General features: G+C 30.1%; 5 protein-coding genes and 1 pseudogene across 5 annotated transcripts in view; 1 reads left to right on the top strand and 5 right to left on the bottom strand.

Moving 5' to 3' along the window:
- The window catches only part of LOC125814721 (GDSL esterase/lipase At5g41890), a 3,828-nt gene extending 39 nt beyond the window's left edge, over nucleotides 1–3,789 (bottom strand). Inside the window, exons 1-6 of the mRNA XM_049494187.1 lie at nucleotides 3,735–3,789; nucleotides 3,310–3,612; nucleotides 2,704–2,834; nucleotides 1,821–2,063; nucleotides 954–1,212; nucleotides 1–222 (exon numbers count right to left, since the gene is read on the bottom strand). The exon at nucleotides 1–222 is cut by the window's left edge and continues 39 nt beyond it. Coding sequence (XP_049350144.1) covers nucleotides 1–222; nucleotides 954–1,212; nucleotides 1,821–2,063; nucleotides 2,704–2,834; nucleotides 3,310–3,612; nucleotides 3,735–3,789 — 1,213 coding nt within the window. The remainder of the gene's footprint in view (nucleotides 223–953; nucleotides 1,213–1,820; nucleotides 2,064–2,703; nucleotides 2,835–3,309; nucleotides 3,613–3,734) is intronic.
- Nucleotides 3,790–12,198: 8,409 nt separating this feature from the next.
- LOC125814555 (probable lysophospholipase BODYGUARD 3) lies at nucleotides 12,199–16,827 on the top strand. The gene is made up of 4 exons (XM_049494018.1): nucleotides 12,199–12,788; nucleotides 13,139–13,467; nucleotides 14,113–14,312; nucleotides 16,435–16,827. The coding sequence occupies exons 1-4, from the start codon at nucleotides 12,218–12,220 to the stop codon at nucleotides 16,763–16,765; spliced, it is 1,431 nt and encodes a 476-aa protein (XP_049349975.1). The 5' UTR covers nucleotides 12,199–12,217; the 3' UTR covers nucleotides 16,766–16,827.
- A 5,519-nt stretch (nucleotides 16,828–22,346) lies between these two features.
- LOC125814558 (transcription factor MYC1-like) lies at nucleotides 22,347–25,168 on the bottom strand. The gene is made up of 2 exons (XM_049494020.1): nucleotides 24,568–25,168; nucleotides 22,347–23,116 (listed from the first exon to the last, which is right to left on the bottom strand). Exons 1-2 carry the CDS (start codon nucleotides 25,166–25,168, stop codon nucleotides 22,347–22,349), a joined length of 1,371 nt encoding a protein of 456 aa, XP_049349977.1.
- A 22,735-nt stretch (nucleotides 25,169–47,903) lies between these two features.
- Nucleotides 47,904–52,566, bottom strand: LOC125814577 (ubiquitin-60S ribosomal protein L40). The gene is made up of 5 exons (XM_049494041.1): nucleotides 52,432–52,566; nucleotides 52,243–52,329; nucleotides 51,778–51,880; nucleotides 48,203–48,269; nucleotides 47,904–48,126 (listed from the first exon to the last, which is right to left on the bottom strand). The coding sequence occupies exons 1-5, from the start codon at nucleotides 52,532–52,534 to the stop codon at nucleotides 48,100–48,102; spliced, it is 387 nt and encodes a 128-aa protein (XP_049349998.1). The 5' UTR covers nucleotides 52,535–52,566; the 3' UTR covers nucleotides 47,904–48,099.
- A 473-nt stretch (nucleotides 52,567–53,039) lies between these two features.
- LOC125814720 (methionine gamma-lyase-like) lies at nucleotides 53,040–54,428 on the bottom strand (annotated as a pseudogene).
- A 9,980-nt stretch (nucleotides 54,429–64,408) lies between these two features.
- On the bottom strand, nucleotides 64,409–65,303 carry LOC125814719 (uncharacterized mitochondrial protein AtMg00810-like). Its single transcript, XM_049494185.1, has 2 exons — nucleotides 64,866–65,303; nucleotides 64,409–64,558 (listed from the first exon to the last, which is right to left on the bottom strand). The coding sequence occupies exons 1-2, from the start codon at nucleotides 65,301–65,303 to the stop codon at nucleotides 64,409–64,411; spliced, it is 588 nt and encodes a 195-aa protein (XP_049350142.1).
- Nucleotides 65,304–72,089: the final 6,786 nt, after the last annotated feature.

The following is a 72,089-nucleotide window of genomic DNA, read 5'->3' as shown; positions in this document are numbered from 1 at the left end:
GAAGGTGAAGAATGTTAATAGGAGATATTACACTAGCATCACCATACAAGAACTTTTTTGCTATTATAACATTAGCAGCTTCTGTTGGATGATAAGCATCCCAAAACACATATTTTCCTCTATCATTACACATCACAGAGCTTGTGTTAGCATCTTTTCCCTTGTAGCAAACAAATGGTGGAAAGTATCCTCCACAACATGGTGCATCAGCATTCTCAAATCCTATAAATTTCACAAAACAAAATATTGTTAATAAATTAAATGATCATAAAGTCGGATTCAGAATTTGAAGTATATGATAAAAATTGAATTCCTTGTTCAAATATATGATTTGGGCAAAAGTTATTAGATTCACGTGAATCCAGTACTTTAAGACTAGATTTGACTTTGGTCACCAATACCATCACTACAACTAGTTAATGGTGTTGAAGTGTCTGACCAACTTTTAAATGAGTCGATCATACTTCAAAAATGTTAATAGAGCAGGTAACATGTTATGAGTTCAAGTCTCATTGCATAATAGATCGACATGAATATCATGAGTTGTCAAGTAATAAAACCAGTTGCTGTTGATACCTTCTTCTCGATTCTTTTATCATCCGTTATAATGAATTTGAAGTATATGATAAAATTGGATTCCCAGTTCAAATATATGATTTGGGCAAAAGTTATTAGATTCACGTGATGAATCAGTACATTAAGGCTAGGTTTGACTTTGGTCACATCACTAAAACTAGTTAATGATGTTGAAGAGTCTTGACCAACTTTTAGATGAGTCAATCATACTTCAACATGTTAATAGGGCAGGTAACACGTTATCATGAATTTACGCATGTCACACGTCATATTGAAAAATATAAATTTTTAAACAAAGAGTACGTATATATGTATTCGTCAACATTATAACATTACAAAATGATATGGTTACACAGCTCAACGAAGGAAAGACGTACCGTGTTGTTTATGATTTAGTATGATCTCTCTAAAAACATCATAGGAATTAGCATATATGAAGATGGCTTTAGGTTTGATATATTTGTTCAATCTATGTAGCTCCACCTTGAGTTTCTTATTGTAATTTCTGATTAATGTGTTTACCTCCACAGAGCATTTACCCTTTGATATTAATCCAATGGCACGCATAAATGGAATGCACCCAAGAGGTCCAACTCCAACTACTACAAATTTTCGAGCCCCTAATTTATGCAGTCTCTATAAAAATAATAATAAAAAAATAAAGAGGTTAGAAAATTAGCTAAAACACTTATTCAAAGATGAGATTTAAAATATTTGTGTATTTTTTTTAAGAGACTTAAAACTTATTAGAGGTAAAAAGTGAAGTTTGAGAGGGTAACATTTGTGTGGGTGTGAAAACTTGTTATTGGAGGCCAAAAAGAGTGAAAAGTTTAAGTTAAATTGCTCCCCGTCTCATTTTACGTGAAGGTATTAACATTTGAAAGTCAAACTTATCGAACTTTTTTGAAAAATATATATGTAAATTTTATTATACAAAATATGAAGAATTTATACTCGAATTTATATGTAAAATCATGTATTTTGACTCTCTGGATGGGTAGTATTGTTTTTGCAATGGACTTGAAAAAAGAAAATGTTACTCATAAATTGGAAAGAGGAAATATAATATCTTTTTATTTGTTTTATTTTTCCTTTTTGACAACTCATTCACTATAATTTTTCACATGACAGATTTAAAAATTATAAGATTAAAAGGCATTTCTGTAAATTCTAAAGCCTTCGTTAATTTTAAAAATTTCGTATCAAGTCAAAATCAGATAAATAAATTGAAATAGACGTAGTACCTGAAGGTTCATAGTCAAGTTAGAAATTAGGAAGTCTTGGAATGTTGTTGGAGAAACCTTTTCATTACTTACAAAAGGGATAGATGGTTGGAAATAGTTTATAACATCATTAGACCCAATTGTTATAGAAAACATTGCTTTCTTTATGAATCTCTTTGCATTTTCCTCTCCCATTGAATTCACAATGTATTTTCTGCTTTCCTCAAAATTGCTGATCTGTTCCCTTAATGGCACTCTCCCTATCTGCAACATATGTCATCTATCAGAATTTTAAAATATTTTACCTGCTATAACACGTTAAAATAAAGAAAAACAACTTTATTAGATATACATTCATATCATATATACTAATTCTGGAAAAATTATGTATCTTACCGCTAATTAAGAATTTACTATCATATATTGAGCAAGATACACCTAGTTATATGTATTTTTGCTAATACACTAAAATTGAGAGAGAAACGAGCGAGATAGGAAAGGAGATAGTCATGTATCAGAGATACATGTGAATCACACTAGCTATAGATGATACATGTATCTGTATGTATCTGGTGTGAATGGAACGTATTTGGGATACCAGATACATAGGAGAGTGGTGAGCGACATGAGAAGGAGTCCACTTGAATATAGTGTATCTAGAACAAATTACACCTAATTTTGACTTATTCATATATATATATATCTCAAGATATCTGGATGCACCAAAATCTGGTAAGATTTGTTTCGTGATATTGCAAACTAGGATGTATTTAAGTAATTAGCTCTTAAACTAGTAAAATTTATGTAAGTTTCCCTTAAGTAAAAATACAGATTACAGTTAGTGTCGGATTGTCAGTGTATGTAAGTTAAATCTTATACGAGAAAAAAAAAAGATGGTACTAACAAAAAGAGTTCCGGTTGCATCCAAAATTCCTGAAGAACCTGAAGCATAATTAATTCCAATATTTGTTGCATTTGACTCCACATTTGGTGCTAAATATGGTGGAGGAAATGAATTATCTCCAAGAGCTTCACCTGCATGAGAAAAAAAAAAGATTGTTTAGTGACCAACAAGGTACCTAGCTAATTGTCACACCCTTTTAGCTAAAACAATCAAATAACTTTACAAAAAAAAATTAATAATACTCCCTCTCTTCAAATTACAAAGGCACAATTTCCTTTTTAGTAAAAAAAATAATAATAATTTAATTTTACAATTCTATTTTGTCGTTAGTCAGATGATTTAGTCACATAAAATTTCTTTTAACTCCATGCACAAATCCTTAGTGTCAGATAAATTGGAATGAGGGAAATAGGTTTTAAGTTATATACACTAACATGTAATAGCAAGTTAGTATCTACTTTGATCAAGTTATAACCATGAAATGATGCTTATCATAGAAATTTACTTGTGATTACCTTATAAGTGACTTGATTTCACAATACTTTTTACGTTATCATCAGTACATAGAACTTAAACTCAGAAACATGAATCAAGTCGTAAAATTACCAACGATATCGGAAATGGTGAGACCATTGGTGAATCTTCCAGTAGGGTGGCCATGAGAAGGTTTAAAATCTATGCCATATGGAGGAGAGTCAGCTTTAGAGAGGGTAAACAAGAAGTTGTTATTGCCAGAATCAACCAAAGAATCTCCAAACACAAATGTAGCAGTTGAAGTAGATGAACAAAAGGGCAGTACATAAAACATTTGGAAAATGAATATTATTAGTATTGTCATAGTGAAAGTTGCAAGATTATGAAGGATGTACATTATTTCTATATATGTTATTATTACTATTATAACAAGAACTGTATGGTATAGTTAAATATCAACAAGTATATATATGTAGTAATTTTGATGTGAATATGAAATGGTAAAATGTCAGGCACTTTGCATGAGTTGCTAAAATTATTAAAATTGTACTAGGTACCTTTGAAATGGTCATTGTAGTAATCTTTTGAAATTGATACTATATCTAACGTCATATCATGTGAAGATATTTGAAATGGTCATTTTTATGAACTTTCTTACTGAGGTCCAATAATTTTGTACATGTATGTAAAGGAAATATTCTTCCAATTCCTGAGGTTGCAAAATGTCAAATATTTAGTGAATTTTTTAATACGTTTATAGGAGAGAGGAGTATATTTTAAATAAAATAGGAATATTTAGGTGATATTATGGTCCTAAAAGAAATAAAAGTGATATTATAGAGCAAATTCTCAAATATGGTGACTATCTAAGAAATTTACTCGAATAACTAATATGTGCACACTAGTCTGGTTAATCTAGTTTCGAGCCTAATAAGATCTATAAAAGAGAAGAGCACTTCTTATCAAGAACTTCTGTAATTTCATGTCTAAAACTTGAGACGCTTTATTAAAGATTGAAAAGTACCATCCATTCGGCCGCACACCAATTGATGATTAGTGGACAATCTTCAAAGGTGCATCTGCGCAAATTCATATTTAATCGAATTTTAATGTGGATATTGAATATCGAACGGAGAAAAAAGGTGCATCAACTCCCCATGTTGCATTCATAATCAGATACTATTGAAAGAGTAATAAAATTAAATATTTACGTTACCCACCTTCTTTGGTTATCTTAATTCCGTGTATCAATTCATTGTATTTAATTTATATTCACAAAGTAATAAATATTTATATTTATATTGGATGGAAAAACACATTTTTAACAAAACTTTCCAAATACTTTGATTTTATTTTTTTCCAAATACTTTGATAGAATAATAATTATTTTATAAATAAAAAATGACACTGTTGTGACGGCGGTAAAGTTGTTCTCAGTAAACGATTAGGATTGTGATGGAGTGGTAAGTATTGTCACGTCCCGAGCCTACACCCTAGACGTGGCTGGCACTCGAAGACCATTGCTGGCCTCAAGCGAACTCTTGGCTTGGCTTACTAACTCAGCGGAAGACTTAACTCATCACATACACATTTATGAAGTAACTAGAATGTTATAAAGGAACATTCAACTGGCCATTAAGGCAAACTCAAGTCTTTAACATATGAAATGAAAAGTAAAGACAACTGAATTAACTAAGCTAATTGACTGTCTGACTATCTATGAAGCCTCTAAACAACTGAGATGGATGTCGAGACAGGCCCACGACATCTTAATGAACTAATACTAAAACTGAAAGCAATGTAAAGGAGTCCTCTGGAATGCAAAAAGGCTCACCAACAGACTCTGAACTGCTCACTGGATCAACGAATGCGCCGGATGCCGATCCTAATTACCTATGTCTGCATCATAATACGATGCAGGCCAACTGGCATCAGTACATTGAATGTACGAGTATGCGAGTTGGAATGCTAAAGCAACATAGGCTCGAAAGAAATTATGAAAGAAACACTTACATTGGCTCTTATCAACTCCTGAATACTTAAATAAACTCATTTCATTATAAAGCAATTTAAAACAAGTGCAATATAAAGAAAAATTGTTGAAAACATGCTGTCAATTCATAATCATAATATCATAAAAAGACAAACCATGCTCCCTCTCAAAGTCTACTTGTGCAATGCATGAATGAAGTCCTATACCCCCATTCACACTAAGCAGAACCCCTTGAGGAACCATGCTACTACTGCTGTGGGAGTTTCTCTAACCGACAACCATCACTTAAGAACTATAGTGATGATACATCGCTTTACCTCACGTTGCCGAGGCCCATCATATACCTTGTCGTGACTTAGGAAGCTAACTCACTAAGTGGATCCACTAGTCTATGCGAAAAAGATTCATCTAAAGAGTATGACCCTTTTCTACCCATGATGGCTACATGGTTTATGGAGACTTGAGTTAATGTGAACTCGCATCCCCACATTGGTGCTCAATACTTCTCCTAAAAATATAATATTTGCTCTTATGTTTAAAAACATACTTTTTCTGTGATTTGAGATTAGTGCTCAAAACTTAGCTCAAAGGCTATCTTGGAAATCAAAGTTTCCCCTCTTTCTTAATTATGAAAGCATTTACTCTTTTCTGAAAACTAGCCCGAAGGCTCTTTGGAAATCGAGGTTTCCTTTCTTGTTTAAATGTGAAAACATTTTAAACTCTTTGGGAATACATAGTCACCATATACTTTTGAAGAAATGAACTTCAAACTTTACTCTTTACTGAACTCAAAACTTAAGTCTTAAAATAAAGTTAAAACGTTTGTAAAAGACTTATGAAAACTTGAAATGAACTTCTCTTACTTGACTATTGACTTCTCTTGACTTTGATCTTAACTGCTCTCGACTTGACCCTTAACTGATCCTTGAATTGAATTATGGATTCAAGGATTAAGATTTGTGATTGGAAGAATCTCATGTTGTTTAGGAATGATTTTAAATAGCTAAACATGAGAAAAGACCGAAAATCAATATTTGAAGGTGGGTCTGCGACGCGGAGAGGCTTTTAAATTTTGGTTTTGAAAATAACTTTTGAGGCAGAACACCTCATGTCAGCTTCGCGACGTGGAGCAGAATTTTTCAATTCTGGGAACAGGTCGCGCGACGCGTTTCCACACTCAAATTTCGTCCAATGAAATTTCTTCTTCGTCTTCCAGCCCCAAATCACCCAACCTCAGTTCTTTTTCTCAAATTACCTTTAGATACAGATACCCAGCAAATGTACCTAAGAACCTAACTCGAAACGATTCTATAATGCAACGTAACAAACTCAAAAACTTCTCAATTCATCCCAATTCAAGAACAACATTCAAATTCAAGAATTCATGTCAAGAACATCAACTTTCAAACTCTTTTAGGACAAATTTCGTTGAACTAAACATGTTTGGCGCGTGGGTGAATGAACCCAACACTATGAGAGACTCACATACCTTGTAGGGATCACCCCGACTAAATCAACAAGCTAATCCCGACGATCTTGACGAATCTTTGCTTCTTATCCTCTTTTTTCCTCTTCTTTTCTCTTCTCTCAAAAACCCTAACTCTTTTGTGAAAGCGTAAACTGAACCAAATCAGTTTAGACCCTAATTAATTCATTAAAAACGAATTAAACCAATTGGGTATGGAAAAGACCAAAATACCCTTTTAAAATCCGGGTTGGACATTTCCTTATTCGAACAGCCCAACTTCCAAAGGGCATAACTCACTCATACAAACTCGAAATCACGCAAACTCGGAGGCATTGGAAAGATCATTCCAAGAGTTTTCCAATCATATCTGGAATTACACCTAACTCATCCTAACCTAGGAGTTATGGTCGTTTGAATTTGACCAAAAACTCACTTTTCCTTAACTAAATTTCCAGGTTTTAATTCTTTCCAAAAGAATGACTATTTCCAATTATAAGTCTCTTCCTAGTTATTTCAAATTGCGAGATGTTACATTATTTTTTTATATAAAAAAAAAAAAAGCAAATGCATACCGCAAGACAGTGGTCTAGTGATTTTTTATTAATAATAAACATAAAAAAAAATCTTAATAGGAATAAGTATAAGCAAGTGAGTGGTAAGTACTTCTTCATCTTTAATTAGAGTCTTGAATTCGAGTCTCCTGAAAGCACTTTACACTCAATGTGAGACTTTCTGACGTAAATTCAAATATAATCAAATTCCAATATAGGTACGGACACCGGATGAAAAAAAAAGTTGCTTTCAGTAGCCAAACAAATTGTCTGCTAGCTACCTGCCATTAATAAAGGTAGAATTTGGTGAGATCCAGTAATTGCCTAAAACTCTCTCTAACGCAAAAGGCAAAAAGCAATAAATACTAAACAGGACCCCTTCACATTCAACAATTCCTTCTTCACCACAAGAAATAAGTTAGCAAATTTTAATTTTGTGAACAATTAATTAAAGAGCAAGACGGCCTATTTTCTCCCAATATTTACTTTCATACAAATGTAGCAATAAGTGTTATCGTTACAAGTTTTAAAATTCTGTCTTTTTTAAATTACGTATTAAGTTAAATAAATCACATAAAATAAATCGAAGGAAGTATTATCTAAGAAAGAAATAGAAATAGTACTCCCTCCGTCCACAATTGTTTGTCAGGGTAAGGTCATGCACATCCCTCAAGGAAAATTTAATACCAGATGTAATTTGACTAATATAACCCTACTATATCAAGAATACCAAAAGTCCACATAACTTTTCAATTGAACTACACAATCATTAAGGGTAGAATTGGAAAAAAGTGACTAATTATTTCTTGATTGTTTAAATTGACAATTAATCTTGGACATCTATTTTTAGTATATCTACCAAACAATTGTGGACGGAGGGAGTATCTATTAAGCTCTCTGTCCAACAATAGTTTTCCACTATTAACTTTGCACACTTCTTAAGAAATTATAAATAGAAAAATAATTTTACTATATCACCTTTTGAATATACTTCCTCCGTTCACTTTTACTTTTCACTTATTCAGAGGCGGAACCACCCTATAGGGTGAGGGTGCAAGTGCACCCGTTAACTTCAGAAAACATTATGTGTAAGATATATATCTTTCTTGAGAAGCTGACATAAACTAAGATATAATTAAATGTGCACCCATGAAGAGTATATGTTTGTCATTGTGCTGCTGGTACAAGTTAGATGAACCACTCACAAGACCGGGGTTTGAATCTAAGTACAATGTTATTTTATTTTTATTTTTTATTTGTCAAGTTTATCTTAGAGCTCATATTTGAGCTAAGGTAATATTGGTGCACCCGAAGTCTTCAGATCCTGGGTTCACCTATGCACTTATTCCTAAAATAGATTTTCATTTTTACTTGTCACTTTTAAAATAATTTTTTTTCATGTTTTACCCTCAGCATTAAATACTTATTTTTCAAGACATCATTTAATAGAGGATAGTTTGGTAAAATATTCATATCAACAATTATTCAATTAATGGGTGTGTCAAGTCAAAGTGTAACAAGTAAAAATGAACGGAGGGAGTAATAAATACAATGTCTTGAAATATGTAATAGATATATAACTATAATTAATTATAAGGGTAAATTAGGAACTAAGTGTAGAATTATCCATTAATTTCACAAAGTGGACAAGTATTGTTGGACATCCTAAAATAGTACAGTGGATAACTATTATTAAACGAAGAAAGTATATACTGTCTCGTGCACAAGGTATTTCGCATTTACGTTTTATAGGCAATCTCCAATAACAAAAGCATCAATGGTTGATCTACAGCTCAATTCCTTGAAATATAATACACAAAAAGGCAATTTTATCGTTGCTCGTGATCCTCGATTGACAAAATGAAATATTTTAAAGTCAACAGAATGGGGTTGGCTTTTGCAGTTTGTGGGGATGGCAATTGCCAAACTCATGTGGCTGGGGATACTTTAGCAATTAATACAAGCAGGTTTGGAGGGTCCATATCATTACAACCCGATTAAATTTGGCTTCACTCCTAAAAATTCTATATCATGAGAGGTAAAGCGCTCCTTAATAAACATGACTTTATACTTGGAGAGATTTGAATCTGAGACGTTTAATTAAAGATGAAAAGTATTTATCACTCCATCAAAATCCTGATTGATTTTTTAATCTTTTTCGGGAATGAACTTTTGAGTGATGAGAGAAGGCCCTTAATTTAGGGGTGTACAAAATCGAACCGAAAACCGAACCAAACCGCAAATTGAGTCAAACCGAAAAAAAAATCCGACTAGTGGTTAGGTTTGACTTGGTTTGGTATTGGAAAAAAAAAACCCCACTATATTTGGGTTGGTTTGATTTCAACTTAAAAAAACCAACCCGAGACCAAACCAACCCGACATTAAATATATAATTTTAAAATTTTATTTTATATGTAAAAATATTTACTTTGATATAATTTTTAAATATTTCTTATACTTTTTCATAGTTTTCATCTTTTAATATATTATTTCATGATTGAAAATTAGAATTCTTAATGACCCAATAAAGATTATAGTCAATAGATATTGATAATTATAATAAAGCTTAAATCAAAATCAAATTAATACTAATGCAAAAAGAAAGTCAATTCAACCCTAAGATGATAATAATATTGAATATTTGTTCTTTAATTTTACATAGGTTAAGACAATTAAAATGCATAATCTAATTTTAATTTCCTTTAATATTTAGTCATGTCACTAATACTTATTAAACTTATTTTAGCATGATTTAGTACTTTTAAATTATGATCATTTTCATTATGACTTAATAATTTGTAATATTTGTTTTACGCGATTTCATTATTATTATTATTTTGTATATTTTTGTGTCATTAATCATATCATATTTTGTGTTATTTTCGTAAGAATCACTTAGATAGTTGTATTTTGGTAGGACTAAAGAAATATTTGAAGTACAAGTAAATTATACGTTTGTACGAATACTTTACCGGAAAAAGCCAAAAATCTGAAAAACCCGAAAAAATCCGAGGTTGAAAAACCCTAGTTTTATTGGTTTTGTTTGGTGTATAAATTCAAAAATCCAATGCAAATGGTTTGGTTTGATATTTAAAAAATCGGAACCAACCCAACCATGTACACCCCTACCTTAATTATATTGTTTATACAAAATTTTAGCAAGATCTTTTATTATTTTAAGTGATGATAAAGCATTTAAATTTTTAATTAAATTCCTACACTTGTTAGCCAAAACATGGCATTACATCCCTTTTTATTGTCACGTAGCCACTTCGCATGCTTTAAGACCTTCCTAACAAATATAGCAAGACCCTTTACTATTTTAAGGGTGCAAGGGATTGGGTTTTTTCCTTTCTATTTCTCGCGGCTATTGATTTCGGGTTGAGAGTTTGCTTGCTTACTTTCACGCTTTCTTCAGCGAGCTACTTAAAATTTAAGAAAGGGGCATTCTTAACATATATTATTACTCTAACATGTTTTTGGTGGCAGGTAAATGCGCTTCATTAGTTACCTGAATTAAAAAGGACTCTTGAATAAGTAGACCGGATTTATTCAAATTTTTTCATCTAAGAGTATTGCCATATAATATATATGTTGTTTTGTAACAACTTTATGTTTTATATACTCCAACTTGTCTAAGTGTATGCTATAAGTCATTGCAATTAAGTGCTTCCTTAAATAAAATAAGTGTGTTTATATAGATAACCGAAGCTCATAAGTTAATTTTATTACAGCTATTGGAATCATTTTTTTTTTCTTGAAACACTTTACATCATTCTATCTAACAAAAAATATTCCATTATGTATTTCTAATCTAAGGTAGCACTTTAAGTTATACATATACAATATACAATAACAATGTAGAGACCGACTCAATTTAAACCATTTTCTATGAAGAATTACATGTTGTGATAGGTTAAAGGTGTTAGGATCAAAATATTTAGGTGTCATTGGAAGTTAGCAAATTAAAGTGAATTTTGAAAGATCATAGGTAAGAAGATAAATGAAAAATATATCAAAAGAGATAAAAATATTTAACGTGATTCGATCGATCGATCAAAATCCATGAGAGGAGAGAGCAATTCACTATATAAAAGAGAGACTACAATATCGAGAGAAATAACCTCACACAATTCACTCAGAATAAAAATAGTTCACAATAGTGATTACATATCACTTGTGTCTCATTGTTTCTCCCTTTACACAAAATTCTCAAAACCCCTAGGACTACATTGTGAATGCTACCAAGTTAGAAGAAATAACCCTCTATTTATAGAGTCATAAATCTTTTCCTACGAGGAAAATGACTAGCCAAATATGGAAACTTTGTGTTTTCCTTTTAGTAGAAAATTCAACTATGGTAAGAAACTCAGGACAAATTCCCAATAAAAAGTTATGATAAAGTAACAAGTACTCCTTATCTTGATTTCGAGTCCTAAAAATGGAGTCGTCATAGGTAGAAATCATGTTACCCTCCCCCAATTAATCGTAATAATACTTACTAATAATATATAGGCAAAAAAAAATAATTTGTTAGTTGCATTCTCATATCTACATAAGATCCTAATTTTTATTTTGTGAGAGGTTCAACCACCACCAAACTTGTTTTTTCTTAGTCTTCTAGCAAACTTTTTTTCAATGTAACATTAAAAGTTCACTCTTTGTTTACGTGTCTATATTTATCTATATCCCCCTTTCTTCCTCCCACCAAATTTTGAAACAAAGAACAACTCAACCCCACACGTTATCCCTCCAATAAAATCCAAGCCAACAATATTGTCTTGTCATTTTATAATTTTCCATAGCCCTTTTGCTTATATTTTCTAAACAAAATACCTTTCCTTTTAAGGTATTGTGAGATTTATTTTTTCTTGTATTTGTATCCTTAGTGTCATTAGTTGTTTTTTTGCAACATCTAATGGCACTAGGAACTTTAACATAATCTTTGTGACATACCAAAGCAAGGTTGAAACACAATCTTTGTGAATCTTGACATCCTAAAATTCACTCTTTTTCGGACAAATTAATATGTCGATTATCGAAAGGGTGAAATCAACATTCACAATGGCAGGGAGAATATTGAATGAAGTCATTAGCTTCTTTGTGTTCACAGTTCTTGACGTTCTTGATTTTTTGCTATGTTATATTTACAGAGTAATTGATTTCATAGTTGAAGCAGAGTGGAAGCCCTGTTACTGCTCGTCGGTTAAACAAACCATAACGAGCAGTGGCACAATCTTGGTTTCCGAGTCCAAGATTGTGTGTCTGACATCTTCTTCTTCTAGCTGCAATAAATTGCAGCTAGAAGAGATATCAGACACATTGTACACGCGATCTTCGCTAGTATCTGAAGTGTCGAAATCTACTATGAATGAGCTTAAAAGGCTTAAATTGGAGAATGCTGCCCCAATTTTGAAAAGAGGAACTCTGCGCTCAACTTTTACTGTTAACTCATCTATTGTCGAAATGCTGCAAGGCAAAATTGGTGGCTTAAAATCAAATATTGTTCCAAGATGGTCGGATTGTGATTGTAAAACTTGTAATTCTTGGACTGCCTCTTCTAAAGATTCACTTTTTGTCCATGTTGACGGTGCCAAAGGTATGTATTGACAAGTTAACTACTCTTCTCTCTTATTTCCCTGGTCCAAAATAAGTGTCACTTTACCAAATCAAGAAGGTCTTCATTACTATGCTTTTATTCAAATCTACTGTTACTCAAGATGAAAAGGTAATTTGAGAAAATATAACGAGTAATTTAGTCATATAAACCCTTGTAATTAATGTCACTAAAGGAAATCTCAGTTGATGATTATCTGAACTTTCACCTTTCTATTTTCAAAATAAGAAAGAGGCTAATACTGCTATGCTGCTAAAACGACACTTATCTTGGACAAAAGAAGTACTTTTTTATAATTTTAACGTCTTTTATTTGTGTTAATAAAAATACAGAGAACGTACAAGAAAATGTGATTTTCATACATGGATTCATATCATCATCAGAATTTTGGACAGAAACTGTGTTTCCAAACTTTACAAAGGCTACAAAATCGAAGTATCGATTATTCGCGGTGGATCTACTAGGATTTGGAAGAAGTCCGAAGCCAAATGAGTCACTTTACACCTTAAGAGAGCATCTAGACATGATTGAAAAATCAGTACTAGAACCATACAATGTGAAATCTTTTCACATTGTGGCACATTCATTGGGATGCATATTGGCACTGGCACTTGCTGTAAAGCATCCTGCCTTAATTAAATCCCTCACTTTACTTGCACCGGTAAGATACCAATACATGTCTAAATTTCTTTTTTTATTACGATTCGAAATCGTTCAATTTTATCAAAATATTTACATTTGGTATTAACAGAGTCCCACGGGGAAGGTGAAAAGAACTCTATTTAGTTTTAATTGATGGATCTTACGTATCCAAATTTTCCACAAAAAAAAGTCAAAATTTTGTCCATCAACTTCTAACTATAGTTTAAAATTAACTCAAGGGTAAAATTGAGACATTTTTTTTTTACAGTGGGGCAGGGATGGAGCTAGAAGTCACGTTACGGAACATGTTCAAACTCCTTTTTTTTTATTAAGAAAATTAACTATATATATATTCAAAAATCAAATTTAGAACTCAGTTACTAACATCTGATGTCATTAACATAGAATGTAGGACTCATAAAGTTCAAGTATGAGTTGCTCAATTTCGAATATACATGAGCAAATGTTACGAACCCCTGATGTTGTTATCCTAGAAGTATTTATAGGATGATAAATCAAATTTAGAACTCAGTTACTAATGTCGTTATCCTAGAATGTAGAACTCATAATCAAATATACATGAGCAAATGTTATCCTTAATTTCACGTACAACTTTATTAATTGATATCATTTTTTGTTTTCTTTTGTAATGATAAATATATAGCCATATTTTCCAACTCCTAAGGGAGAAGAAGCAACGCAGTATATGATGAGAAGAATCGCGCCGCGACGAGTATGGCCTGTGATTGCGTTTGGGGCATCGCTAGCTTGTTGGTATGAGCATGTTAGCCGAACAATTTGCTTACTCATCTGCAAAAACCATCGCTTGTGGGAGTTTCTTACCAAACTCATCACCAGAAACAGGTATTTTTGTCTTTGTTGTTTGTGTGTGAGTTCAATATTGTGCATTTTTTTCCTACCAACACCAACTATAGTCAAAATCTTTTATTGTCCAAACTACCTTCACCAATTTCACGTGTCTACTCCCTTTGCCCAGTTTATATGACTCACTTTCTGTTTTAGTCAGTCTTGAAAAGAATGATACATTTCTATATTAAGAAACAATTTTTAACTTTAATATGTCTATATTACCCTTAATGAAATGATTTATAGTCACACAAATATATGATCATTTATTTTAGACTACAAGTTTCAAACATCTTTTTTCTTTTTTTTTTTGAACGATGGAGAGTAGGAAAATTACTTGGAAGAGTGTTAGGTTCTTTGAGGAAATTAGTGACATGCATGAATGAGACTCTTATAGAGGAAAATAATGCGAGATTGATACAAAGGGTAAGTTGATCACATTGTATTAAGGTTTAGTGTTGGTCTAATTTAATCAAAACATAAATTATATTTAATCCTATTTTACACATTCAATAATATTCCTCTAGTACTAAGTTCCAGTACAACTGCACATCGTTCGAGTATTTATGATCACCAAACTTACGTACAAACTTCTATTTTACTCGTACCGCAAGTTCAGTGCCTTTAATATATCAACTATTAAGTCAATTAAAAAAAACATCTTTTAACATGATACGTTGTTATTCACCTTTTCTACCAAGTGATCATAAAGTCATACCAATAACTTCTTTCTTTTCCTACCACTGTGAATTTTTATTTGTACAGCCAATACCAGATCCTATTGCATTAAATTAGGAAGCAGCACACAACAACCTCCCAATAACTCTATACATCGCTGTTTTAATAAATGTCCATGCCAAAAAAATATATGATATAATGGGTGTTACTTAAATCAAACAACACCCCAACAACTGCATCTACTGCTCCAACCCACTTTTTTCTGGTTTTGGTTGTCCTTTTTTTTGGGCATGACCATCTCTTTTTCTTGGTCAAACATTTTACTACGTCGTTCATGTCAGGTAGTTCTCGATTATCTTATGTCGTTTTTTATCAGAAATTTGAAAAGATTGATTTTGTTAGTCAATTCGTAAGTCATCATAAGAGATTATTTTCAGGGGTAAAGTTGTCTTTTTCTCTTAGAATTAAAGGTTGATTTTTGATTGGTTGTTCTTGCATTCATTCTTTATAATTAATTAATCCGTATAAATTGTCAGCCAAGTCGGTTCTTGACCATTGACCCAAATAATAGCGTAGGGCAGTGGAATTATAATGACAACATGAAATTTGTTTGTAAGTAATTGAATTCTGTTGAATCATATTTTCTTCATAGAAAAAAAAAAACTTATTGGATATACATTGTCGGTATTATAATAATAATAATAATAATAATAATAATAATAATAAAATAAAAAAATAAAAAAAAGGATAGCTACTTATTTTTACAAACACGTCATACTACTAATGTTTAAGAGTAAGTGATTGCATAAATACCAACATGGGTTGGGGTGCAATGGTGGAACTGTTCCACCCTTAATCCGAGGTTTCAGATTTGAGTTTCGGCATGGAGAAAGTGTGATCTAGATTTAGTTTTAATTGGGGTTTCAATACGGGTTCCAAAGGCCGAATGGAAACCAAAAAAAGAAGTGATCGCATAAATATCTTTTGTATATAAGTACATAGAACTTATACTTTTTTTTATAATCTCCAATAAAAATAAATTGTTAAATCTATTTTAACAAACAAATTACCTTGATCAATCTTCTTTTCTGTCTTTCAATAGCATTAGTTTCTTGAACCGTAGTCTTAAAACATCGATAATTTTTTTTGATATATATATATATATATATATATATATATATAGATCATTGAGTCGAGCAATAGAATCAGTCGCTAATGCTTACATCTATATAAATGGCTTGTATTACACTCCTTTCACTATTGTGGCTCATCCCATTAATTAATCATATAGTCACATAAACAAAGTAGTAGACTTGTCCTATGACATCCAATACCCTAGACCCTATTAAATACGGAATGTTTTATACACCAAAAATCCTTTTTTTTTAATATCGTGTTTACTTATCATGCATCGATGATTCGATATTAACTATATATGCAGGATAAAAACATACTTAGTAGACGGATTTTGCTGCCACACACACAATGCAGCATGGCATACACTACACAACATCATTTGTGGTACTGCTGGAAAAATAGAAGGATACTTAGACATGGTGAAAAATCGTCTAAAAGGCAAAGTCACGGTGATTCATGGTGAAGACGATGAACTTATCCCTGTCGAATGCAGCTACAATGTACAGTCCAGAGTCCCTCATGCTCGCGTTAACGTTGTCAAGAACAAAGATCATATCACTATTGTTGTAGGAAGACAACAAGCTTTTGCTAGAGAACTTGAAGAAATTTGGAATAATAATTCCACAAGTAATTGAAATATTTTTACTAGTGTTTGATTATTTTCAACATCCTAAAGAAATGTTATTACTCGTTACGTACGTACCACATATCTTTTTTTTTTTTTAATCATAAGTTAAAAACTATATCTAATGAAGCAAAATTAATTTGGATATAGTGAAAGCTATATTGGACTAGTTTATTTTCATTTCCTTTTTTTTTTTTTGTTGAATATCGGGCACAAAATATCTTGTATTAGTACTGTTATTATTGAAGTGTGTAATCATCTCATTTTCTTAGATTAATCGGACCTTAATTTGGTTCATTAAAAATGTTGCCTACTCAATCGATCACTTCGTTCTTATAATAAAGCAGTGGATTTTTAGATAATTTTATTCGATTTAAGAATGTTCAATTAGTGTTTTCTATTTCAGATACTTTTAACATAATATTAATTTTAGTATAAATCATGCTAAGTTAAATTACTATTTTAATATTAATTTTAAAGGCTAAATTCGTAGAGCTTATCATTTCTTTTTGTTCTTTCCGGTATGTTTTATCAATTTAATTCGATCGTAGCATAAAGGAGAGATTAAAACAAATACTTCTTCTATTTCAATTCGTTTGTTTTACTATTTAATTTGATACGAAGTTGAATTTTGTGATTAATGATATATTGAATATACCAAATTGTTTTTATATTTTGTGTTCTTAAAACAAAATAAGATAAATAAATATTATGAAGGGAGTATATGATCACTAACCAATAATTAGAGGTATCCCGTGGATTATTAGTAGATAAGAAATTATCCATGCATGAAATATAATATTGTGAAGAAATAGATGAGAGCTCTATTACATATACTGTGGCTAAGAAGATCTTATACAGTAGTTGGCACTGCTATTAATAGCTCTTTCAATATTAATTAGCTAAAAATATAGTACTCTAACAATAACATGTTGGAAAATAATTGAAGAATAGATGCATTGGCAAGTGAAGGTGGACAAATAGGTGATCTTACTATTGAAATTTTTAAAGGACAAATAATGGAGTTTATAAGAAATAGACATCAAATCTAACTTAATTTTAAAAATTATTTTATTAAGTGAAGATTATTTATGAACATATTACAATTTACAAGCACCCTATTTATAATGTTAAAGAATTATTCCACTTATAGTACCCCTTCAATAGGGATGGCAATGAGCGGGGTGGAGTGGGTTTAAGGCTATGCGGGGCGGGGCGGGTTTAAGATTGTGTGGGACGGATTGTGGATCTTTTTTAAAACTAATGCGGGGCGGGGCTGTCAGCGGGTATATGTGATTTTATGAGGATTCAAATGTAATTTTAACTTAAGAGTGATCAGTGGCGGAGCCACCTAACAATTAGGGGTTCATCCGAACCCCCTTCGGCGGAAAATTATATGATTTATACATGGTTAAAATATTTTTTATAGGTATATATATATATAATAGATGTTGAACCCCCTTCGACTACTTCGTGTGTTTATTTATTCAGATTTTGAACCCCCTTATTGAAAATCTTGGCTCCGCCACTGAGAGTGATAGAGCATTATTTATTAAGATAATTTCTTTAAACCTACTAATTATATAAAATATTCAGATAGTAAATGAAAATGATTCAATAAAAAATGATATAATTTTTTACATGTTTTCCAATTGACCTCTAAAAAATAAATGTTTAAGTCATTATCTATTAAATTAATACAACTTAATGATAAAATGAATTTATTTTTATAAATTTTATTTTTAGTATCAAATTTAACTAGAAAAAGAAAATATTAAGAAAAATATGTTGGGCGGGGTGGAGCGGGTTGAAATGAAAAAAATTGATATGTGGGGTGAATTAAAAATTTTATGGTTAAGCTCAACAGTCAACCTGCCTCGCCCCGCCCCTCCCTATTGACATCCCTATCCTTCAAATTCCAAGGCTCTTTTTTAAAAATTAAAAAAAAATCCAACTTTCATTTTCTAGAGTGGTGTGGGATTTGACCTTGCCTTTACTCGTAAATTAATTATACTATAAAATAAATTTAAAGAAGGGGACATAAATCGAACCTCCCTTCTAACGTAGATTAGACTAGCGAACTATCTTGCTATAGACGGCATAATAATAATTAGTCAATCAAAGAACTAGTTATAAGTAGGATAATTGTTTATCATACACCTCAAATAATATAATTAAGGAGTCCTATTTATAATTGGTCCTATTAAAGTAAATGAAGGAGGCTCTGGCCTTATATCACAAAATTATACTAGCTAGGGTACGTTAAAATTTTAGCGATTTAGTTTTATAGTCCTTTATAAATTTATTTTTATTTTTATATTTTTTTAGAAATTTTTATTTTTATACATAAGAAATCCAAATAATAATATTTTTCTAGTTCAATTTGTAAATGGTTTAAGGGATCGTTTGGATTGGCTTAAAAATATAGTTTTTAAGTCAAAAATAAAAGGGATAAGGGTCTGAAAAATATCCCAACTTTGGTCGAATTTGTTGTTGCGATACTAAACTTTCATAAGGACCTATTACCTCCCTAGATTGTTTAATACAGTATTTTTTTATCCCCCTGAACTATTTAATAGTGTATTTTAAAGGTATATATGTGCCCACGTGGACACATTACTATTTATAATTTTGCATTATTTTTTATGTCCACATGGGAAAATATTTATGTTTAAAATACGGTATTAAATAGTCTAGGGAGGTTATAGGTCCTCATGAAAGTTTAGTATCGCAACAACAAATCTGACCAAAGTTGGGGTATTTTTCATACCCTCATCCCAAAATAAAAAGTCAAACTGAAATGACTTTTAAATCAAAAAAATAAAAAGTAGGGGGGGACCTACTTTTGGTTTTTGACTTATTTTAAGTCATTTTAAACTTATTTTAAGTCATTCTTGACTTTGCCAAACACTTCTCAATTTATTTTAAGTCATTTTTGACTCATTTTAAGTTATTTTTTATATTTGTCAAACACTTCGAGAAGTCAAAAATTAATTTAAAAGTAGGTCTGACCAACTTTTAAGTCAATTCAAACACCCTCTAAGTCCATAAGAGATCATTTTCAAAAATTCTACATATGGACCATATTTTTATGAGATTTGAAAAAAGTTAAGAATATGGTGTGTTTATTCCATTTTAGAACAATTTAAGGAAGTAAAAGCTTAATAAAACTCTGATTAAATTTAAATATGTTACTAAAATTTGATTATAATTTAAGGGTATTTATGCATTATCCCTTCTTTTAATATACTGTGATTTAGAGCTTAGAAGAATTGAAGTTAAAATACTTTTGGATACTTTGGTCTTGGCATCTTTATAATTCTCATAATGTAACTAAAAAAAAATACCAAATTCTCAGGCCCAAATAAATTTGGTATAATAATAAATTGGCAAAATGATCTGGTGGACTCTTGTACTTGTATATGTTTGTACTATGGACCCTTCTACTTATCCTTTTGTCATCTGAACCCTTGAATCCATCCAAACAAAATATTTTAAACACAATTTTTGATGTGGTATGATGCGTGTTGCACAAACACATACATGTTGGCAAAAAAATAAAATTTTAATCCACGTATGAATATTATATTCCACATACGTACTAAAAGAATAGGCATTGTTTCCAAAAAAACCTTGAAGATCTTTACTCATCATATTATTCAAAAACAACAACAACAAAACAATTAGACCAAAATAAACACATCACATCAATTCACAAAAACAAGATCTGGGCAAGGACAATAAAAAAACTTCAAATGATAAAAAAAAACCTTAAATTGATTGAGAAAACACACTTATTCCTCCTCTCAGAGAGATCTATGCAGCAAAACTCTCCCTTCACAAAGAAGAAAAACCAAATGGGTATTCAAACACAGAAGAAAAAAGGGTTATGCAAAGTTGGCCAAATATGAAAAAGGGGTACACCAAAGAAGAAGTGAATAATTGGAGTAATGGGGTTTCAAGATTGCATATTTTGGACCTCCCTTTTTCTCTCTTTGCCTGGAAAATGATTGTACTGTAATTTTATTTTTTTTGATTTTTTGATATTCTTTTTTTTTGTAGATATACAGAGAGACAATATATATATATACGAAAATGAAGAACAAAAAGAAGAAGAAATTCAGATAAATTTATATATTTATATGAAAACAGAGGTGTAGAGAGAGAAACTATGGAAGAAGAAGATATTGAAATGATGAAAAAAATTGAGTCTTTGACAGATGAAGAAGAGAGGCACCGACCATTCTTGTTTTCTTTTTTGGCTACTTTCTTTTTCTAGTATTTTTTTTTTGTTGGTAAAATAGGGTTTAATCAACGCTTTGGAGATGGTAAAGTTGTCATCACGTACTTTATATTAGTCTAATTTGAGTCATGACATTAGCTAAATACTTTTGTCGAGATTAGGTTGACTACATCGAACTGTCATCGTGGAGACCAACAAAAATACAATAGAATCACACACACAAAAGAGATGAGTAAATCAAAGAAAAAAATAAAAGAGAAGAAATTTGAAGAGACAAGATCAAGAAAAAGACAAGAAAAAAGCTCAAATTTGTCCAACAATGGTGTTAAGTGAAAATAAAGAAGAAGAGATGGTCTTTAAAGGTAAAAATCTGACTGTTACTGCCTTTTTAACTTGTCTCACGCTCTTGTTTTTTTGTATCACACGTTCCATGTGGAGTCTTTCCACATAGGATGCCACATCAAAAATTGTATTTAAAATATTGTGTTTGGATAGGTTCAGGGGTCCAGATGACAAAAGGGTAAGTAGAAGGATCCAGAATACAAACAGATACAAGTACAAGGGTCTACCAGACCATTTCACCTAATAAATTATTCATCCTTCTTACTTTTGATATGTATTTTTGTTAATTTCAACATATAGGCTAGGCAGTGCCTAATCACCACCTCCTTCATTCTTTCACCAATCACCATCAATATGTACAAATTTTATTTTTATTTCAGAATAATTATAATATGAATAAATCTTTGAAGGTCAATGATGCATGATTCAAATTTGCTTGGATATTGGATTTGACCTTCTACCCTCCTCCATTTAAATATGAGGATTTTATGCATGGTAAAATTCAAACATGTGGTATGTGTCTAACCCCACAAATCACACATTGTGTTCTTACCAGTTGATCAAAGCCTTGGAGGAGTTTTGTGTGTTTTCTTCTTATATGACCTAACATATCCCATAAATTTATATTTGAGTTCCCTTAAGAGTTTTGAGCATTTTAAAGGACAAAACACAACACATTTCTTAATGTTAAAGAAGATTGAAGGTCTTTTTGCTTGATAATGGTAGCAATATTAGTACTATTCAATCGGTTGAAATTGTTAATTGCATTATGTTGAAAATATCATCAACTAATAAAAGTGTGTTCTCTCTAACAGCTTAAACTTTTAGATAAAATGATTACACACTACAACATGGTATCAGAGCATACAAAGGTCGCTTTTGAGATGGTCACACCATTACATACAAACTAATTATTAAACGAACAACGAACAATACAAACACACATATATATATTATGATCTGAATTACATAGAATTATACTATATGCTTAATATATACATACTAATTAATTCTCAATAACACTTAATTTTGAGATGATAGCAGATTTCAACATTTCCTCATTCAAAAACTCTTCAGGAACCCTAATCACGATATCTTGAAGCATCAAATCTTTAACACTGGAAATACTTGCATGGTAAATCTGAAATTTTAGCTCTTTCATCGCGTTCATCAATCTCGTACATGGATAATTCATATCCAAAGATTGAACCCGAATCACACCTTCAGATCCAATAATTTTCACTTCAATTTCCATCCCATTTCGTGCCCCGTTGCTGGAAAATAATGACTTATTGTTTGCCCCATGTTCAGTTAAAATAGTGGAGGACGAACTATGAGAATCGTGTTGTTCCATAAGTATATGTTTTTTCTGGGGTTCGATTAATTTGGATTCTAAGTTTTTTATTTTAGCTTTAAGTTCATTGATATAAGTAACTGCGTCACCTAGCAATGAAGCTTTGTCCATTTTGGACACGTATGGGACTACGCTCCGTAGAGCGTAGAATCTATGGTTTAACTTTTCCCTTCTTTTTCTCTCGGCCTCTACGTGAACATCCATAGCCATTTCTCGTGTTATATTGCTCGAATCACCCTTCTTTGCTCGTTTAATTGATTGATTGACAATGTTGTTGATGGTTGAAGAGTCATCGTTTTCGAAATCAGAATTACCCGATTCAGATAATAGATTTCCGATAGCCACTTCTTGCTTTACTATTATATCTTCTTCTTGTTGGGGTGATCCACATTTTGCAACCTTATGATGATCTCCTAATGTTACTGTTGAGACATAAGGTAATTAAATAAATGAGACTGTCAAAAAAGAATTAGACTTGTGTAAAGGAACGTGTTCAAACATAATATACTTAAATAATTAAAATTATACTATTTTTATCAACTTTCAAATGAGATAAATTGCATAATAATGTAATGGAAACAAAATCAAACTCACTCAAAATACTTTGATTAATGTGTAGATGAGAAACCATACTCATGTTGTTGTATAATCTAAATAGAGAGACTAATATTGAGCTAAAATAGGTTTTCATTTTTTATATCTCTAAAGCACATTTCGCGGGAGGCTAATGTAATAACAGTCCTATTAGTAGAAACAGAAGGAAAACGAAGGATCCACATATGGCCAGTAATCATGGCAAGTAAATTATATTATGTTCTAAAATATAATTTCTTATTTATTCAAATTTTTAATATTTGTTAATTCCAAAATATTTAAGTCTAAAAATAAAACAAAGAATCTATTGTGTAAAAATGAAGAATAAAATTCTTATTATTAACAACACAATAAAAAATTTACTCTTCATTTTTACGGAATAAATTATTTACTTTATTTTACGTTTTGTACACGGTTACTTTATGTTTTTAATTTGTGGATTGAACTTTTAATTTATTTTGATTAATTTTTTAAATTATATTTATATCATCATATTAAAATTTAATTATATCGATATTGGATGTTTTCTTTAATTTATTTTTAATAAATAACATATAATAATAATAAATAATTCTTTATTTTATTCTTCTAGGAACCACTATACATGGACATCGAAATCCATCTTATGATGGCAAACACTACCCTCAATTTTCCTCTATTTTATTCAAAAGATACAATAATGTACTCTTTCATTGTTGATGGTAATAGTAGTAGGTCTCCATTATTGGATCCGGATGAAATTTAGTAATAAGGTAACAAAAGGTAGAGGAAAATATCTATAAAAAAAATCTAAAAAAATAAGTTTTTTATTTTTTATTTTTATACAATAAATATTTAATTTAATTTTTAAAAATATTTTAAACATTTTGGAATGAGCTAATATTAAAAATTTGAATAAATAAAGAATTATCTTTTAGAACAAATAAAAGAATCAACTAATTAATTAGTAAATGAATCCAATTAAATAAAAATAAAGGTAGATGGTATTTTTAGACCAAAATATGGAATGCGTGTATTTTTTAGCCATTTTCAATATTAGGGATATTCTTGACCTTTTTTTCTTAAATAAAATCCTTTCGTTTTCAAGCAAAAAGAATAAAAATCAACAGTGATGTTATACCATGTTTAATGCCACAATTTTCAAAAGCCTTCTTTTCTTTTTTTTAATATTTGTCTCACGCGATTCAAATATGTCACATAAATTAAAAAAGAATGATCAAATGAAATGATCACACAATTCAAACAAAAACGACATCAAAGATAAGCTTGAAATATGTACCTTGATTGACGGGTAGATGAGAAGTCGTATTCATGTTATTGTTTGATCCAAATAGAGACCTAATGAATTGAACAAATTCCCAATTTTCTTGAATAACATCAGAGGAACCCAATTCAACAACACCACTAGGAGTAGAAATACACACAATCGTACGTATTCCATGTAAATTAGCTTCTTTAGCTCTCTCACAATTATAAAGTTGCAATTCATAATAACTAGCTAGCCACATGTGCGAGGCCGAGGCGTAAGCTCGTACAACGAGTTCATCCTCGGCCACGAAACATTGTGGCATAGATACCATATAAAACCACTCTGTATCCGTAACGTTATTATTAGTATCATTAATACCATTGAAACCAAATTTCTTCTGAAGCTGATGATATTGGTTATGACCTATTTTCGCGGAACCTGTTGTATCTTTAGTTCCGCGAAAATGGCCATCGCCCCACGATAAAATGAGACGGTTATTAACGTCCTTGGATGCTTGCCAGAAGATGGCATAAACCCACCATTCCTGACGATTGTGGATTATATATTGAAGGATTTTTTGAAGTGTGTTTGGTTGTGAAGGAGTTGATGAAGTAGAAATTATATTTTCCATTTTCAACTAGTACAATTATAGTTTGGAAAATTAGTCAAGACTTAAATATAGGTGCCAATCGAAGGAATGACACCATTTACACGTGGTCTTAAAGATTATTATTTCCCTTTAAATATGCACCTTTATTCCATTTTGTATATATTTTTTTTAATTTATATAATATAGTTTGATCGGACAAAAAAATTTTTTTAAAAATGAAACTTGCTATCTTAAATATATAGTAGAATGTTATATTATTTTTATGACTATAGTACAATATAATACATAAAAATATCTTTTAATTTGGTCTCAATTGACATTTATGTCCTTCAACTCTGAGTGTGTATAAGTAGGCAATAAAACATGTATAAAATTGAATGAGTAGACACACTTGTTCTACGTGGCGCGTCCTACAATTTGTGGTCCTATATGGCATCGAACGTACATTATGTCACACAGAGCATGTGCATCTATTTATTCAACTTTATACAAATTTAAATGTCTATTTATGTATATCTAATGTTGGAGGACAAAAATACCAACTAAGGCTAAGTTAAAAAGCATTTTTATGTATTGTGACAAAGAAAATTGATCTTATAGATATCATTTGTATAGCTGTAAAAGATTGATGTTGTCAAGAGTGAAATGAGAATTTGTAATGATTGTCAAACAAAATAAGAAAATACTACTGTCATTGTTTTTTCTCCTTATCTTTTTTTTAACCGCAGGACTAACACAAAAAACGACACATTCTTAAGTTTCATTTGTATTTTATTTTTGAATTTGCTGTTTAAGAGTCTTTAATAATATGTTTCAATAGTCCTAAAAAGAAGTACTTTTGATACGTACAAGGGAAAAAACGTTTTTATAATTATATAAAATGAAATTGAGGGAATATAACAAACAATTCTACTATTAACTCATAACAAAACCAAACGAGGAATCTTTTAGTAATAATTGATTTCATACGTATATATACCAATAATAGTAGACCTTTTAAACAAAAAAAGGGTATGCTAGTGCCTTGACTTAATTGTTTATTTGTGTCTTGTGTTTGCCTTTCCTAGTGCGTCTGGTTTTTAAGGTGTATAATACTTAAGTTAATTAAATATAAAAAAATATTTACTATGTAGACATTATAATTTTTTTAAATGTCAATTCATACCTGTTGAACAAAAGTGCTTCTATCACGACCTCCAACTGATTTTAATTTGGATTGGAACCAGAACTAGCTGAATTATTAATTCACAAAAGAATTAGTCTTTGGAGGACTTAGATTGTGGGCATGAAACAGACGTTTTATTGATGAGTATTTTGTGAGTATAATTTTATATATTTATTCATTCTTTTTTAAGAAAAGTATTTTTCGTGATTTAAGGGGTGTTAGTTATATATTTTTTTAATATATAATGACATAGACCTTGTTATGTTATTTACTGAGTGTTCCTAACATCTTGGTCTTTGATTTGAACGGTAAAGAACGGATTTAAAGGTCAATAACATTCAGTTTCAGGTTCCGAATAGTAGTTGAATTTTAATATTTTCTTCTTATTTACTTTTGTTGGTGTAGCTATTGATTCTTTGTGTTTTGGCAATTGTTATGTAGTCATTTAGGAGAATATTTGTAACCCTCTTACTGTTATAGTGAAGCAATTCGGATCTCGACTATCCCGTAGTGGTTATAACCTTCGATTTGAAGGGGGTTTTCACGTGAAATTTGGTATTCTTTATTTTTTCGGGTTACGTCTTTTCATCATAACAACTATGTTATACTCCCTCCGTCCATATTTACCTGTCTATTATATTAAAAATAGTTGTCTAACAATATTTGTCCAGTTTGAAATTAAAATCAAGAGATAATTTATCATGTTGTGTCTATTTTACCATTAGTATTAAATACAATTTAATATTTAATATATTTTCTACAACATTAAATTTAGTATATTCAAAGGATATTATTATCCTTATTATTTATTATTTTTTAAGATGTGTGACAAGTTAATAGTGGACAAGTGACAACTATTGCTGGAGAGAGGCATTTGATTACCAAGAACATTGAGCAACACTTTACTTTAACAAAAACAATATTTAATGTTTGGATTGTTTTCGTGAATACCCATGATTTTATGCAATAATTGAGACATGAGTTAATTAAGAAGGCAGACTCACTTTGTTAGGGAGTACCGTTATTCTTGTGATGTACTTGATCTGTGTCTAATTTTTTTTTAGTTGTTCCTAATTATTTGTTTATTTTGATAAATTAAAAAATGTCAAAAAAGAAAATTCTTAATTATACCCTTAATTTATTACTTCGAAAAATGTAGAACTTCTTGAAAATTTTAAATTTTAATTCATCAACTTTATAATTAATAGGGGTAAATGATAAACTAACTATATCAATTGAGTTATGTTAAATGGCCAGAAAATTTGGCCAGAATGTGGCCAGAAAATTAAAAAGTTTATAATATCTTTTTTATTAAAATAAACTGATCTTTTTTTCCATTTTTAATTAAAAGATATTAAAGTTAAAATGGTAAAAATGTTCAAAAAGGTGAAATAAAATTGTGTGGTATATGTTATTTTACCATTCTGATCAAATTTGCTGGCCAAAAGGATTTTTTCCATATCAATTATTATTTTCTTAATAAGTGTGTCAATTCAAAAATAGTAACTAGGGACAGAAAGAATAAGTTTTTCTAACGCAAATTCAAATTTATTGAACTTCAATATGAATCCGATTTTTTTTTAAAAGAAAAGTCATAATCAAGAACTTCCTTGTCATTTATGTCTTGAGAATTAAATAATATTTAATGTAATTACGATATTGTTTGTGTGCATGTATATTGATTGGAGTAATAATTTTCTTTTTATCCTTATGGGAGCATCATGATTATTTTAATAATAATCAAAATTCTTCATGTTAGTGCATGTATTTTTACTTTGCTCCGTCCATGATTATTTTAATAATTAAATTCATTATGTTACTTTCCATGAAGTGTTCCGTCTAAATCCAGTGTTTTTTCAAGTGATCACTATAGTCTTCTAATACATGCATTTTCACTATGTCTCAATTACAAATATTAACCCTCCAATTTTTTAGATTTAGCAAGTTGATGATAATTAATTAATCAATTAATTAAGTAGGGCATGCTGAATTATTCCTTATTAATTCACTCAATCTATATACTTCCTCCGTTCCTATATATATGTGTCCTTACTAAAAATCCTTAATATTTGTCATTTCATAAAATCAATGAATGAATGACATTATTTTTCCTATTTTACTCTTGATAGTTATTAGCCTTGAAAATATGAATTTGACCAACATAGAAAAAATTAATGATTAATTCATGTTCAACGGTCAATTTAATTAATTAAAATAAATAAATTTAAGTTCATTTATTAAAAACTTGACTTCAAGAGAACATTAGATAAAAATACAAAGGTAAACTTACCTAATTTCTTAAGGAACGTGAAATTTAAAATTGTAATATATAAATAGAAATGGAGGGAGTAATAGGATTCTTGTTAATTTTAGATGTGTTTCATTCAACTTATAATTAATTAGTGAACTTATCCGCGCTTCACGCGGAGAAATAGACTATATCACCTGTCTTTTTTCTGAAATAAATTTAATTGATTTAAAAATTAATTTTGACTAAATTTAAATTAAACCTCCACGTTTAGAATTTCAAATAAAATGTTATTTTGTCTCATTTGTGAAAAAAATATAACAAAACACAACTCTGATTTTAAAAATTTCTAGTAAAATGAAAAATATTTAATTTCTAATTATATATGGCCAAATGCCCACCAAATTCATGATTTATTTTTTCTTTCTTTCTAATACTCGAATATTAAAATCATCAAAAAATATAATCAATTTTATTTTCAATATTTCTTTCAAACGTATAATCTAAATAGAAGAAATTATAATATACATAAAAGTCTTTTTCAAAACTTAAGTTTTTAAATTCTAAATCAAAAGTTACATTAAAACATTATATATATTTTGTTTTAAGTAAATATGAAAAAATATGTATAAAAATAGCTTGTTAGTAGACCTTTGACTATATATTTCTTCACTAAGTTATCTATTTATTTAAGAGAAAATTGTATGAAATAGCAAACTATTAATTCAAATTAAATGCTATAGTCATAGTTTATTTTAATTATAATTCGCAGCAAACATCCCATTTTTTTGCCATCTGATTTGGTATACAATCAGTCATTTTCGATATATAATTAGGCATTTTATACATTTCGGTATAAAATACGTTTGTGTTTGTATAAAGCGAGAGAAAAGTGTATATACAAACACAAATACATATATTTTCGTCCTATACACTTATAATTATACAAATACAAATTTTTTTATACATATTACAATATAAATGAATTTATACAAAACTGAACAATTTGTATAAATTGGATGTTTCTAGCAAATTATACAAATCAAAAGTTCCATAACAAACATAAATTTGCTATGGAGCGCAATTATGCAAATTATAGCTATAACATACAAATATAATTTTTATGTTTGTTATATGTGAAAATTACTCTTATTTAATTAGTCTTGCTACTCAAAAAATAATTAAATGAAAACATGATATCAAGAAATTTCTTTAAAAACACATCTCATTGTATTGTTCCAAAAAAAGAGAGAATATAAACACAAAAATAACTTCCATCCGTTTTTCTGCTAAATAATTTTTTTTGTGAAATGTTGATATTCATTTGGTGAGTAGGTATAAATGTAATGCTATTCAATTTTTTTAATCAAGTTATGAAGTTTTTTAAGTTTTCAAGATTCTTAAATGCATAAAGTAATACTAAAAAGAAAATAATATATTCAATCTATTTGAGAATTTATAGAAAAGGCTAATGGGCAAGATATATAAATTTCATTAACGCTTAATTGTTTCCTTTCAAAGACAATAGAAACATTACATATCTTAATGACTATGGAGAAATGAAAACGCATTTAAGTCTTACAAAATATAACTATTTTAACAATTCCTATAATCATACTTAAATACCATGAACTAAGAAAACTCATATGCATGAAATTTTGTTTTTTCTTCTTTTTTTCTCTCAATTAAATTTTATATTGAACTATGATTCTTCTTGATATTTAAGTAGTTGAAATGTGAGTGTCATATATTTGTGGTGAATTTTTCTCTTTTTCTTGTGTATATATTTTTTTTAATAATTAATTTTCTTAAGAACTTTTAGTCTTTCAGAGCAAACGATAAAAAATCTATAGGTAGCTATTTCAAGAATTTTTTTTTTGGATATTTTTTGTGATCATATCATCTACTTTTTAAGAATTTAATTGAGAATTTTCGTTCATTAAAAATTAAAATATTAAACTTGATTGAAATTATGTTCAATGCATTAATTTGTAAGACTATCATTCCGATTATATGTGAATGAATTGTAAAGAACTAAAAGGACATCACAATAGAGATTTTTTAAACAGAGATCTAATAATATATGATGAGGAAAAAATGTATAAAAATAAATAAATTACTTCTACAATTATATGTTATACTAAAGCTAAAAATGCATAACAATTTAATTTTCCTTTGTATCACTACATGATATTTTTTATTTATACTATACTAAAGCAAAAAAGGCATAACAACTGAACTAATTCCCTTTGTGTCACTACTTGATATTTTTTATTTATTTGAAGAATTTTATTCCTTAGAACAAATATGATAATACGCAAAACCTCAATGTTTGATTATTATACAAAAAGATTAATGAATATTGGAATGAAATTAATCTAAAATTAAATATTATGAATAAAATATATAAAGAAGACAAAATATATCAAAAGATGTGAAGGCAGGCATACAAGTCTCTTATGATAGGCATACAAGTGTCAATACATTTATTTTTGTGAAGATAAATACAACTAGATATAACATTTTAACTTTTCAAGAATGAAAAGATGTAGTAAAACAAAACTAAAAAGAGTAATAATATAAGTGAGAAAATAGACAAGAAATGTAGAGAGACAAGAGAGAATTTTCTTATTCTTCCAACTATATTCAAATGTTTTCTAAATCTTCAAGTGCATAACACATCCTCAAGACCTCTATTTATATTGATCTAAGAGGCATACAAAAAGATAGCAATAAACATGATATTAATTATTGAGAATGTAAGGGTGTGGGAGATAAATGAGAAGATGGTGTAGGTGTGGGTATTATTACACATAATGGTGAAATTATATCTTGAAGTTATGGACATCCATATTAATATAATATATTTACAACAAAATATTAATTATATACAAATAATAATTTTATTTAAAATGAGGAGAAAAAATAAGAAAGTTCAAAAAAAGGATAAAAAAGATAAATAGGAATGAAAGCCATAGAGAGGTGTCACATCACCTTCTCTATGTTTCTCCTATATATATACATATATGATTCTCTCATTGTGTTTTTGCATAACTAGCACTCCTTTTGTCTCAATTTATGTGGCATTTTTTATTTTTTGATAGTCAAACAGTTTAGGTTTGACCGAAAATTTGTGCATGGATTCTTCAAATTTTTTGAAATGAAAGTTATATATTTTGTAAACTCCGTAAAAAAGTATTGTAAGTCACAACAATTACCAATTCAAATATTTAAAAGATACATAAAAAAAATTATGATAAAAAATACACGTAATATTTAAATCTCAAAATGATAAAAGATACACGTATTTAAATCTCAAAATTAAAAAGATGTCATATAAATTGGCACAAATAAAATTTTATATATACCAAAAACTTGTTTTAAAATTAATAAATAACGTATAAGAATTGCTTCTGGAAGAAGAAAAAAATCAACCTCAATCAAATCAAAAGGTATGATGATTAATTTATGTTTAAGCTAATATATATGGGACAACTTCTAATGAACAAGAGGACAATTGGGGATGTGATTCACAACATTTAGCTAGCCATCATCATGTTTTGAATATTGACTTCAACCATGTTAAAGTTATTAATCTGAACAGAATTTTTACGTGTTTAGCTCAATAAAAGAAATTATATATGTTCAAACGTAAGAAGTACGCGTTGAAGACATACTTTAGTAATAACGTAGATTTTTTCTAACAATACCATGTTATTAGTTGCAAAATCATTTTCTTTGCTTGCCCATTATATGTATATATAATTTGTTGAATTTTGCACTTTTTCTATGTGTATATATAATTCCTTGAATTATTCATGTTAGAGTGTACCCACACTGTGGATATATAATATGCATGTGTCTGAATTAGTGAATAAATTGCTTTTAGAAAGTTAAAAAAAAAAAAAAAGGAAGAGAAACTATATAGTATTTATTAAAGATGAAGTGTATCTGAAATCTAGAAAGTGACACCAATGCTTCCATTAAAATGAAAAAGTTAAGTCTGGTCGATTAAATTAATCAGAACAACTAAACAATAATAATATATTTCAGTGTAATTTCATATATAAGGTCTGAAACAGTTACAATACACACATATCTTATTTTTGTCTCATAATAATCAAATTGTTTCTGATAGATCCTCTACATAAATATACAAAAACAAGTAATATGTGTTTGGGGTTTGCTAAACTCAAATATGTTTATTAACTTAATATTTAATACGACTAATTAAGTAAAGTATAAAAATAATTAAGGTCCTATTAATTAATTATCCCGATAGTAGTGTACCATGTAAGGGAACACATTAAAAAATCGGATTTAACTGTTTAAAACAATATGTTCCATATGGGCTGCTTTGTTTTTATTTAATTATTATACTTTTGTATCATAGTATATACGTCAAAATCATTCATTGAACTTGATTATTTTTCAAATATTCGTTATGCTATGACTATTTCTAAAAACGTTCATTACGCATGCAGTAGAGTGTTAGGTGGGTCACTACCTATAATACAACAATAACATAAACATATTCAGTATAATTTTATAAGTGGATAAATACAAAATAATTTATTTAAGTGAGGACAAATAGGCCAAAAATATCATAAAAATTAAGTAATTTGAAATAGTATCTAAATTCTTCAAGAAAAATATCCAATTCATCGCTCAATGTTTTATATTTATGAAACTATCCTTAAATTTGAGCTTTGCTAGGGTCAAGAGAAAAAAATAAGACATTTTGGAACGATGGGAATACTATTAGATCAGAGATTTAACGATAGACAAAGTTACTCAATAACATATGGTATAAGGATAAATTTGACCATTTCTCCGGTTAAAAAGCTTGAACCAAATTAAAGTAGAATATACTTCTTTAATTGATTTGCAAAATCTTAAGAAATGAGATGATATTTCATATGATTGGTGTATTATATTAATTGTTTGTAACATTATATAAGATATGTTTGTGTTTTACGCTGTTATATTTGACTTTCTTTCTAACAATGCCCCATATTTTGCAAACAAATAATCAAACCTTGTGTGTCTCTTTTAATCATATCTTGATTAGACATTTGATTCTTTTTAGGCTGCTAACTAATTATATTTGTAAATATTTTGATTCTGTTTGAAAATTATGGACAAAATTTTCATCATGCTCCATCATTAAAACATGAGATAAAGAGGTTACATTTTGAAATTAAATTGTGGATGATTTAATTTGTCAATGGATGGTCTTCTATTTCTCGATATCATTTCATTGATAATTTTTTTTCTTAATTAGTTGACAATGGTAGTATCGAAGACCCATGATTTAAGGTGAACGCACGATAAATTATTTTTTTAATACAAGGAATCTCGAAATATGAAACTTAGAAATTAATTTTCATATTAACTTGAATTTTAGAAACGAATGATTATAACATAGAACCTAACTAATTAAATTTCAATCATGCTAGTGATGGATTACCTATAAAAACTCATGTCACCATTACTTGATGGTTATTAAGGGTTGCTCATGCATGCAAAGATTATGATTAAGGTATGCAAAAAATTTAATTTCTTCTCTTTTTTCATCTTATCCTTCTAGCGTTAAAGTCATTTATTAAAATAAAATATTGTACCATTAGAGTAAAAATTAAAAATCATCTATTTGGCCAATAAACTTTATGTTGGTGTGATATTTTAATATTAATAAAAATATATTATATGTCACATTATATATCATGCTATGTCTATTGGTGGACATTACATTTGTGCATCTTTACTCTCATTAATTGTGGAAGAAAGTGGTCATTAGTGGTTAGTAACTTATGTAACCACCAACTCTTCATTTCACCCATTATTCTATCTTTATGTCTTGTAACTTATGTAACATTTGGCCATTCATTTGGCAAATTTACTAACCACTATCTTCATATTCATTGCAAGTGTCACGACCCGAGCCTACACCCTGGACGTGGCCGGCACTCGAGAACAATTGTTGGTCCCCAAGCGAACCTTCATCCTGACTGACTTCAAGCGGAAGACTAACTCAAGCATACAAAGCTTAAAAACTGAATAAATATTCATGAAGCTTAAATAGAAAGCTTTAACTCAAAAGAAAACTCCGAATAAAATAAATTATTCAACTCGCCATAAAATAGGCAACTTAAGTCTTTAAAACATTTAATAAAATAAATGAATGATACAGACTTCTCAACTATATTGACTATCTATGAAGCCTCTAACTGATAAAGATGGAAGTCAGGACAAGACCCATGACATCTTGACTAAACTGAAAAGTAAATGAAATCCTCCGAAAACAAGGAGGCTCACCATAGCTAACTCGAACTCTCGGATGTATCAACGAAACTCATGTTGATGATCCTGAATACCTGTGTCTGCATCATAAGAAGATGCAGGCCAAATGGCTCAGTACGTGGAATGTACAAGCATGTAAGAGGAATTCTAACGCATAAACATAAGATTGAAAAGGATCTGGAAGAAACTGAAGAACTTACCTGGCTCAACTCAACTCAACATAACTGGACTCATTTATATATAAAGCAATTTAAAAGCAAGTGCAATATAAGGAAAAGTTGTTTAAAAACATGATGTCAATTCTGTGTAGTTAGAAATACAATAACAACTCTGTATGTATGCAAAGATACAATATGAACTCTGCTTGTATATGAAAAATACAAATATATTTGATGTATATAAAGATACAAAATAATGTTGTGAGAGTTTCTCTAACCGACAACCATCACATAAAAGCTATTGTGATGATACAACGATCTCCCTCACGCTGCCAGCGCATCCTATACCCTGCCCAAGGTATATGACCTGAATTACTAAGTGGATCCACTAGTCTATGCGAAAAGTATTCATCTAAAAAGTATGACCATTTACTACTCATGATGGCTACATGCTCTATGAGGGCTGATAGTTGTATGAACTCTTCCCCATATCAGTACTCAATATTACTCCCAAAATATACTAGCTCTTTATGTTTAAAACATACTTCTTTCTGTGATTTGAGATAATTGCTCAAAACTTAGCTCAAAGGTTATCTTAGAAATCAAAGTCGTTTCACCTCTTGCTTAATTATGAAAGCATTTACTCTTTTCTGAAAACTAGCTCAAAGGCTCTTTGGAAATCAAGGTTTTCCTTTTTTGTTTAAATGTGAAAACATTTTAAACCCTTTGAGAATACATAGTCTCCATATATTGTTGAAGAAATGAACTTCAACTTTACTCTTTACTGAACTCAAAACTTAAGTTTTAAAACAAAGTTAAAACATTTGTAAAAGACTTCTTAAAATATGGTTCATGCTGAATTATGGACTTGAACGACTCGATGCAAGGTTTTCAATAACCATAGATAGATCTCAATACTTGGAACTCAAGAACTTCACTAATACTACTCATTTAAAGAATGCTCAACTCAGAGGGTTCATGTGGAATTATGAGCATGAACTACTCAACTCAATGACTCAAATATACTTCTCATCTCAAAACTGTTCGACGTATAGGGTTTATGCAGAATTATGGGCATGAGCAATTCAACTCAAGGACTTCATGGGTAACATGTAATAGTCCCATGATTAGAAATATAATCTCAAAGGGAATTAGGAACTCAATACTCAAGACTTAGAACTTGAAAATACTACTACTTTCAATTATGCTCAATTTATGGAGTTCATACGGCATTATGGGTATGAACAACTCGACTCAAAGGTCTACCTAACAACATGGAACTCATGTAAACGAATCTTCTCAATCTCATACTTACTTACTCAAACTTAGTTCGAATTGATAGTTGATCTCAAAGGATTCACACTCGAACTCAAAGACTTTCTTGGACTCTACTTGTAACTCTCTCTTGAATGTGAATTATGAATTCAAGAGTTATGGTTCATGATATAAAGGATCTAGATGATAGTGTAGACTTATAAATACATTCTCCTCACTCTCATTCTCACTTACTTGAGTCTTGAAACAAGTTATTAGAAATTGTAGAAGACTCTTCAGAAGGACTCAAAGAAACTCTCTCAAAATGTTCGGAAGAACTCTCAAGACTTAACTCTTAACTTTACCTTGAATTTGAATTATGAATTCAAGGTTATGATCATGTTATGAATGATTTCTAAGTGTTTGGAAGTAGTTTGAAGTGTTTAGAATCAAAAGGGGTGAAGATACACTTCAAAAGAGCTCAAACGGGACAACCGACGGAGGATGAGTGGGGACAGGCAACCCTGGCGCGTTCCGGGCGCGAGGCTCCAGCCCCTAACTTCAGAGGCTGCATATGGGGAGCGCCGCCCCAGCCCTTTGGGTGCATCTGGGGAGCGCCGCCCTAGCCGTTCCCCAGGCCAAGTTAAACGAATTTCGCCTCTCGTTTTCTGATCCTAAATTGCTTTTAATCGATCTATTTTCTCAAATTTCCTTCGATTCAATTGCCCAACTTAAGTACACACTAATCCACTCAAAACAATCACTTTCATCTCAATAAATCATCAAAATCCCTCAACAAAATAAGATTTAGAATGAACTTCAAGAACACCTATCAAGAACTTAAATCCTTCAACTTTTGAGAATGAAACTTCGCTGAAAATAATATGTTTGGCGTGTGAGTGAACAAACCAACACTATGGAAGCTTACATACCTCTTAGGGATCAAACCCATGGCGACAATCCGCAACAACTCTCAAGAATTTCGACAAACGCTTCGATCCTTTCTCTTTTCTCTACTTTTTTTCTCTTCTAGAACTCTCGACTAAAACCCTAGGCGTAAACTAGGATTATAAAACTGAACCTAATCATATTAGACCCCTAAAATATTACTAAAAATGAATTAAAGCTGATTGGGCAAGGAAAAGACCAAAATACCCCCTCTAAAATCCGGTTTTGACTTTCCTTATCTAGACAGGCCAACTTCGAATGGACATATCTCCCTCATACGATATCGAAACTGAGCAAACTCGTGGCGTTGGAAAGATAATTCAAAGATCTTCCCTACGGTATGTGGTATCACACCTAAATCATCGTGAGCTAGAAGTTATGGTTGTTTGAAGTCGACCCAAAACTCATACTAATTAGCTTAACTTGCAAAATTTCATATTTTTGCTATTTCCAATTTAGCAGTTTTTGAAACTCAAGGTGCTACATCTAGTGACCTGACCTCAATACTTCAGAAATTTGAAATTTCTTAGTAAAATCTTACTCACAACAAAGGATGATTTGAGTCTCAGTTCAAAAAAATTATGGGGTGTTACAACAAGAAATAATTCATCACCTATAAATAGTGTGGTCTTCCTTGTGTTGGGTAGAAATAGGAATAAAAGAGATGTACAAGAAAATATAGAGTGAAAAAGATGAGTAGTATAATATTGAGTTTATATTGAGATTAGTGTAGTGAAAGAGAGAGTTGAGACATAGAAAAATATTTCAAGTCTTCAACTATATTCACTATACAAAAGAGGGTAATTGTATGTTGAATAAGGTGTTCTTTTTGTTGAGTTTTGGATTCTTAACTAAATCTGGAGTTGTTTGAGTTGTACGACGTTGTTGGGTTGTTGTATCCTGGAGGGGACAAGTCAAAAATGTTATTGTTGGATCAGTGTAGATTATGTTGCAGTGGGCTTGAATCTCCTTAAAGAGAACGAGATATTCGCGCCTCAGCCTAAATATTTGTTTATTTTTTTTTGTCATTTTCTTTTCAACTGTAATATTTTGTATTTGTGGTATATTACACCAACACTTTAGTTAAATTATTTGGTAGTTTATGCAAGTAAAGAATAATGACCATCATAATTAAATTGTCCGTTGCTGAGTAACATGCAATCGAGCCCAAGAATATTCAACTCGTCTCTCATTTTTTAGAAGTTTATAAATATAAATCAAGAGACCGGAAAGCATATTTATCATTCTTCTTACATATATATAACATTTTTGAGTGTATTACACATAAGCTTTACCAAGTTAGCAAGAGATTAACTAATATACAGTTAATGTAACATTTTTTTTACACAATTAATATATAATATATACATTTTTGAATGTATTACACATAAGTTTTACCAATTTAGCAAGAGATTAACTAATATACCATTAGTGTAACATTTTTTTTTACACAATTAAGTAATTTATTATAACCTGTTATGATAGGTTACCAACTACTTTAATTTTCAATTTCTTTTTCTTTTTTATGAACTCTCGTAATTGCCGCCCTACTCTCTCTATCTTTATAATGACCTTCCACATTTTTTCCTTTTAACGCTATCAAAAAGTATGTAGAATTTTATACATTCATTTATATACAAAATTGCAAGATATACATCAATTTTGTCAAGTTAAATATTTTTATATTGAATTTCGGAAAGGATTTTCCTTATATTTTCTCTTCAGATTTGATTTCATGCAATAATTTTCATAGTTTTGATATGAAAATTTGTCTATAATTCCTTTCTTACTGTGACCATTTTTGGATTGAAGTTTTTGTACCCTTCTTTTAGTTTGTAAAGTTAAACACATATAAAAAAGATAATATGTATATATTTAATTAGCATTTAGAAATTCTTTAAAATACTTAAAAGACCTACTAATAAATTGTGATTCAAAAATGATTCTTGCTTCAACATTTCTTGGTTCAGTGGTACAGTAATGGTGTATATTAGTTATTAATCTAATTTCTCAACTCGTAATCAATTTGTACAATATGCCCCATCATAACTTGTGATAAAGTAATGACCCCCTTGTGAAAATTATGTGTCGTTATATTATATTTGCACAAATTTCATTAAGCATAACAAAATTTTAAATAGAGATCATATGAGTTCCCCAAGAGAGCCATTATAATTGAAATGGGCTGGCCTCTATACTATCATCTGCAAAGCCTCAAATATAACTAGATGTGAAATCGTGTCAGTATGGATTTAATATATATTATTTTTTTGTTTAAATTTATATGACTCAGATGATATTTGGAGAATAAAATTTTTTTATAGGATTTTTATAAATTTTGAGTTATTAATTATTGTGATGTATAGTGTTTTTTAATACGAAAAAGGTCATATTTATCCCTGTATTATTAGAAATAGTTTAAATGTGTCATTCGTTATACTTTTGGTCCAAATATACCCTTATCATTATACTTTGGGTCAATATACCCCTCATTCGTTAAATATTTGAATCTCAATCTTAAAATAGACAAGTGGAAGGTTGAGATTAATTTGAAGTACCCATATTTTTTTTGTCCAAACAACCACCCAAAATAGAAAAGTGAAATTAAAGTGTCCATCGATGGTCATAAAACTATAAAGTGAAATTAAGCTCAGCAAATATATATTTAACAAAATGTCCATCGATGGTTATTCTTTGTTTAAATTTCTGCCTGAAAAATTAAAGTGTGACAATTAAAAAAGGGAGATAATTATGAGGAGTATTTATATAGGATTTTATTTATTTAGTATTTTATTTTATTTTAAAAAGGAAGAATGTAAATTTTTCCAGCAAAAATGAAGGGGCTTCTTCCATGGGAAAAGGTGAAAAACACAGCTGCATGCAGTATTCAAGCTGACAATGTGTGTGTGAATTACTTTTCTGAAACTATTTAACAGATATATACTCCCTCCTTTTTATTTTACTCTATTCGGTATAGATATTTAAAATAGATGTTTTATTTTTTTTGATCTATCATAACAAATTAAGAATTTTTAAATATTTTTTTCTCATATTATCCTAAATTTATAAAATAGCTATATAAAATAGTAATAGTAGTAGTAATAAAATTAGTTTAATAAAATTATACTTTTAATTAAAATTTTCTTAAGAAATATATAAGGTCAACTAAGTAATATATAACCAAAAAAAGTCTATAAAAACTATAGTTGAAATTCTAGGTAATCGCTGCGCATCGGTGCATGTACCATAAGAAAATAAGTAAGTACCGCAATATCATTCATATGTAATTTTTAAAATGGGATAAGATGGGGAATGGTGGAGTTTGGGATGGTCAAGGGTGCGGATAGGGTTTTGGGGCAATGGTAAAGCTAGGAATTTGACAAGAGTATGCAAATTCTTGTGCACCGATCCACCCTTGGCCTAAAGTGACTCCGCTCTTGTTTCAGGGGTGTTAATTAGGCAAGTGAAAAAATATAATAAACTTGAAATGTTATTAATTTTTCCACCATAAGTTCTTCCTCAAACTGCTCTCACTTTTATACAACCATTATCATAAAGCATTTCTAAAGCATCATTTTGAATGTTCACAAATATATTACACCTCAAATTTCAAAATTTGAACTTTGACGTATGTATTTTCTATCAATCAAACTTTTTAACTATTATTTTCATCGTTCAAATTTATATGACATTATTTAACTGAACATAAAGTTTAAAAGAATAATAAGGACTTTGAAACTTTAGTCTAAATTAAATCAAGACAAATACTTATTTGTAATGTTATAAATCATGATCTTATTAAAATTTATTTTCATTATTTCCCCTATTTATGTGTGTAACTTCTCAAACACAATTTTGCAAGATTATTCTCTGACTATTCTCAAAACATACGCTATAGCCTTTGCAAAAGCTTAGAATGGATATATTCTTTTCACCTCCCTTAATTTAACCTTTTCTTCATTTCAAGAAACTTTTTATGTCAATCTGTCTTTGAGTACTCATGATGTCACTAAATCTTGTAAACCAACACAAAGTTCATATCATTATTATTTCACGAGTGGAGTTTGAGAAGGATACGATATATATACACACGTAGAATATTTTATCTTCAAGAAAAAAGCAAAAATGGCATAAGACTGTGATATAAGATGTTGTCATGACTATATATAGATTATAGAATGCTTTTATTATTGTGTGATATAAAACTTAGCATAATTCTATACGTGAAGTCTGAAGAGTATAAAATGTAAGTAGAATTTTTTTTTTATCTTCAAGAAAAAAGCAAAATGACATAAGAATGTGATAATTGATATACTAATATGTTGTCATGACTATATATAGAATGCTTCTATTATTGTGTTATATAAAACTCATAAACTTCCCCAAGAAATATAATTCACGCGTGTGGCAACTAGAAAAGAAAACCCTAACAAGAATAATGATCATCATGAATGTAATTATATATAGTACTTTAAAAGTCAATCAATATAACAATAATAGTGACATAACTACGTAGATGGAATATGGGTAATTAATCAGTATATTGGATAACCAAAAAGCAATGCTATACTATATAAGTAAAAAGTTACATCAAATCTTGAACAGTACACTTGGTAAAATTTATGGCAGCAATATTACATATATATAGCAAAAAGGGGGAGGAGGAACAAAACGGAAAAAAGAACTTAAGAGCATAAACGAAACATATAATCCTACTATATAAAAGTTATATGATATTCGTATTGAAAATATAATTAAGTAAATGAAGTAATAATTTGTTTGGCCTATTAAAAAAAATAGGCAAATACTTGAGAAAGCGCGTTAAGAATATAATTAATAAATAAAAGTATATTCTATCTAATAAACCCACCACACACCACCCCACCCACCTCCTTTTTTCACATACGTGAGAGTATTTAATTTACTAAAATGTAAGCAAATTAATACTAGAGTTTGACCTATAATTTCAAAAGTATAATGAATACTTTGAGAAGAAGTTCAAAGAATTAATTCCACGATAAAGTTTAAATTGTGAATTTACCTCTATGTGCTCATAAGAGAAAGCGATATTTTGAGGGGAATGAAGCCTGGTCCGACGACACTAACAAGAGTTGCTCACATTAGATGAAGTTGGTGGCCTCGAGCCAAACAACATTCCCCTCAAAATTAAACAAAAATTGTTAATTCCTCCTTCTCTTCTCATCACTCTTCTTCTTTTTCTTCATATTGTGTTTGTGAATTGTATTAGTATGCAAATATGTGGAGAAGAGAATTTAAAGTTATTTTGGTAGATTGAAAGAAAATATAGTGAGTATGTTGTGTGAGAATGAATGAGTGAATTAAAGAAAGGAAGGGGTTATAATAAATATAGAAAGAGGAAAGAAAGATAGGACAAAAGCAAGTCGTAAACCATAGCCAATATACTCTTTTAGTTTATTTTTATTTGTCTAATATTTTAAAAATAATTTTTTTTATTTATTTATCACTTTTAATGTATAAAAGAAGAAAAATGTTTTTTTTTTAATTTTACCTTCGATATTAATAACTTCTTATTCAAATTATTGTGGTAAAAGTTACTCATCTGTTTAAAAAAAAATGACTTATTTTTCTTTTTAGTTTGTTTAAAAAAGATTGACCTCTTTCTTTTTTTGGTAACATTTTAATTTCAGTTTTCTATGTGACACATTTAAGGAAACAAGATTAAAGGACAATTTTATACATTTGACATAACTTTAATTAAGGACCACAAGATTCAAAAATCTTTTTTATTTTTTTAAACTCCGTGTCAAATTAAATTAAACCACTCTTTTTAAAACGAAGAGAATATTATTTTTTAGGGAGACCTACAAAGTTCAAAATAAACACGTAAAAATAAACGGAGCCGAAAATATGCCATGAGGCCTACAACTATAACACGTTAAATTTGGCTCCAGAAATGACCAATTTCCAAAAATAATTGTAACTTTCGCTTTCTTTATGTCTCAATCTCGTTGTTCCCCAGCACCATATTAACCATGTATCATATTATTAGCGGTGAAGTTAGAATTTTTAATATTTAATATTTTTTTATTTATATTAATTGAATTTTTTGGGGCTTTTTTCATTGTTTAAAATAATTGAATTGTTCAAAGTTCAAGATGGATATTTAATTTTTTTTTCTTCATATTTTTCATTTCCTTTAATATAGTTTGATATTTTCTAGGAGATAAATTGCATTACCTATAAAGTTATATTTATGATTTCATAAAGAACAATAGTGAAAAAGTAGGATTTAAATTATGTCGTTAAATATTTTTCTTAGTAGATGACATTATTTCACTAATTCAATTAATATAAAATAAATAAAGTATATATTTAATCTTATTTTTATATATACAATATTATTCTTAGATTAAAGATATTCAACGTATCATCTTGGATGTATAGGAGTGAGAAAGATATTCACAATAATCAGTACTCTCTAATTATTTAAAAACATATGAAATATTATGGTAAAAAAAATGAACTTGTTTATGTATAATATGTCACATAAAGTGAAAAAGAAAGATTTTTTTTAAAAAAATTTACAAAAAAGGATATGCAAAGAGAAGATTTACGCATTTTAATATTTCTGAAATTAGAAAGAATGAAGTAGATTTATATCTCAAAGAATTAATAAGTCATGATATAAATACGTAAACTTGACAATGAAATGACATGTACCAATTTCAGCAACAAAATTGGGTAAAAACTAAACTTGCAAACAAAATAAAAGAATCTTTTACGTAGTAATATGACAAATAAAATGTGCAAAAATTTACATGTTTTAGGTAAAATTAGAAGCATAAAATTATATTTTTGTAAATATAAAAATAGAAAAAAAAAAAGAGTAATAAGATGAGAAAAAAGGGAGCCTCGTGCAGAGTGTAACTTCATTTTTCTAAGCTTGCGGGGGGGGGGGGGGGGGGGGGGATTTCGAAGATAAGACACATTTTACAACTGTTCATTTACTAGTGGTAGTACTATACTCTCGCTCCGTTTACTATTACATGTTCATTTTAAATTTTTTACGCTCCTTGAAAATTTATCGTATAGTCTTAGATCTTGAAAAATTATAAATTACTATAATGTTTCTTTTGTCCTGTTTTGATCCTCCAGTATGGAGATTTGAGAGAGTTCATATATTAAAGTGTCCAATTTATATGATAGTATTTGAGTGAGCACGAATTTTTTTATATATATATTTAGAAAAAGAGAGATCTAAGAGAAAAGAACTAGGTTATATATTATTTTGTTGATCTTTAGTAATCAATATCAAATGTGATCAAGTTGGTTTTGAGGGGGGAAAAGAATATTGTATTCATGAAAGGTCTATATTAAATTATATAAATTATTTTTTAAAATTTATCAAGCATGAAATATATTGGTCATGAATTTAGAAGTTTTTTTTTTGTTTTTATGATTTTTTATTTGGTATCTGGAGTTCATATTATAGCCTCGGTTAAATTTAATCGCACACTGCAAAATTCATTTAAAGGTAACACTTCTATCTAAAATATCGAATTAAGAGAAAAACAATCTCACAAATATACCACATCCCATGTCGGTATGAATTTAGAAGTTACTCCCTCCGTCCCTTTTTAGTTGTCCACTTTAGAAATGGCACACAGATTAAGGCAACAATGATTAGCACAGTGAAATTACAATTTTACCCTTATGACAACTTTTCACTTCAAAATTACAACCACTTATTTGAATTCAAGTGAAATAAATTGGAGGGAAACAACATACACTTTTACAATTTTCAAGAAGTGTAAATAAGGGTATAATAGGAAAATATTTATTGTCCTTTCTTGATTTGTCAAAATGGACAACTAAATAGGGACAACTAAAAAAGGAAATATGGACAAGTAAATAGGGACGGAGGGAGTATAAAAGAGTAGATACTCCATCTTTTTAGACAATAGAAGATATGTAACTTTTAAGGAGTCAACTTGAAAAGTGAAAGATAGACACAATTCATTCAAATTTATAGTATAGATTTTAGAGTAGCTAGCCTTTTTCATGTTTTTTACTTTTTAACTCTGTCACTTATTGCTACCTTTCTTTTCCTTTTGCTCTTGGAAAAGACTTCTCTTTTAATTATTTTATTTTTTTGGCATTTGTTGCTTTAAAGTTTTGTGTATGCATAATGGCACATTAGACTCATTATTGAAGCATCCTTGCCCACTTGATTGCTTTGCCTATTCTATTCATGACAAGATTGTTTTGGAATTACATATTAATTTGAATCTACCTCAACATTTTAATACATACATTAGATCATCCCAATTTTTATAGTTTGTCTAAGAGTTCATGATAAAAAACACACTTCGAATTATTTTTTTTTTGTGGATTTTACGTCTCAACTACTATACCAAAACTGATTTTTAACAGCAATTATTTAATGAAATAGCTAAATTGTCGCTAAAAATATTTTTCTAGTGACAATTAGCACTTTTTATAAATGTCTCTAAAATCTATAGCGACATTGAATCCAGTAACAATTAACCAATGTCAGTAAAAGCTTCAGAACTCTTTGTTAATATGCATATAAATTTATTGTCACTAAAAACTGTTTTTAATTACTCCACATGTGATACTAGTATATAGTACATGTGATACGACTTGATTTGTATATTTTGGATGAATTTCTTAGTATGAATAGTAAAATTTTCTGTTTGTTTAATTTACCATTGACTCGAGGTGTAGATGTTTGCAGTGATTTAATACTTCTACTACTATTAATTGATTAGTTATGACATGGTTTTGTGACTTAGAAAACATGAAATTCCCAGAGCTACTTTTTTGACTTCATTTCTCTTATTTCTATACATTTTTACATTGTTTTCTACCCACTCTTCAAATACACAAACTATGCCTTAATTTTTGCAAGCTGTAACTAGCTATTGCCTGTACCTATTTGTCCTTTACTCTTCTTTTAAAAAATAAAAATAAAAATAAAATTGTGATTCTTCCTTTAGAGGTTTTGGTGTCTAATCCACGCTCCAAACGCAAGCTCAAAGATAGAAGGATTATCCAACTTTATAAGAAGTTTAGGATTTTCGTCCCGGTCAGATGTGGGATCATTCTCATCACCCTCTACGTCCACATTCCAAAAAAAAAATATGTAGGGTTCTATTGTCCTAGTCTAGTACGTGCACAATCATGGACTGTGAGTATTCACACGGTTTGAGTGTTCCTCAATGGGCTTGACTCTGATATCGTGTCAAATTAGGTCTTGCTAGACCTAATTCACATCCTGAAAACTAGTTCAAAGGAAGGAAGATTGTTCAAGTCTTATAAGGAGTTCAGAGATCTCGTTCTAGTCCAACGTGGGATCATTCTCATCAAGCTTCTAAAGTTGTTTCTTTTATACTCCCTCCCTGAACACACATGTATGTATATATAGTTGAACAAGTAAATATACGTCATTTATTAGAGTAGAGCAAATGTAGTCAAGCAGAGTGTTACTATCACTATCAGCACTTAATTTAGCATTTTATTATAAAATTAAGATAATGAATGACAGAATGAGAAACATTAATGAATTTAGAAAGCACAAGAATCAATATTTGATTAGTTTGGACGATTCTAATCATTCTGGGAATAATGTGCCTATTATAAAGTCGTTCGTTAGGAAAAAGTGCATTGTGACTCTGGGAGTGGTTGAAAAGTTGAAATTATTATATACTTAGTGCTTCTCCTTTTTATGCACACATTTCAATTAAAATAACATATTTCACACTATGTTATTTTACCTTTTTGAACATTTTTGTCCTTTTAACTTTAATACCTTTTAATTAAAAAATAGAAAAAAATTAGTTTATTTTAAAATAAAAAAAATATTATAGACTTTTTAAATTTCTAGCCAATTTTTTTGATCATTTAGCATTACCCATATGATATAAATTGAGTCATAAGATAGAGTAGATTCTGTTTTGCATTATGAAACAAATGAGAGAATTTAGAAACAAAGCAAAACCTAACGTTCTATAGTATTGCATGTTGTTATACGCAGAGAATGCGAGGAATAACCTCGATTATCATTTAGGGGCTAGTTTTATTTATTTCTCATTCACTCACCTATTAAAGAGGGAAGTAAGACTTTGTTTATTTAAACCCGAGACTTATAATTAGAGATGAAAAGGTATTACCGCAATTCTCGATGAAAAAAAGAGTAGGGGCAGTGAAGCACAAGAGGAGCTAGGGTATCGTAAGGGAATTCATTCAAACCCTCTTCGATAAAAAATTACACTTATAAATATAAGATCAAATTTTCTTCTCTTATATTTCGACTTTCGTAGATATATGTATACACCTCTACATTCTCTTGATAGTTTATTGGCACATTTTAGTGAATTCAGTATTTTGAACATATATCATAACTTTGCACACTATTCAATAGATTGTCAATCAACATAACTCTCTTACTTGATCAGAATTATAATACTCCCCCCTCTTTGCTTATATTTCATAGATCAACATATTTTGAAATGATATAAAAGTGGAGGATGGTCAGCCATTAAATCCAAAATAGGAAATGTGACTTAAGTTATAATCACCTAAAACAATGCTACCTAATACTTCAGCAACAAAGATAAGTGTGCTGAAAGAAAATAAAGCACAGAAAATTAGCAAATACTATGACATGAGGTAATGTTAAAAAACATAAACCTAATTACTCTGATAAAGATATGATCAACTGCAAGAACTATCAAAGTAGCAAAAAATCTTCATATACCTCCCAAATACAAGTCGATCAAAATCTCTAAAGGCCAAAAATAAATCCGAGTAGAATGTATTTTGATAAGAAAATCCAAGCAACTACAAGTCGGCAGAAATTAGAATTCAGCATCTACTTAATCTTCTTCTTAGGCCTCAGCTGCAACGCCAAAAACAAACCATTTGTCGTTAGTGTCAACTTATCGAGGAAAATATATGTATTTGATGATATTAACCTGGTTGCTGTGTCCACACTTCTTCTTGCGGCAGTTGACAGCACGAGGATGCAACCGAGCATAGCACCTTCAGATTATTTTTACAAGGTATGCATTAGAAACAACAATTGGAGGAGAAAGGGAAGCATGATGACAATACATATTAGTATTAGCTTAAAATTACTGACATAAAATTGGAGCTTAGCATGTTACAAGAGGACAGAATCCCTTTTGCTAGTGGCCATAAACATACAAAATCACTACATTTGGGTTTCATTGAACAATGTGAACATCCAAACGACATCTATCTCAACCTGCCAGAACTTTGTCAAATTTGAGGTACCAACCAAACATTTCAGAAATGTTCAAAAAGGAGTATGATACTAAAATTTTTGAAACCTTGCAAACACAACACTAAAAATAGTCCATGTATTATATATAGTATTATTTAGTACTATGTTTTGTAGAAATTTTGGGCCTAATTATACACCCCCTACATGGTATTATAGGATGTATTACAAATACCTTTCATTTGGTGGTATTAGTAATACATTGGATTTACCATGGAATTATATATGTAAAGACAAAAATATCCCTCAAATCATTTTATTTCTAGAAAATTTATTTAATTAAATTAACTTACAAATTTTATTATTTAGAGAAAGTTGATTGTTAATAAATAAATGTAATACAATATTTAAAATGTGAGTTCTTTAACATTTACTAATTGAAAAAGCAAATATATCACCACATGACGTTTGTGATCTTAAGTCAATATATTATTTGTTGATTTATATGCGGTTTCTAATTATTTATATTTTGAACAATCTATAAATTGCATACATATTAAAACTACAACTTGTAATTTTTATGTGTAAATGTAGATGATTTATTTAATTTTACTATTGTTTACCGTCTTTTAAAAGTAGATGGTCTATCTATTCTAAATTGAAAATTAACGTTTTTAAGTGATTAATTTATTAAGATAATAATTGTTTACCCTCAAATAATTCAAATGAGAAAATCGCAAACATGACAACAAAATTGTTTCTCCTAGCTAGCTAGAAGGTCAATAAAAAATAATATTGTCCCGGCAATTATCCACCTTGATCGATTACATAAAATAGAAAATCTCATAATAATGCAAGGGTATAACTGGAAAGAAGTTTTTTGTAGAGTTTTAATTCAAACACAAGATGAAGTCAAAAGCAATGAACCAAACACTTGATAAAAAAATATACCCTGCATTACTAATCCTTGCGTTATTTTTTTTCTACCAAACGACCCCTAAAAACTTTAATCCCACAATCATTAGTATTTAGCAATCCATCAACTTTGAGTGTAGTGAAGTAAATTGGATGCAAAATGACAAGCATTTAAACCCAGGCAGATACTAGAATCTTGGAGTTTAGCAGCTTTCGTACAAAACAAACAAATTTGAAACGGACAGAGTAGAAGATAATCTTCTATGAGAAGAACAAAATAAAAATACAACCTTTACCAAATAAAATATTACGAAGTATCCAGAAAAAGAGTAACACCAACTAAACATAAGATATCTGCAATTGCTAGATAAGTTCAATGTTTATGAAGTCATTTGAACATGACAAACTTAAAGGTGACAATCTGGCCTACAATGTTGCGACTGTAGAGCAAAGCACAGAGATCCAAAGATGAAAACTAACATAAAGAAATTTTAAAAGAATCTAATTCTAACACTATGGGGGGTGGCTTAATACCGATGAGCATAGATATTATGGGTCAGTGGTGTAGCGAGAAGAAGATAGTGTCAGGAGGAGGAGGTGGAAGAAAAAAGAAAAGGAAAGAAAGAGCCAAAAGCTAGGTAAAGGGTTGGTGGAAGTAGGAAAGGATTGTAAAAGAATGGGACTCAAATGTTGGAAATTAGAGTCCACCCATATGGGATGCTCTAAAAGCCCAATGGGGTAAATATAGTAATTGTAGTAATTACTATTGACCCTAATTTATTCTGTAGTATACCTACAATGTACGACTTAGAGATATATAAGACATAGAACTCTCAAATTTTCCATGTTCTCCTCTCATAATCAAATTGAGTTTAGATTGTGCAATAAGGGGCTACTCCAATTTGCCGTGACAACCAACACAGACAGGTAATTGCATCCGCAGTTCATCCTAAATCATTTGTCACCACTACACAAATAACCTGTAAGTTATCTTTACTCCTACTTTGTATAGATTAATGAGTTAATCATTCTTTCATTGGTAACAAAACTATTTTACGTCGCATAAGCAATGACACAAGGTATTATAGGGTGAGAATTCTCTCTCATATATCTCTCTGTCATACAACGTAGCTTTACTTATATATATATATTTAGAATAAACCCGGGTTATGTATTTACCCTAATAGACTCGTACAACCAACCCTTATGGGAGAATTCTAATTTCCTACATTTTCCAATCACACATAATGGGAGTGCTCATCTTATATGAGAAACATATTCTCATCTGATCCCCACAATCAATCATACGGGGAAGTAGATCATGCCAGAAGCATGCTACGTGAGCTTAACAATATAAATCTGTTTATAGCCTTTAGACGAGTGCAACCCTACTAGTATGCAACAACCCAAATCATATGAATCTCATTTTATATAATTCCAAAATCTCATGTATTAATAAAGTTTGTATTCACAACTATAAACTCAAAAGTTATAACTGGAGCACCAGCGAACAAATTAATGAGATTTCAACAATGATCCCCCTCTTCTCATGGTCCTCTTAACATCATCTATTTTTCATGCTCTGACAGACCGAATCTGTGCTCATGGTAAACATACTAAGATAACTAACTTCAAACTAAGTCTCGAGTATTTGATTGAAATCACCAAGGGTACAAATCGTGAGCCATCATTAAGGCTCTGGTCTATCAGAACAATAAATTGAGGAAGGGAAAATATCCAAAAATTTAAGTTTTGTGTGGTCAATAAAAGTAGAAAATAAAAGATAAGAAAAACAAATTGTAATATTTGATTTCAAGGATACAATCTCTCAAATATCTTTAATCTAAAGATAGTCTCTTCCCATAAGTCTCTCCAATTATTAGGCAAGTGTTTTACCTCTTGTTCTCGAGTTTGATTGAGTATTTAAATTCAAGAGCTAGAAACTTGAGAATATTCATATATTTAATATCCGAGGTACTATCTAAAGGCATATCCAACCACATAATGGAGCACAACTTTTTAGTGATGAAGGGGGCAACACTATCAAGAGAATGTTCTTATATTTAATGTTCAATCAACATATGTTTCTAGGAAATACTTTGACAGCAAGTTCTTCTCTCCCCTCTTCTCCTAAAGGCAAGGTATCCAGGATAACACTTGAACAGTAACAATCATTTTCTCAAAGACTATGTGCTTTAATCCACAAATTGTCCTCTCAATACTATCTACTAATTAGAATATCACACAGGGTCCCATTCTAGGAGTTACTAATGATAGTTTAGGATGTTAAAACTCCATGTCAGTGCAAACTATTAGCACTAGTATCTTCATAAGCATAATGAAAGAGATAGCCCAAAAGAAAGCTAGTTATAATTTTATCATGGAACCTACTTGCGGCATATCATCTTCTCCTGATTGTATTTCCTAGCCAAAGCCATCAAAGATGGCTCAATGATTCCACCACGAAGCCTCAGCACCAGATGTAAAGTTGATTCTGCATTTATTAAATACAAAAAATAAAAAAAAATCATTAACTTTCACTTCAATTAGGGTGTAACTATTAAATTCAAAAATTACATAATAACTTTAGAGAATATTTACATTTGACTAGTAAAATTCTGTCATCTTAATCTCGCTATGAATTTCGACTCAACCAGCTCATACTCATATTCATGGGTGGAGGTGGAAAATTACACTGTTTATACATGACTAATATATGTTGATTGTAGAACCACCTTTGGCTTCAATAAAAATGCTCATATTTGGTGCTAATAGAATACAATTAGTAGTTTTTATTCTTTACAAAGTTCGTAAAATTTTCAATTGTTAAATATTGCTCAGCCACAAGTCACTCACCTTTCTGGATGTTGTAGTCAGCCAAGGTGCGGCCATCCTCAAGCTGCTTACCAGCAAAAATCAGCCTTTGCTGGTCTGGTGGAATTCCTGAAGCACCGAAAAACATAGAAGCACAAATTGAATACAAAAACAATCATAAAATTACGCAAATGGAGAAGCTTATACATTCAAAAACACGATTTGCCATACCTTCCTTGTCCTGTATCTTGGCTTTAACATTGTCGATGGTATCGCTGGATTCAACTTCCAGAGTAATCGTTTTACCGGTCAGAGTTTTCACGAATATCTGCATTTTCTCCTTCTTCCTTCACCTTCTCCTCAACGTATGACGGAATTTTATATGTAGGGTTTAGTGGTGACTGAAACCCGTTCGGCTCGAAATGGTTGGGCTTTTGGGCCTAACTTTTACACATAGTCAGCCGAATTCATTGTTTACATTACCTAGCTAATTTGGTTTAAGTGATTATTTAGATTATTAGTAATTTATTAAAGATAATAATTAACTTATCCATAGACTATAGTGTTTCTTGTAAATGAATTCTTTAAAATGTTAGCAAAAATCAATTATACCAAAAGGGAATATTGAAAAAGGATGAATTAGTTGGGTTCTAATTATTTTAGATTAACTAAACATTACAAAATTATAAAAGTAAAGCGTAATATTATAAAATCATAGAAAAAATTAAGTTAAAAACCAAACTTAAAAGGATGTCTCATAAATTATTTTTTTCTTTTTATTGAACAACGATAAGCATAAAATTTTATTAGAAGAGATAAGACGAGATCTTTGTAAAGTCATTTTCTATTGCATTTGTGACAATGCTTTCTCAAGTTGGCTCCATTTTTGCTCCAATGTACCATTATAGCCAATTGACATTCTCACTAATCCAGGTGAAATCCCAGCCAACTCCTTCTCTTGATTGTTCATTTCACTACTTGTGCTATTGCCCGAACATGACATGAGTGTCTCATAATAACCCAAACTCACTGCAATAAGCCCAAATTGAGTACAATTTTGTAAAACATTCATTAAACAATTAGCCTTTTCTTCAGTTTCCATGTCAACACACAAAATCCCCATTCCCCCCATAGCCATAGTCTTTATTGGCTAGGGACTTGAGAAGGCCATGATCTGGATGGTTTTCTAGGCCTGGGTAAATGACTTTGATCCCAAGCTTGGTCATTCTAGTAGCGAAAACAAGAGCTCGATTACTATGCACTTTCATTCTTAAGCCCAAGTGAGGAAGTCTCTCTGAAAGCTCGAACGCGATCTTAGCATTCATTGTTGGGCCTAGTAGCATAAGTGCCCCTTCACGAAGATCCATCATGGAGTTAATCAGACTTGCCGGTCCACAAACTGCACCTGTTTCCATAATAATGTTCAATTTCTACTGATGCAAGACGTAACGAGTTTAAGTTATATACATCATCAAATTACCTGCAATAACATCGGCAGCCCCACTAATATATTTGGAAATGCTATGAACAACCACATCAGCGCCGAATCTCGCCGGGGACAATACCATCGGAGCAAATGTATTATCCACCACTACAGTTACTCCCTTACTATGCGCTATCCTGCACAACGCCAGAATATCGGAAACCATCAACGTCGGATTAGAAATTGATTCAAAGTACAACACCTTCGTTCTCCCTTCCGCAATTGCTTCCTCAACCATATTCAAATCCCTAATATCCACAAACGACGTCGTTATATTACACGCCTTTGGCAAAAAATGCGTGAGCAAAGCATATGTCCCGCCGTACAACGAACGGGAAGCAACGATGTGATCGCCGGAGCTGCAAAGCTGGAGCAGCACCGATGATATCGCCGACATGCCAGAGGATGTGCAGTAAGCAGCCTCGGTGCCCTCGAGAGCCGCCAGAAGCCGGCTCAAATTGAGGACTGTTGGATTTAAGTGACGGCTGTAGATGAAGAAATCGCGGTCAGGTCCGAGTTCGCCGGCGAACATGCGGCTTAAATTCTCCGGCTCCATGACGGTGAAGGTGATGGAGGCTTCGATGGACATGTTAACGCCGCCGTGCTCGCCGAATTCGTGGCGGACATTTGCAAACGCTGCCGCTGGATCCTCCAATATGAGGTGGTGCTTCATTGATTTTTGAGCCACGTTAGCCGGTCTCTGCTTGTCTAAAACGACAGCGTTTTGTTCTGATTTACCCGCCATAAGTATAAGGTGAGAAGTCACTTGATTTTGCTGAAAGATAAAAGCGATCGTTTCTCGCTAAAAGATTGAAGAATGGAACAGTGCATTATATAGCGTATGTGTTTTGGCTAAAAAAAATTCTTTTCCCAAAACTAATTTATGATTTTCTTCTAAAAGTTTGGTCAAATATCTCAACTCTTCCAATTAAATATTTATATAAAAAAAAACATTAAGCATTTATAACTTCTTAGAAACTTGGTCAAATCGACTATAAGTTTAGCACATGTCATGAATAAATTTTTTTATATCATCAATAAAGGCGAAGTTAAAATTTTAACTTATGAATTTTATAAAGATGATTTCAAGTATTAATAACTAAGTTCTAAACTTAATATTTATTATATTTAAAAAATCTCAATACAAATACATTATTTTAACAAAAATTAACCATGCTCGAGCTTCTAGCTCTACCCCTAATCATCAGGTTAAATTTCGCTAGGTGAGTAATCTTCGTGATAGCAATGCAAGGTTTATATATGTCAAATATATGATAACTCGAACTAAATAGAAAAGTAATCAACTACATAAAACCACTTACATAATTGATCAATCAAATAAATATAAAAACGTAATTTGTGTTACTTTTACAATAACGCTGCAATTTGTGTTACTTTTACAAAGTTATTAATTTTTTATATAATCATATACAACTAGCATAACATTTGTAATGAATTATAAAATTAAAGTAAATCTCTCAGAATTTTAGTTTTACTTATATTGATGTTGTGTATGTAATATCGATCACAAGAAAAAAATATATGAAAAACAATTGTTTCATTCCTAAACAAAGACGTACGTGATGGTTAGGAGCCAAATTATGAGTCTTTGCTATAATAGTATTTTATTGATAGTACGTAAAGGCTTTTGATCAAGCTTATAAGTTTCTATAATAATTTTAAGTTATTATTTTCTGGGCAAATTACAGAAATCACATACTTTTAAGGCAAAATTACAATTTATCCCTTAAAAGTCTATCCTTACAGAAATCCCTCAAACGGATACAATAATATAAGGATACATGCGCGAGATACAATAATATAAGCGCTAATACATTAATCTGATGCGCGAGATACAATAATATAAGCGCTGATACATTAATTTGATGCACGAGATACAATAATATAAGCGCTGATACACTAATCTGATGCGCGAAAATGAGGGATTTTGGAGATTTGTAAAACTTATAGGGGATAATGGTAATAAGTAAACTAAAATGTGGGATTTCTGTAAATTTTCTTTATCTTAATTAGAGCCGTCAAAATAGGCTTAGTCCATGGGGCCAGCCCAACCCAACCCGTTATTGGAGAAGGTTTGGGATATGATTTTGGGAAAATTTTCAAAACAACAATATTTTAGCTTTTAATGGGACTCCTTAGCAATAGTTTCACTATTTATTTAAAATGTCAATATTTTAATTTGTTAAAGATTGAGTTATGTATTTATTTTATTTTGATTAATTTGAAAGAATACAAATAATTAATAACTGAATAGAGAAAATCATGGAACAAAAAATTTCAAAAAATGTAATTTTTAAAAAAATTTAACATCAGTTACGTTTTTGAAAGAGCATATGTTGCCATTTTTCTTTCTAGCGTTTATTTCTTTGTTCTTAAGAATTTCATTTTTTTTTTTTGAAAACAGTAGTTTGTATTTTATATCTTATATGAGTGGAAGTGTTGGAAAATTTCTAATGCCCTCTGTTTTGGATATTTTAAATGTTTGAACTTCTTTAAATATGTGTTCATCCGAAATGTATTTGAATACCAAATGATATGTATAACTAATTTAAAATACAAAAAATGTTGGTATTGATTTATGATGAATACAACTCTTTGGCATTCTAGTTCAAGTACAAAAATAAAGGCAGTTGTGTAGTATATACCAAAATATAAATACAAATTAGTTGTAGATCGAAATGATATTGAAAAATACAGTTGCGATGAATACATATATAATACATAGAACAAGTTTATTCAAAATAAATTGTATTTATATTTCAATATCCAATTTTGTTGTATTATTATTTCACTTTGAATTTGCAGAAAGTATTTTCTAGCTTAGTTTTTATTTGAAATATCAGGTTGTATTTCAATATCATTTTGTATATCAAACACAGAATGAATATCAATAATTTTGTATTCCCCTTCTTGTGATGTATTCGTCGCACAATTTTATATGTTATGTATTCATAAAATGATATTGCTTTAGCCAAATAAAATACAAAATATGTCTTACTAAGTTTGTATTTCAAATATCAGGTTGTATTTTAATATGATTTTGTATTTCAAACGAAAAAATGAATACCAATAAGTTTCCATTTCCCTTCTTATAATGTACCAGTATACATACCCGCGCGTTGCGCGGATATTTTAAAATATAATAATTTTTAAACTTAAAAATAATTAATATGAATTATTATTATTGAGTAACAAAAGTGCATGTATGTAAAAGTAGGATATAGTTTTTAAAAACTTTAAATTAATTTTATATAAATAATTAATATATTTTTTATAATATTAATTAGAAAAAGTTTAGACATTATAAACGCCACCAACATGATATTATGAATATAACGTGAAAACATGCATGGTAATTCATTTCAAATCAATTTTAATTTGAAATTTGAAAGCAATGATATCAATTATTATCTTTAAATTGAAATACATGTGGAGAGATTTTATATGATAGAATGAAAATTTTGAAATGATAAAATAAAATTGATCAAGATGAAGATCTAAAAATAACACTTTGCAAATTATCATTCATTATATTGAAATCTTCTAAGCTTGTTAAATTGCTAAAGAAATAAGAATTACAACACAAATTAAACTTGATTATATAAATTCTCACTAATCTAAATCCTAACTTTTATCAACGTGAATCTCATCCATTTTATTCCATTTTCAAATGTAATTTCTAGTATAGTAAGATAAGCCATATATTTATAAAATTGTCCATATGTCTTTTATTTTGTATGTACAATTCAACGTTAGCTTTAATTATTATATTTTATTTATAAAGGATAAAAAGCTATAATAATTTTACATTATGACAATTTAGTTTACATGATTATTAAAAGATATAATAGGGAATACTTCTTATTCTAAGTTAGCCTATATATTAAAATAAATTATTATTTTAAAATTATTTAATTTATTATTTTGGATAAAGAGGAATTATTATTTTTTAAATTCAATTTATTATTATAATTTATAATAAATAATAAATTTGAGTTATTAAATTTTAAAAAAAGAAGAAGAAATTTCTTGTCACAGGCTATGCAACCCTTCAATCCTCAACATGCTATGCAATCTTTCAATCTGAAAAAAAAAATCACACTATTTTAAGTCATTTCGTCATAGTGCATAATAAAAATAATCATTAATAAATATGAAATAATTAAGAAATAGAACTTACTGAACATTTTCGGCAAAATTATGTGAATCATCTTCTTCAGTTATAAAATTCGACATGATTGCATATATATTAGCACATACTATATCTTCATTGCAATATTTTTTAATAGTTCGTCAATTTATTTTTATATCCAACATATATTTTTCCAAATAATAGCATAAAACATCATTCTCTATAATGCAAATAACATCTCCAAACTAAAATGTAAAAGATAAGGCAAAGACTAATAGAAATTGATAGAAAATTAGGAAAGCAAAATAAGTTTCCTACATGAAAAATACGCACAATCTCTTAAAATGTAAATTTGAAAGTAATATGAAGTGAACATCATATCTGCTTACTCTTAGCAAAAATGTTAATGACTTCTTCCTTCAGTTTTACCATTGAAAATACAACGCATTGTACCTCGTGATAATTTTATTGATATATTTATATTAATATTTTAAATGGTAATATGTTGCTTAAAATTGTTTTGATTCTTTTTAATTTTGTTTTATGTAGCTTGAATTCAATTGTACAATCTTATCATTAGAATGACTTTTTCCCCATAAATTGTAAAACTTTTTCTTAATTAAAATAAGTCTAAAAAATTAGTACTTGTAAATTTAACAAATGACATAGTAGATTTCCTCACAAAAGCAATTTACACACACAAACACACACACACACCACCACTTTCAACTTGACATTTTCATGTTGCGGGGATCACATCAACTCAAATCTGCAAGATATAAAACAATTTTAGTGCATGGTAATTTTTTATATTAGAAACTCGCATGATAAATAAAGAATTATATTTATTATAATATAAATAATCAACGACCACCCATACTCCTTTATACAACAATTTTTTCTTTCAAACTATTATTTTATTAGAAGAAGAACAATAGACTGTAAATAATTAATCAATTGTAACAACTATCAACCATATTGATAGTTGATAGAAGTCCACATTTTTGGTATGTAATTTAAAAAAATCTTGGATAGTTTTTCATACCTGATTTTAAATTAAGACATATGATAATTCACTGCTTGAAGCAATACATATGTGCATTGAAGACGAATTTCTCACTCCGAAAAATGATTGTTCTAAAGAATAATACTAACAAAATTAATAAATTTTTTCTGAAAAAAGAAGACATTTATTTATAGAATGAATGAAGCAAATGGATAAAGTAGGTGGTTGCCTTTATTATAGGAATTCAAAAATAAAAGGTAGTTACATATTTGGAAAAAACCATTTTCAGATATGTTTTTTTTTTACAGATTTAAATTAAACCATATTTGATTATCCTTTAAGCAAATTTTCAGATTTAAATGGGAAGTTAGATAAACATGGAATTTATTTGATTTTATCTTCTTCTTTTTTTGGGTCGTCTTTTAATATACATTTTCTTTTTTAAAAAAGTAAATAAATTCGTGAGTTAGTTATTTTTTTGAAAAATTCACATTTAATTAGTGGCCATTTTACTTTTCATTATTATTATTATTATTATTAATAATAATAATAATAATAATAATAATAAGAGTTAATTTATTTAATTTTTATTTATTGAAAATGGTTGATTCACAACCCTTTTGATTTTCTTTTTCATTTATACTTTTTCAATTTATAAATTTATTATTTAAATGATTTTTCCATATTAATTAGTGGCCATTTTTTCTTTTTATCTATTATTAATAAGAGTTAAAAACTTTAATTTTTATTTTTTGAAAATGGTTGATTCACAGCAGTTTTTTATTTTATTTTATTATTATTTATTATTTTTATAAAAAAAATTTATTTAAATATTTTACACATATTTTTGAAATTAAATTAAATTAAATTATTATTATTATTATTGTAATTAAAAAAATCAAAATTTAATGGTGGCTTCTATAAGTTTACACATATTTTTGAAATTCAGTTATTATTATTATTATTAGTAATAATAATGTCTGATTAAAAGGATTTTAAAATTTAGTGAATTATTACCCACTTTTCCATCGGCAATACAATAAAAAATATGATAATAAGTTCTTTAAAAAAATTTGATTTTTAAAAAACTGTTTTAAATTGTTATTTTGTTTTAAAATGGAATTTATTATTTAAATTAACTAAAAACAATTAAGTTATTGAATTTGAATTTATTATTTAAAATAACTAAAAATAATAAAATTCAAGAATAATTGTGGTGCTGACACGTGTCGTTTTTTCCTCTCCTTTTATATATAGATAGATTCGTCACAATTCTATAAATTATGTATTCAATCATAATATATAGAATTGTGCCGAATACATTATATACCTATTTAAATTACTACAAACTAAAAAAGAAATACAATATTTTAAAATAAAAATACAAATGATGAGTAAAAGAAAAACAATTGACAAACAAAAATTAATATGAATACAATTGTGGTATGAATACAATTTTGTAACCTTCTTATTTGACTTTGTCTTTCTTCTTCTTCTTCATCTACTATGTTCTTTTTTCCGATTAGTTTCCATCAAAACTGAATCTGAATTCGTATTCACTTGTGCATTAGTAACCCTATAAGCAAAATTCGAAATTATTAAATATGAATGTATAAAAAAATCAAACAATATATGATGTATGTGTGCTAATGTAGTTACTACAATCTACTAAATATCAAATATGAAAACAAAATTTTTGATAATTTGAATTTCGAAATTATCAAAAATTAGAATGTATTAAATATCAAACAAAATAAACATGCATATGAATTTCTAGATTCTCCAAAATCTGAAAAATTAAAAGAAAATCACAAAAAAAATTGAAAAAAATGAAAATCATAACTATTTGATGATTAACTAAACAAAATCACATAAAAATTGAAAAATTCGACTGGAAATCCGTAATATATAGAATCGGTGATTTAAACATCAAATCAAAGTAAATCAAAATGGATAATGGAAATTACCTTGCCAATCGAGAAATCTGCTTGAATTAATAAATAGATTTCATTTAACAATAAAGAAGATTTCTTGATGAACAACAATTTAGCACCTTGAAGAAAGATAAACTTGAAACGTGAAAGGTGGGGAAGAAACGTGAAAAGTGGGAAAGAAACGTGAATGGAGTTGAAAAAAGGTTAATGTGTATTGGTTTAATTTTTTTTCTTTAAACGGTTATTAATATATAATTTGGTCCAATATAGGACTCTTTCCATAAATAAAATTAATTTTAAATACTAAAAGTTGAATACATATTATTTTATAAAAATATTGCCATTCTGCCATTTTAAATAATTATTTTAAAGTATTGTTATTTTAACTAATTATGTTAGATATTATGACTTAATTGCTAATTTTCCCTATGATGTTTCAAGCTCATTTAAAACTAGTGTTTATAGGTTCAACCCATATATGCCCTTAGCCCTTGAGGCTTGATCGGGGCCGGGTCGGGGTCGGCCCATGGGCGAAAACTATTTAATTAAGGGCAACTTACAACAATCTCACTAGTATATGAGCTAATTATTTAAATGTGTTGTAATATTATGAATCTTACCAGATTTTAGTACATCTAGATACATGTATCTCATGATACATGGACTCAAAGTTAGGTTAATTTGTTTTAGTTACAATCTACCCAAGTGGATTCACATGTATCTAAGATACATAGACAAATCTTGCGCTCTTGTCTCCCTCCCATCTCGCTTGCCACTCTCTTATCTCGCTCGCATATCTGGGATGCATCACACTAGATACATGTATTCGCATATCTAGTATCGTTGATACATCTTAATTAAACTAGATTTTTTGTTAGTGTTATTGAAACAACACCATTGTTTGTCATATTTGATTTGAAAATCTTCTCATTTTCTTGATGTTATAAATTTTAAGTTTGGAAAGAAAAAAAAAAGGGCTAGCCCGCCCCAACCCTCAGCCCTTCTAGGGTTAGGTTGGGTTGAGCATTTTCAAGCCCTTCCAAATGATGGGATGACCCGCCCTAACCCTTCAAATTAATTGGCCCGCAAATCTTGGACCAGGTGGGGCTGGACTGACCCTTTTTGACAACTCTAATCTTAATATATAATTGATTTAATGTCTAAGATGTATAAATATTTAATGAATTTTGTATCATATAATCGATCCACCACCTCTACTTGACAATATAGCTAATTTAAATGTTTCTTACGTGCAATATATGGTATAGACTGCTATAATAGTTTGATACCCACAATTAGAATTTGCATAGTAATATAAAAGAAATTTTAATGATTCTTACCAAACTTGCAAAGAAAATTTTTGGGGTGTAGCTTTCAATTTCTTCTTCTAAATTAATTCTCGTGTTGAAATAGACGTCATTTGAAAAAGATCTAACAATATCAATCAGATTTTGTTAATGAAAATTCAATCATGAAATTGTTGCATTAATATGTTATTTCTTTAACTTATGTATTACTCACTAATTTTATTTTGTACCAACTACCAAAGTTCAAATCCGTTAAATAAAGTATAATATCTTTCTATATTTATAGGCTATTTGACTTAAAAAATTTTATTTTATGTTGAATGATATGTTTTTATAGCCATATTAATTTATATTTAAAATTACAAATTCAAAAATAATCATTTATTTTATTGGGCGTCTAATTAAACTATTGGAACTGGTATATATACTAGTAGGCCAATATTAATTTGGCATAGGGATATGGCCATCACTGATTAGAATTTAGAGAATCACAAATTAGATGACGAATTAGCGATGGATAAATTTTGTATCTAAATAACAAAAAAATTATGCCAATCTTGTTATAAATTGGCGATGGATTGTAAGCAAGTTCAATTAACTAGGAGCGCTTTAACGATGGATTAGCTTGGAATTGTCGGTACATTCCTTGGCTAATTTCACGTTTTTTTGTAGTATGGTTTCCTTGAGAAGGGTGTGGTACCAACATGCTTCTATCAGGCTCCACAAAGATGTATCCCTCCCGATCACTTGGTTTGTGCACATCGATTTTTTCATGAGGTAATTGGCCATCTATCCTAGGTCTATGAAATTTATGTATCACTAAAATTACAAAAGAAATATTCGATAATATATGATGGGTTCTACTAATAACTTTAAAGAGTTGAACCCATATAATCTAAATATTGAATCCATCTGGAATATGCTATCCACAAAGAAGGAACTTGTGTACAAATTAATTAGTGTACATTCATTTGAACCCCCTTCATTAAAAGATTACATTATAGATAGGCCTAACCCATTGGTGGCCCCTTAAAGTTGACATCAAGTTTTACTTAGACACCTTAACTGAGTTTTTTTCATTATAGACACCTTATGTAGGGTTCCGTTGTGTCATTTTGACATTTTTTTAACAATCATCCAAAAATACAAAGTGTGTGTAATGCACGTGCCGATGACGTGTCAAAGTGACGAATTAAACAAAGACACATGTCATATATGTAAAAATAATTCTAAACTAATGACTTTTAAGTAAAAAGAAATTCATCACTTCTAATTTTCAAGAAACTCACCCTTGTCTTCTTCATCCAACCAACCCAGGTGTCTTCTCCACTCCACCCATCCCAACCCCAACCGCTCCTCCACCCCCACTAGATCGTCCATCCTCTTTACCCCCACCCGCCCCAACCTCAACCTCTTTTTCACTCTATCGTCTTTTCAAGAAACACTTTCAAAAGAATTTAATTACATTGAAAAATTAATTTATAAAAGAAATTTTTTCTCTCTTCTTTACTTCTAAAAAATCAGTTATAACTAACAATGGATTTTTTTTATTTTTTTTGCATTTCTCTTATGTGCAGAGGATTCAAATATGTGAACAAGAAATAGAGTAATTATTTCGTGGCGTTGAAATTTAATTGTTGGATCTGAAGAAACAAAATGAGAAGAAGATGATGGTTGTGGTGATTTTCATATCTCAAAAATTAAAAACTACTTCGATTTTAATAAGATTAGTGGCGATGATGCAGCGGCGGTAGGTTGATGGTGTGTGGTGGATGAGATAATCACAAATAAAGAGTGAAGAAGATGAACAGTGTTTTAAAAATAATTTTTTGGCCTGAAAAAAACTTTTTATGCGCTGACTTTGAGTGTATTACACTCACCATGTCATATCAACGAAAAGTGTCAAAATGACACAACGAGATCCTACATGAGGGGTTTAAAATGAACATCGCCCAGTTGAGGTGTCTAAGTGAAACTTCATTCCAACTTTAGGGGGCCACCGATGGATTATGCCTTATATATATGATGTTTAAATTATTTTTTATGTACATATATATGATATAGATATTGAATTCTTCAACTTTTTCGTGTGTTACTTCTTCTTTTGTTTTTCTTCATATTTTGAATTCATGCAATAGAAATTTGGCGTTTCATAACAATATTAAAGAATTTGCTTAACTAGGGAACTAGAATATGCGATCACATGTTGTGACTAAAAGAATAACTATCTTGAATGAATAAATTAACCAATTACACGAGGTATGTATAATATGTAAATATGATACAAAAGACTAAACTATCCTTCTAGCTATACATATATATTTATCATTCCCCCTCAAGCAATGCTGGGTCTCGATAAATGTTGAGCTTGTCACGCAAGAATGAAAATTGAGCATAGGGAATAGACTTCATCAGTAAATCTGCAAGTTGATCCACACTTGGCACATAGCGAACTTGTAGAACACTAGAAGCAACCTACTCACGAACAAAATGAATGTCAATCTCAATGTGTATAGTGCGAGCATGATGAACATGATTGTGAGCTAAGTATATACTACTGATGATATCACTGTAGATCGTTGAAAGAGAGGATAGCTAAATATGTAGATCACCAAGAAGAGAAAGCAACCCAGATATCTCAGCAGTACCATGGGCAACAAAACAATATTCTGCCTTAGCACTCGAGCGCGATACTACACTTTGCTTCTTAGAAGACCAAGAAATTATTACCAAGAAAGATACAATACGCTGAGGTAGATCTGCGGGTGGTAGGACAACCTACCCAATCTGCATCAGTATAACATGTTAATGAACCAATTGAGCCGTCTAGAATGAATAGACCATGATTTATGGAACCACACATGTAGCATAGAATACGTTTCACTGCAGTAAAATGAATGTCCAAGGGAGAATGCATGAACTGAGCAACCTGACTAACAGAGAAGGCAATATCGGGTCGAGTAAAAGTTAAATATTGAAGTCCACCAATAAGACTATGATATAATGATGGATCATAAAATGGAGGAGATGTATCAGAAGCAATAAGAGATTTCGAAGAAAGAAGAGTATTAATTGGTTTAGATGAGAAAAGACCTGTCCGATTAAGAAGATCATGAATGTATTTGGATTGGTTAAGAAAATAACCACCTTTACATGCGGAGATAGAGATTCCAAGAAAAAAATTGACTAAACCGAGATCTTTCATGGAAAATTCGGACATAATAATCTTGATTGTAGACTTCAGTAAAGAACTTGTCACGACTGATTTCACGTATCAGGACTCTTCATCCAATACTAAGTGGAAACGATCATGAGTAGTAATATAACCCAACTAAGTGAGTTGGGGTCGAGTCCCAAGGGAGTGGTTTGTACTCCAGAATCAATAGAAAAACATAAATATGCTCAAGTCAATCATAGCTAAAAACATTTACGAAGAAAAACATAGTTTAAATTATAGGTGACACAAGTGTCAAATATCAAGGGGGTTTGTTTGTACTAGCAACTAAAACAATGAATAACACAAAAATACGAATATGGAGACGAGATTCTTGGGATTTGATAGGATTATGGGTTAAGGTAAACAACCAGGTAATTGTAATTAATAGTAAACAATTGTAAATCGGTGAATAATCTAGACTTTAGTGGGGGTAAACTTTCTCTCGAACAATTTACCCCGAATCAAATTGGTTTCTCTTGAACATCAATAAGCAGCAATGAAGCACATCCTTCGGTTTAGTCCATTCGCTCTCTCGAGCTGAATGTGTGGAAAAGGGTTTAGGGTTCACTCTCTCTCGCTGAACCCATGACAACCCAATACCCACAGACCATCGATTCAGTAATTAAAACTTCTCTCTCTCGAGCAAGGCAAAAATACGAAGTTAAGATTATATTTGCAACTACAACCCATTAAATTCAACCACGATTACTGAACGAAATCACTTTTAAACAGCAAATAAACTATCAATTAACAATACCCATCAGTTAAATCAACCTATAATCACAAATCACACCCCGAGAATTGGGGTTTTAGCTAGACATAGTAAAAAGGTAAAAATCGTTACCAAGTTGTGTTTCCATCAACTGGGTACGATTGATATTGTCTTTACAAAGGTCTAAGATGAAGAATCTTCAACACCCACTTCGAATTTCTTAGAAATGGAAATCTTCAAATCTTCAAAGCTAAGGAAATATTATTTCTCTATTCAGTTATAAGCTCTCAACCTCAAAATCTAAAAAATAATATGATTCTACACAAAATCAGATACTAAGCTAAAAATTTAAACAAGTATTTATAGTTGTCAAAAAGTGTGCTGCGGAGGTTCAGTCGGCGCAGTAAGTCGGTGTCGCGCCTCGTTTTTCTCAAAATAGGTTTTGGTGAGACCTAACAACTTTTTTGGGCTTTTGAAAAATGAAGAATCGTCACCTAACGAATTAAGGCGCGTTAGGGCACCTATATAACCTAGCTAAATCTAGCTAAGGTCAACGAATCAGAGATCAGGGTAAGGGTTCAAATTACCTCGAGGGGAAGGTGTTAGGCATCCCTCGAGGTCCACAAATGTCAGTCCCGGCCGTATCTCATGCAATTTATGTGGAGGTTACAATTAGCAATTAAGGTCACTTCATTTATTGGTTTATTTAATTAGCATGATGACTAGGTGATTATTAACATTTAACAATTAAGATTAATTTGTTTATTTATTTTTTATTTATTAATCATACAAATCCAGGTGATAATATAATACTAAATAATTAACACAAATAAAATTTAAAAGAGATAGCTAGAAGATAGAAAGACAAATATATAAGCAAAATGTCATTTTTTATTTAATTAAACTACCCAAATAAATATAAGTATAAAACAAGTAAATGGAGACTTTGAGGGATTTTGTGGATCAACACTTGACTTTTCTTTAGTGTTTCAATAGGCTTCCGTGTAGGGACAGACAAAACCAAGGTTTGTCTCTTTAAGCCTGAGTCAATGTCATCATCTCCGTAGGGCCTAAACTACCCCTACCCCACCATTGCATGCTTTTAGTCTCTAAAAGGTGTCTAGCGTCCCCACGTAAGGTTCAAGAGGCATTGAACTGCTATTTGGGTGAATTTAGACAAAGATAAAATATAATAGACCCACCTAGACACCAAGTCAAACAATTTGGACGAGCATTTAGCACATCAGGTCTCATATTGGCCTCTAGATTTTAATTAACATGCTAGTAAACACAGATGGAGTGAAAAGGTCGCATGCTAAACGTGTGACATGCAAACAAATAAATATAATAATATAATTAATTTAGAGGACAAGAAATATTACAAGTCAGGAAAAGCATATTAGCATATTAGACTGATTTAATTAGTAATTAGCTTAAAATTAGGCACTTTATAATAATGCAAATGGGCAAAATATTTAAAAGCAGTAACAGATTATTAATGCTTAAATTTATTTTATTTACAGCAGCGTAGTAGTTGCAGAGTATAATCAATAGCCGATTTTAATTAGGAAAACAAGTAACAAATGCAGAAGATATGTTTTTTTTTAAATAGTAGCATATGGTATTATTAGTGCAAAAGAAACTAATTTAAGTGGCAGAAAACAGATAATTGTAGAAAAAATCTTTGAGCAAGCGATTAACTATTGATTTTAAAACAGTGATTATTACTATGCAGATTTTTAAAGAGGCGGGGAGATATTTAAGTGTTTAAAGATGCAAAAGTACTCATGCATGCAATTCAGAAATATGCACATAGATAATATTTAATATGACAAATTATTTAATTTCAATAGGCAAGATTTCTAGTTAATGAGCACGTTGGAGATTATTTAATTATTTAACATGCTGAAACTGATTAGATTATAATTCTAACAATCTGATTTATTCGAACTGATTAGCATTAGCTTACTCATTAGATCATATAGCCATAATTTCTAAGTGAACATTCTGAGAGAAATTTAAACCAACAAATTAACATACTACAATTTTATTAGCAAATAGTTAATCAATCCTATAGGCATAAATTCTAGATGATCTGGATTTTTATGATCTTATAGGCAAGAATTTCTGCATGAATATCATACACAATTAATAAATAAATAATAAAAAAAAAGATTAAATAGCAGCCTTTAGTTGTTAATAATTACCGAGATTAGCAACATCTAATCAATTACACTAAATGATCACATAAATCTGACAATCATTTTAAAACTTATCTAGTTAACAGGCCAAAGTTATTACATGTTTGATTAATGGGCCAGATTAATTAACATGTTAAAGATCTGTAGAATATTGAATAACAATAAGCTGTCATTTAAGCCTAATGCATGGTTTCTAGTTACAAGATTGATTCTCATATATTAAAATGCATTCTACATTTCAAGCGAAACAAATGTACAACATACTGATTTGAGCATATGTTTAAAGATGTTTATGGAAATTAGTCGGTTTATTATGCAGGAAGTCATTAATTGATATTTAAACAACTGATCCATTTAACGGAAAGATTTGCTATCAGTCCAATAATTAATGTCAAACAATAAGCCATTTTTTTTAGTTTTTAACATAATCAAGTCTACGGTAAGCAATCAATAAATATGAAGAAGCAATAGGCACAATCCTATAAGCATGTATTCCAACACAAACAGAGTGCGGTAAATAAACAATTAGCACATAATTCCCCTCCCCCTTAGACGATTCCCCTAGTTACTTCATATATGAGTTTGAGAGTTGTACAAATATTACAAACCGAAATAAATAATAGAATCAATACAACTATAATAAATAAACCTAAATTTTATCTGAAAACCCATCTCAGCCGACTCTTCAACACTTGAACTTCAATGTTCAAAACCCCAGCTAAACAAAAGAAAGCAATACAATACAAATATAATAGAAGGGGTACTTAACATTATTCATTTAAATGAAGATGGGCAAAAGGGCATAGTCGTATTAACTCATGCATCGAATTATTCAACTAAGCAGCAAATACTGAATATTACATCATGCACATACATCACATATAAAGGGGAGAAGAGAACTAACCCGAATGCTTCCTTATATTTATTAATACCCAATTTGGGACTCAAGATAGCTAAGATGATGCAGAACATGAATTAAACATGTATAAATGATACTAATCAATTATGCAGTACAAGAAATCAGCAATGAAGATCCACACTTAATCCCACAACTGACTCGAACACAGCAAAATAGCAAGTGTAGAAGAGCTTTTGTTTACCGGAAAACTTAATTCTTTTAAAGAGTAAGGAGCAATATATATATTTTAGTATTCATATATGAGCAATGTGAGAGCAATGTGTGTTAGAATAATGTGAGAATGTGTAGAGGTGTTCCACCGTGTCAATAATGAGAAGAGGGCCTTGTTTATATACTAGGTGAGGGGGCACAACACTAAAGGAAAGGAATAAATTAAGGGGACAAGTAAATTAATATCTTCCTAACTAAGAAAGCATGAAATCAGTTCTATATTTATTTTTCTTTATTTGTTTATTTTTTTGTACCAAATATAAAAACAAGTAAGAGATCTGCCCATTTTAATTGAGGTAAAGGAAATCAATTACTAATAATACACCATGTAAAACAAGTAAGGAAAGAGTAATTTTAGACGGTAAATTGATATACTCAAACAGATAAACATAATTATTTAAGGAAGGGGGGAATTACATTCAGATTTGTTCATATATTAAAATATTTTAACACAATCAAATAAATCACAAATTGATATGAAATATATATATATATATATATATGATAAGATCAAAATTAATCAGCAAGCGAATGGCACCGAATTAGCACATTGCATCAATTTAAGGTAACTTTAAGGAATATAATCAAAATTACCATATCTAGAACAATTCCATAGGCATCACTCAATTAGCTAATTATTGCATACAAAGGGAATAAAAGTTGGGGCAAATTTGCAGCATATTAATTAAGGAGGATAATCAATTTAGACAAATGGGTCAGCAATTCCAAATCAAGAACATACTAATTATAGCCTTCTACAGATTAGCAAGTTACAAACAAGACGATAATATAGATATAAGAACATTTAAACATCAACAAATTACAGGAAAACATGCTTAAGATCAATAAAATAACCAATTATAGTTCCTTCTACGATGAAATTCATAGCATCTCACATAAAGTAAATATGCATAGAAAATCTCTTCATGTAGAAATCAAGAGCATATCGAGGACCGACAATTAAGAATGTTAAGAGATGAAATAATAATTGATTGAAAAGAACAAACCTAGACGGATCTGTTTAGATCCGTCTAAGTACAAAATTCCAGAACTTCGAGCCTCACGGGAGCTTGTTGCCTCACTGGTCCGGAGCTGATGTTGTTATTTTTGTGGTGGCCTCGTCGAACTGCTGGTCTCGCCAGAGTGGAGAAAAGGACGACCAAAGTTCGTTTGTTGCTCGCCATTGCAACTGCTGCTGTTGTCGCCGGCTGGAGTTGTTATTTGTTGTTTTCGCCGGAGAAAAGAGAGAAGAGAAGCAGAGGCGGCTAGCGACTGCTGGTCTCGCCGGAGCCGTTGTTTGCTTTGCCTAGATGTTGTTTTCATTGCTGCTATGGCAACGAGAAGAGAGGCGAGCAGAGAAGACAGAGGGCCGAGAGAGAGACACGTCTGCCAGGCGACTTTCGTCGGCTGCTCGCCTCGCCTCGCTGCTGGTTGCTGCTGCGTCTCGCCGGAACGAGGAAGAGAGGGGGCGGTGGGTCTTTGGAGAGAGGAAGAGGAAGAGTGATAATGAAAATTAGGGGTTTGGGTCTTTCTTTAGGTTAGAATAGGAAAGAAAATGAGGATCGATCTTATTCGTTGATTTGAAAGATATGTACGATCAGGATTCGATCTCAGATTTTAACTAAGGATGGATGGTCGAGATTAAAAGACTTGGAACCTGAATTTTGTAATAAGAGGGCTAAAATTGAAATCACAATGGCTAAAGTTGAAATGTAATTTCGAATTGGAATGGCTAGATTTTAAATAAATTGGAATGGAATACGCTATTGTTTAAATAACTTAAGGGAAGAATAAGGAGATGCTATCTGATTAATAAAATACTACATATTTTAAAATATTTTTCATATATATTATACACATCTAAGTTTTAAAACATTTAAAAGAAGTAATTATTTCGAGTTTAACTATCGATAAATAATAAAATAATTACGATAAAAATTCTATAAATCAAGCTTAATATAATTTTTTAGCCAAAATCAATTAAAAATTTAAACTCGAAATATGTTTTAAGAATACATATTTAATCGAATAGCATTTCAAAAGGGTTAAAGGTCAGCAAAATTGGGTGTCAACAACTGCCCCTTGGTTCCTTGGGAATGAAGGATGAATTGTCGGGCAACCAACGTTGACTTAGTAGCCGATTTTGTCCGACCGACGAGAGATGTCAGTGGGATCAATTGGAATAATAAAAAGTTGGAAAAGGGTATGACCGAGACTTTGGTATTACGCCGCCTACATATCTCTGGTTATACGAGAATCAGGTCGTGTGTAGTTCTAGACTCAAGAGCAAACGAAACTCCTAAGAATTGAAAGAGCGGTACGACATACGAACGAGAGTGATATTGGCTTGAATGGATAAGATTAGAGTAGCGAGAAGAGCATGACGAAACAATTTCCAGTTTACCAGTGCGGAATCCGATGAGAAGCGGTTATATGAGTAGCCAAGGGTTAAATAAAAATGGTAATATGGGTAGCAAATAATTTGATAGGGCCTTTGTTGCGATGTATGTTAGCACGACAATCGTAGCCAAGAGGGAGATTGATCTCGCCTGCAAAATGTCAGTCTCTGCAAATCTGTAGCTTATAATATAATTAAATAAAGTGATTAGAGCAGATATATCAAATAAACGGTAAAAGTAAACATGATGCAATTTCTCATATTGACCATGATGTTTGCCATGAGACTATGAAAAATGATGTCTTAGGCTATGATGTCTAGGGCCATGAGACGCAAAATATTATATCCT

Source organism: Solanum verrucosum, unplaced genomic scaffold (assembly GCF_900185275.1).
Source record: "Solanum verrucosum unplaced genomic scaffold, falcon-dt-bn FXZP01000268.1, whole genome shotgun sequence".
NCBI classification, from domain to species: Eukaryota; Viridiplantae; Streptophyta; class Magnoliopsida; order Solanales; family Solanaceae; genus Solanum; species Solanum verrucosum.
The sequence above is the reverse complement of the archived record's forward strand: the minus strand, read 5'-3'. Positions and strand labels throughout refer to the sequence as shown.

What these genes read in the sequence shown, in the direction of transcription:
- LOC125814555 (XM_049494018.1), top strand. Translation starts at nt 12,218, where the DNA reads ATGTCGATTATCGAAAGGGTGAAATCAACATTCACAATGGCAGGGAGA. An exon ending in CCATGTTGACGGTGCCAAAG is followed by an intron (nt 12,789 to 13,138) that starts GTATGTATTGAC and finishes ATAAAAATACAG; the next exon opens with AGAACGTACAAGAAAATGTG. An exon ending in AAACTCATCACCAGAAACAG is followed by an intron (nt 14,313 to 16,434) that starts GTATTTTTGTCT and finishes CTATATATGCAG; the next exon opens with GATAAAAACATACTTAGTAG.
- LOC125814558 (XM_049494020.1), bottom strand. Translation starts at nt 25,168, where the DNA reads ATGGAAAATATAATTTCTACTTCATCAACTCCTTCACAACCAAACACA. An exon ending in TCATCTACCCGTCAATCAAG is followed by an intron (nt 23,117 to 24,567) that starts GTACATATTTCA and finishes ATGTCTCAACAG; the next exon opens with TAACATTAGGAGATCATCAT.
- LOC125814577 (XM_049494041.1), bottom strand. Translation starts at nt 52,534, where the DNA reads ATGCAGATATTCGTGAAAACTCTGACCGGTAAAACGATTACTCTGGAA. An exon ending in CAAGATACAGGACAAGGAAG is followed by an intron (nt 52,330 to 52,431) that starts GTATGGCAAATC and finishes TCGGTGCTTCAG; the next exon opens with GAATTCCACCAGACCAGCAA. An exon ending in AGTGTGGACACAGCAACCAG is followed by an intron (nt 48,127 to 48,202) that starts GTTAATATCATC and finishes TTGGCGTTGCAG; the next exon opens with CTGAGGCCTAAGAAGAAGAT.
- LOC125814719 (XM_049494185.1), bottom strand. Translation starts at nt 65,303, where the DNA reads ATGTCCGAATTTTCCATGAAAGATCTCGGTTTAGTCAATTTTTTTCTT. An exon ending in GTTATACTGATGCAGATTGG is followed by an intron (nt 64,559 to 64,865) that starts GTAGGTTGTCCT and finishes GTTCGTGAGTAG; the next exon opens with GTTGCTTCTAGTGTTCTACA.